Source organism: Theobroma umbraticum, unplaced genomic scaffold (assembly GCF_002168275.2).
Source record: "Theobroma umbraticum cultivar Fairchild unplaced genomic scaffold, ASM216827v3 scaffold_50.0, whole genome shotgun sequence".
NCBI classification, from domain to species: Eukaryota; Viridiplantae; Streptophyta; class Magnoliopsida; order Malvales; family Malvaceae; genus Theobroma; species Theobroma umbraticum.
In genome coordinates, this window is record NW_018397261.1 from 7,779,229 (window position 1) to 7,847,364 (window position 68,136).

The window sequence follows — 68,136 nt, forward strand, 5'->3', positions numbered from 1 at the left end:
TGTAAGAAGAATTTGTAGATTGCAACCCTTTTGTTTTTTTCTGCAGGGGGTTGTCTTATACCATTACTGGGTATGTATCGAAGATGCTTTTGATAGTACAGCTTTGACGGAACTGCCTGGGCCTTTTATCCTGAAAGAGCGTTTGCTTGCAAGAGATCATTGCTTTGCTTTAGTGTGTGGCAAAAAATTAAATGCTGGTAGCAGCAGAATCGGCTTTTTGGCTCTTTGGGAATGATAAAACATAGCTGCAAATACAACAAACATAGCGTCTCTGCTACATGATTAAGAACTTATCAGAATCGTCAGAAACCAATCATCAAGCATGCCCTAACCCTACGCGTATTCTCTAAACACTGATTAAATTTAATTAGAGTTAGAAAAATGAATTACTTGAGTTAAAATATACGGTAATACCGACCAGAATCGTGTTCCAGTTTTCCTACCAAAAAAGAAAATCTTGCAAAGTCCAATATTCCAATATTCTACCGGATAAGGGATCATGTTACAGTATTGCACGAAATATTCATGTTTCCTGGCATCATGTTGAGACACGTGGTGTTGAAAATAGGATACTATAGTATGGTTACTGCATGTACGTCACTTCCCATACTGTCCGTTACCCTTTAGCCTCTTTGTCTGTCTTAATCTACATCCATTAGTCACATTACTTTTTTTCCATTATTTTGTGAATAAAGATTCTTATTCGATTTTAACAAGAATTTTGGAGAGTTTATAAATAGGTGGGCCTGTTTCATTCTACTTTGTCCCAAGTGAAGCAAAGGAGCGTGCTTGCCCCACACATCTCTCTTTCTGTCTCTTTGAGCCCACTTTTGTATAAGAGTAAGCAAACACGAGAGAACTTGGCTATAATCCGTGGAGAATGGATATGGAAGGGAATGTTGTGAAATCAAGATTCAAGAGGGTATGTGTGTTTTGTGGAAGCAGTACTGGGAAGAGGAAATGTTATAGAGATGCTGCTGTTGAATTAGCCCAAGAACTGGTATACTCAAACATCACCTGCATAAACTCTCTGAAGAATAGCTCTTTTTTCTTTTAAGTTCTTTTTTATGTTTTAAAGGAGTGTTTGTGTTGTTTTTGAAAGGTGTCAAGAAGATTGGACCTTGTTTATGGAGGAGGGAGTATTGGCTTGATGGGTTTGGTTTCACAAGCTGTTCACCGTGCTGGAAGGAATGTTCTTGGGTACTGTCATGAGTCATCATCATAGCTATCAGTTTCTTGGTTCTTGATAAATGTGTGCTCATTTTTCTGGGTTTTATGTGTTCCCGTTATTGACCATCAAATTTTGTTCTATATCTGTTAACAGGATCATTCCTAGAACTCTGATGAGCAAAGAGGTGCAAATTAAATTCCTTTGTTTTCGCGAGTCTCTTGGTTTTAAATTTCTGGCCTTCTTATTTCTGTATATTAGATTTTAGTCTCTAGCTTTCAATGATGTTTTGGAAATGTCTGCTGGATATGGAGCCACAGATAACTGGTGAAACAGTTGGGGAAGTAAGGCCAGTAGCCGACATGCACCAAAGGAAGGCAGAAATGGCCCGCCACTCTGATTGTTTTATTGCCCTACCAGGTCCCATCTCTCTCATAAATATAATATGCAATCTACACTTTGCCCTTTCTGTTCCACAATATATCCGTTGAGTGCTAATTTTGCTCTCTCGATGGTTTCAGGTGGGTATGGAACTTTGGAGGAGTTATTGGAAGTGATAACTTGGGCTCAGCTGGGAATCCATGACAAGCCTGTAAGCAATATTTTGCATAATGCTTTTGTATCCAACATCGAGAAAGAAAAGCAGCTTTCTGGGTCCTGTTTGGAGTACTAACTTATGTTTCCAAAAATGTGCCAGGTGGGTTTGCTTAATGTTGATGGCTATTATAACTATCTACTGACTTTCATCGACAAAGCCGTAGATGATGGCTTTATCAAACCTTCCCAACGCCACATCATTGTCTCTGCACCAAATGCCAAAGAGCTGGTTCAGAAGCTTGAGGTGGGTTTATTGCCTATAACTGCAAATTGGATCATTTTTGTCATAAAACGTTTGTTTACCCTCTAACAAAATGAGGCTTATATATGGAATAGACAATCTGGTGGTTTGGAAAAGGAATCTTTCTCAGATCACTATCTTGATGTCTTATTTTCTAGTGGCTTGTTTGCTTGTTAATGATAGCACTGTTTTGTTTTGATTAGGAGTACGTCCCTGTGCATGATGGAGTCATAGCCAAGGCAAGTTGGGAGGTTGAGCAGCAGCAGCAAGCCCCGCAACAGGTGGGGTTCAATGCTACTACTTTGCAGACTGAGATCGCTCTATAAAGGGGAGACGAAAATGGAATAAGATAGGAAAAAGTAGGGAAAAAGTTGTTTTAGGCTCTTAGCTTTTTATTCTGATTTTTGGGTCATTTACCAACCATACCACAATGGTCTGGTAAAGGTTTGAACGACAAGAAGATAAAGAGAAGACAATGACAAAAGTGGGTCTTTTTTGGTATTAAGAGATTGGAGCTAAATGCTCATTTACTTGGGCATTCAAGCTAGTATTTTGGTATCTTGAATTATGTACAAAAATCATAGAATGAACAAGAAGCAAAATCCAAAAAGTAGCAGCTTTATTATGTATGTCAAATTGTCAATGGGCTAGAGCATGCATTACTTTGGTGATAGCTTTACAAGTTGTTCTCTTTTTGTTCTGCCAGTTTTTTAAGGTACTGTTATGGTGAGTGATGATTTATGCATTTTCATCATTTGATGACCTTAAAAAGTTGAAGTTGTGGTTGTGGGGCTTGGCTTTTGATAGAGCCCCACCAACTGGGGAACGTGTGTTCTCGTTTTTTACTACTAATATTGGGTTGGGAACTTGGGATCCAGGCTAGGTGTGATCAGAGAGTACATTACTGCTACAGTCTCCAGCTCATTTGCAGGGACAGCGATTTTTGAACTGTAGGTGGACACTTGGGGCTGTTTTGTTTTCTACCTGTAGTGAGAGAGAGATGACAGACAATGATGGCTTGAAAAATAAAATTAAGAAAAAGACTGACTAATTATGATGACATACCAATCCACTGAGCTAGCTTTTGCTGTTGCCCAAAAATTAGGAAAACCCAACTTCTTCCTGTGCTATATATGTCATTGACTTGCCTCTTGCCTAGTCTTATCTGCCACATATATTTTCATGTGTGTTTGCTGTACAATAAGTCGAAACTTTGACAAATGTTTGCAGACGAGAAGAGTTCCCTGGCCTTTGCCTTGGATGGGACTTTGCTATAACGTAATTGGAAAGTTTCATGTTTTCTTCTGATGTGATAGTTTCTATTCATTTCTACCATGTAATAGTTGCACTTTGCATTTCAATGAATAAGCTTGTATCAAATACCCGTGTTCTTTCCCATGATTATTGATGCATAGTCTCAAAAAGAATAGTGCATTTCCTAGTGGGGAAGGACCCTTTTTCGTATAGTCAATGCATAGCATATTTCTCAGATATATTATTTGTAATCTTATTGGGGGTTACTTCATCTTTCTTTCTTTTCATGTCTGCTCATTTTTTTCCTTTTGGTGCCTCAGGGGAATTGTACTATACAAACTTTTTTTTTCTTTCTTTCTAGTGATTTTGCCATTTCAGGAGAAACTTTAGGTCATAGAGTATAGACCCTTAGGTGTCTGGTGCCATTAATTTATTGTTTTATTATAGTAATGAACTAGATCATCCAGTTGCCTGTCGCCATTCGTAAAGGCTGTTCAAGATGGAAACAACTTCATCGGTAATCAAATGTTAATTAATCATTGGGGTTTTCGCAGCCCTAAAAACTTTAAAATGGACTCTGGGCCTGATACGCAACCTTGTTTCCTGTATTATCTGACAAAGCTGCCAAGCTTTTAGATAAACTCATAATCTGAGCCTAACATCAACCTAACTTTGTTTTCCTATCATGGCTGCCGTTGGCTTTTCTTCGCTTTACTTTAATAATCATATTTATCCCTTTTCCCATAAGAAAATAAAGTGCTTGGCTTGTAGTTATCTGGGTTTAGTAAGGTTATAATATTTTATTTGGGTTTAATAAGGTTATAATACAAATATGGGATGGCAGATAACGTCCTTCGGGGGGGACACAAGGCCTAGTTTTCCAATGAGAGGAGGGGTATAACATCCTTTCTCAGCCTGGTCCATGCAAGAAGATCGCAGAAGAAAGCAATGGAGCATCGGTTGCCCAGAAGCAGCATGTTCTATCATAAGGTCCAGGGTAATGGGGCAACGTGACAACAGTTGGGGGACCGGTTTAGTTGTTGCAGTTTTTGTGTGCCCTTTTTTCCTTTGTGCTGCTCTGGTCCTCCTCTTCGGCAAAGGCAAAAAGCCAATGATGATACCAGAACAGAAGGAGTGCCGCCCTTAAAGGGCTCTGTCTGAAGGAGACACTGTGATAGCTGTTGTTCATCATCAACTTGAAGGCCGCGGTGGTTGTTCCCAACTGAGACGTGGGGACCATACATGCTTCCCATTTCCACAAAAATAGAAGAAACAAAACAAAACCCAGTATTTGTAATTCCCGAAATACGGAAAATTTGTTGTTTATGGCTTAATTCTCATTAGCAAGAGTGATTCTGAAGAAGTTGAAACTTGGGGTGCATGAAGTTATGATTCTGAAAGACGGAAACAATGGAATTCCTGTCATGATTAACGCCTGTACAAATCTTATCTGCAGCAAGATCAAAGTCCTATTGTTGTCAAAAACCAAACCGAAGTCCCACTGGAAAGCTAGATGGTCAAGGTGTGGGGATGCCTAAACAGTGAGACCCTAACCACCCGGCATTCAGCTGATGCTCAAATAGTTGGGGAGCACAAATATCTATGTCAGAATTGGATGAAGAATGTAGCTGATGCTGATGTGAGTGTCACACAATCCTTTCTGCTAAACAGAACGCCTATGCTAGGATTCTAGTTCTACTAGTCCCCTACCAAACCCACCACCCAATCCTAAACAATTTCCATTATCCTCTGTCCTTGTGTCTCCTCCGATTCTTTCCAGCCTACACCTGATCGTTTAAAACAACTGTTCAGTTTGGTTCGATTCAAACTCTCTACTGCATTCTGTCATCAGTAAGCAATGTTGTCAACAATCAAACTGCCCACTCCCCTGCTGTGTCCTTTTCAGATTTACCTGTCCACTTTGGGTCTTGATTGGATCAGTTCAATATTTCAAAGCCATGTTTCCCTTTGTTTTTGCCTGTTTCATGGGGCTTCAAATTGGGTCAATGGCATCTCCTTCTGCCTGTTATTTTGGGCTTTAGATTTTTCTTTTATTGTACAGCTAAAACTTCCTGGGCCTGAAAATTGTTTAACACTGCTTACCCTTCACAAGAATTGGGCTAAGAGCCCATTTCCTAGACAAAACCCCATGATCGATTTTTTTTAATATTTATATACTATTTCTTAAACATTCTGCTTCATAAATATAAATTTATGAATTTTTTGAATTTTTATTTGACAGTGAATTGTTTTATATAATTATATGAAAATGTGAATTATATATTCATCCTTTTAGATCTTTTCAAAAACATAAAAATATTAAAATTTAACTAATTTATATATATAACGTGTGCACTTCATCCTCACAATTTATATAACAAGTTAAATCCAATTCCAGTATTTCATTTTCAAACATATTTTCATAAGGAAAAAAATCAGATTATATTTACTTTTTGTTTCAAATATCTATAATAAGAGAAAATAAAAAATAAAAAAGATTTGAATCTTGATCTATTCACTCTTTTTCTCTTAATACCCATTCAAAGGCACAAGGGGGCATTAATTTTAAAAAGATAGTTTCTCTCATCTGATGTAAGAATTTTGAATAGTACGATGCAAAATTATGCTGTCTTTTTCTCATAAACTTTACTTAGTCCATTTAAGATTAGAATTTAAATTTTTTCATACAAAATTTCAAATTTTAATCGACAAGAGATATCAAAACACAGACAATTGCCTCTGTATTTAATGTAATACATAGAGATTTATTAACAGAATATAAAGACTAATAACTAAAGGTTTGTAGAAAAGACTATGGTCTTCTCTATTTCATCAATTCTTGTGTTTCCAGCAAGTCTTTATTCAAAGTTCCCTGGCAATGCCTAGGAAGACCATCCACCCAAAGTTAAGGACTAAGCAGCATATTCAGTGCATTGTAAGTTCCCAGTCTAATTTCCTGTCAGTACCTAGACTTTCCAGGTCTAAGGCAACCACAAAACTTATGTCAAAGACAGTTCAATTAACACATAAGAGTGTGGAATTTAAGTTGTTGCAATGCTTCACATGGCCATGTGAAACTGCTGTTATGAACTTGAGCATTGCAAACTGGCAATTAAAATGATTGTGGAACCTAATTTCCGCCAGAATTTTAGCTTTCATTTAACATCATTCGAATTGGCAGAGGCATTGAATCTCAATCATGAGGGGGCCCATGAGTCAGCCTGCCCCAATTTAAAGAGAAGAAAAGTCTTTTTCTGGTTCAGAATTTCTGTCCAGACTCATCCTCTTTTTTGTTTGTTTCTCTTCCAAATTGGAGAGGTTTGTAGAGAAATGATACTAATTAAAGCAATTTTTTACATGATCTTCGGAATCTATTCTCCAAATTTATTGATTTGGGTTCAAAGTTATATTACAATCCTTTTGAGGAAAACAATTACGTTCATACTGGTTTTAGAAAAGCATTACTCCGAAAGAAACTCTTGAATTATTAAAAAAAAATTTAAGTAAATTTATATATTTTTTATTGTGTTTATGTAAATTCATATATTTTTATTTTAAATTATATATTTTTTATGATTAATTATTATTTAATTAAAATATTACTTGTCATTCTATATATATATCATTAACATGATACTTTCTACTTCAACATCACAAAAATAACAAGTGACAATGAATTAATAATTAGTTATAAGTATTTATTTAAATTAAAATAGAAATATAAAAGTTCGATTAAATGTAATATATAAATAAGAGTATATTTCAATTTTGATGTGATGTGATGTTGAAGTAGAAAGTAAAAAATATCATAACATGTTAACATATCATGTTAATACCACGTAATATAAAATGACATATAGTGTTTTGATTAATGATAATTAATCAATTGTTAGTTATAAGAACCTATTTGATCCAAAATAAAAAATTTTAAAATTTGATTGAAAATATAAAATAATAAAAAATTTAAATTTTTTTTAAATTAATACATAAATTTTTTTAGATATTATGCCATAAACCAATCTATTATTGCAAACATATTCATTTTCCACTGAATAATTACTTGCCTACCATGATCTGAATACTAATAAAGAAAGTAAGTTTTCTTTATCTGCTCTAATTATTTTGAGGTTCAAAATAAAGCAAAAGTATATGATAAAGAACGTTAAACTGACACTTAGTGATTAATTTATTGATTAATATATTATTCTCCTATTTAAAAATAAAACTCAAATATCTTCTTTTTCAATTATTAAAAAAAAAGTTAAACTGAAATTGCAGTAGCTGTCCAAGAAATGGGAAACCGTGTTCTTCCTTATCAATCAGTGAACCTAGGAAAAGTATTCAATTGCCAAAACTATAGAAAGTTCTAGGCAATTGCAACGAAAGCGACCTTTGTTTTCTTCCAACACTTCTGTCTCATTAAACAAAATCACCATCCATTCCATAAAAATGAAAATCAAAATTTACCTATACATTTTTAGGATTTTAAATTTTTTTATATGATATTTTATGATTTTATTTTTTTTAATTAACATTTTATGAATAATTTATGTTTTCACAGAAATTAAAAAATTATTAATTTTAAGTAATAAATTTACATTCAATTCAAAGTTAACATTAAATATGAACAAAAGACTAATTTCGAATTGAGAGTGTTATGATAATTTTATTAGATAAAATTAACTGCTTAATTTACGGGAAAATAAAAACTATTCACAAAGTGTTAATTAAAGAAAAAATATATTCACACAATATTAATTGAGAAAGAAAAAATCCACAAGAGGCCGAAATTTCTAATGAAATTAAACACTTGTTATAAGTAGAAGAAGAGAATATTAATTAATAAGGCCTTGCCTATCAATATTCTCATTAATACTTCATATATATTGCTATAACGATTTACCCAATAAGGTAAAAAGACTTGTTGGGGTCTTGACTCTTGAGCGGAGACTTCCAAGTCAAAGCACCCATCAAAGCCACGAAACTCTTTTTTCTGTTTAGACCTTATAATAATTTATGATGGGATCAAAAGACTAGAAGAAAGAAAGCAGAATGGGACCAAAATATGCTGAAAACGCGTAATTTGCCTTTGAATTGATAACTTGTAGAAAAAAAAAATTTGGAGTCTTTTTTATTTATTATTATTATTATTATTTTTATGTTATGGATACTTAGGTTTACTATTATTCTAAAGGGAAAATTGACCCACCACCTGTGAACATGCTTTTGCATTTCATGAAGAATTACTTTATTGATTAATGGTTGGTGTGATTACCTTCATAGATGTTTGTTTATTTATTCCAACGATCCTCTTTAAGGATTCATTCCCTGCTGGGCGGAGTCATCAAGTCAACAGTTAAGTAGGGAAAGTGCTAATCGTTCCATGGATCATGCTAAACATGTTTATCTGATTCTGTATCATTGATCCAAGATATTATGGCTAACGCGGTTTTTCACTCGTGTTCGTTTGTAAAGTTTATATTTCAATGTGATCGAGATCATATTGGATTAAAAGAAATTTGAGTTGTCGAAAGAAATAATTTATAATTAAATAGTTATAAAACTTTGGGTTTATAGTTTGATTTTGTCTGTAACCCAATTTTGCTTTTGGCTTTCGTTTTCACATACGAAGAATAAGCTATGACAGGGAGTTTCATACTCTGTATGTGCTGTACTGCATGATTACTACCATGCAAGGGTAATAGTTGTATACTAGTTCTGAGTAATGAAATCACTTCAATTGTTTTTTTTTTATTTAAATTATAAAATTCCATCAATCACTGACATCTTTATTTTTGATCCAAATTGCATGCGTAGTAATGCAGTGTGTATGTTTGCTGTAGGGTTAGTTGTTGCCTTGGTTGGTTTAGATGGGTCTAAATTTCAAGTCTTTTAAGCAGGGTGCAATGCTTCATTCATGGTCGTAGCAGCTTCAGATTTCTCTTGAAAAAGAAATCGTAGCTTTCGATTGCAATTTACTACTGCCGAAATGGTGGCAGCAGAGAGAATTTTAGTCCTTATGACCAATTCAAATTAAGCTAATTACAAGGTTGGAAGAGGCTAAAAGACCAGCTGACTACCGATATGTATTTTGAAACTTGAATCTGCAATCCTAGTTCATTTGTTCAAAGATCAAATAAGTGGCAGAATTTTACTTGGAAAATAAAACCCCTCTGTGCCTGGAATTTCCAAGTAAAAGTCCACAAATAAAAGAAAAAGGAGGTCAAGCAAGAACTCAGAAAGAAGTCATTGTCCGCCTCACAGGATTAGTCACCGGAGACTTTATTGTGCTTAAGCGTGTGGGTTCCACCAGTTGGGAATAGACCTCTGTCCCCTTTCTGCAGATACTCCAAGTTTTTCAAGACTTTTCTGCTGCCTTGCAATGTTTGATGACTTGGTCCTTTCCCAGTATTTATCAGCAATGTTTTATTTACCATCCCTATAAATATCTAACAAGACTCCGTCTTTGCATGCAGCAACATTTTTCGTTTTGCATATTCTATCTTATTCACCGACTACATATCCTAAACCAAGCTGAGAACCTGAAAACTAACTACAGCAGTATAATTTCACTAACCACTATGAGCAGCTGTCAATCCAATATAGATGATCCCACCCCAGAGATTGAACTTCCGGGCTTCCGGTTCCATCCAACTGAGGAAGAGCTCCTTGATTTTTACCTCAGAAGCATGATTTATGGCAAGAAGTTGCGTTATGATGTAATTGGGTTTCTCAACATCTATCACCATGATCCCTGGGACTTGCCTGGTACATATATATATATATATATATAAATATATATATGCTTTAGTTTGTTTGTTTAAATGACATAGGCATATATATATAACTGGTTATGCTTAAGATGTTTTTTGCTTATTAATGTTGTATAGGATTGTCAAAGATTGGAGAGAGGGAGTGGTACTTTTTTGTGCCTAGAGACAGGAAGCATGGCAGTGGAGGGAGGCCTAACAGGACTACTGAAAATGGATTCTGGAAAGCCACTGGTTCTGACCGGAAAATTGTGAGCTTATCAGATCCAAAGCGCATCATTGGCCTGAAAAAGACTCTTGTTTTCTATAAGGGGAGAGCGCCCCGAGGAAGCAAGACTGATTGGGTCATGAACGAGTATCGTCTCCCAGATGGTCACCCCTTGCCTAAGGTACCTTTTTCATTTTCATTGTTTAAGTTAATTGGCGTTGGCAGCCTCTAATGTGGGGATTGGGGTTCTTTCCCATGAAAGATTGAGTTCTCCTTCCACGTTTATAGCATCATATGATAGAAAATGGGGAACCTAGTGAAGAATTACTGTTCTCTGCCATAAATGCTTTTGTAGCAACGACATTTTCAAACTGTTAAACCCTTGAGGAATTAAAAATTAGAAAGACCTGGCTTTTGACTTCAGTGTTCCTTATCTTCAAAACCAAACTTTCTTAAAGGAGTTTTAATGCAAATGATTTAGGTCAATTGCAAATAAAGATAATGTGAACACTTTTGTGTTAAGACATATGAAGGGTCCCAACTTTTGTCATAAGATTTGAATAAAAGTTAATGTCATTCTCATTTATCTGACAAGTGTACCGATACATTTTTCTGATGTTGATTTCTGTACGAATGCAGGACATAGTTCTGTGCAAGATATATAGGAAGGCAACTTCCTTGAAAGTCCTGGAGCAAAGGGCAGCACTGGAGGAAGAGTTGAAGGCAATGAACACATCTCCTTCATCTCCACTTTCATCCTTAGAGACCATCTCTTTCTGCAGCCCAAAAGAAGATGTGGTGCCATCAATTTCTGTACCCCAAGTGGTCTTGAAGAAAGAAATCGAAGAGGAAGAAGCCATGGTAGAAGAGAAAAGAGATGGAACAGCAAAGGAGAACGAAACTCCTTCAACATCTCTGCAATTCCCATTAGGCAAGGAAAAATTGCCAGAGCTCCAAGTACCCAAAATGACCGACTGGAACCAGGATCAATTTTGGACTCAGCTAACTAGTCCCTGGTTTCAAAATCTGACACCGTATGCCAACATCTTGAATTTCTAGAGCCTAAATTACTATGCAAAGCTTAATTTAGTCTCTGATGTTGTATATATATAAGCTAGAATTATCTAGTACCATAGTATTACTTTAAGTACTTAATGTCATCCCTCTCACTGAAGCAGAGGTTGCAGCTTCAATCTTTGGAAGCCTTTGCTGTTTCTGTTAATGCAAATTTTTTCCATAAATTTTACATCTAATTTTTCTTGATATAGCTAATGGAAAATTGCAAACTTGATGCCAATCTTGAAAAATTAGTTCATGAGCAAGCCTTGGTAAAATTGGGCTTCTACACTCTTTCGCTTGAGTACAAAAAGCCCAAAGGGAAGAGAAATGAGCATGAGCCCATGCTCCCAAGCCGTTCTCTGGGAAATGACACGTATCTGCTGCTACTGCTGCGGTTTGATATTGTCTTAAAATTTCAACATAATGTTCTACAAACAAGGAAAAATATGAAAATCAAAGGAAACCATCCATTTTATTATTCTTTGGGAAAGCAACATCAAGACTACATAAGCTTTCAAACATCTTCAGACAACAATTTGAGAGAAGCATAGATCACAGTGCCATAGCAAATCCAACAAATTGGATCAGATCGCTGTTCTGGTACATTTTAAAAACGAAAGCCCTAAACATCTTTGTTTACCAATGTCATTTGACACTAAATTGGCTACATTGAGTCCACCGAGAGTCCATTGTTATAAGACCTCTGGTTGTAGCAGTCGAGATTGTTACCATAGCCAACTCCAAGTATGTCACAATACCTCTTATAGAATCCAATGCGGTCCTCTACCTTTGCATTCCAACCTTGACCGCATTCAAGGCCGCCATTGATAATATTTGTGATCAAACCAAACCCTGGAACCCGGCCTGCCGCCTGGTCGCTACCGGAGGGTGACCATGCTCCAATGATCACATCGTGGCAAGAAGGCTTTGGTGATTGTGGAGTCATCCAGAACCAGAATGCTGACTTGAAAGAAATTGTAGGATCAGTTGCTAGCAGGTCTGGGTTGTTTAATAGGTCCACCCCTATGGCTCTTCCACACTGCCCATAGTTGTAGTTCCTGATATATCAAAAGCTAAGTTATTATTCCAGTGTCAACAAAACAACTTTGTCTTACCATAAATATATTTCAAGAAAAGAAATTAACAAACGGTGAAAGGCTTACCAAGTAAGTTGCATTGGACCCCGGCCAAAATATTGCTTACCAGGGGCGCAAGGGTAGTTTGGATCCCACTGGCAGTAATCAGCGGGGTTTAATTCCCTATTGTAGCAGTATCCCCATGTATATGGACCATCGGGTGCAGCCCATCCTGCTCCACCTACGGTATCATCAAATTAATTCTCAAAACGATGAACTCATGTTCAAAACATGGTGAACTTTGTGTTTAACTTTCGAACTGGACTAACCAGTAGTTTCGTGAGAAGTTTGGGCCAAGAAAGCAGCAACTTCCCTCTTGCGAGCGGCATCATCACCGGTTGTAGCGAAGGCAGGAAAAGACTTCGCAGCAGCTATGAAAGCATCATAGGTATAGAAGCCACGAGCAGGACAACCACCATCATTTCTATGCAAAAGCAGCTGATCAAACCTTTCTTTTGTTATCAGACTATCAAGTCCACCAGTATCACCTCCGCCTCCGCTGCACTGACTCTGGCAACCATTTTCCTTTTTGCAGTAGTCATCAGTGTTGCCACACCAACCATATTGGCTACAACATAGGCCTCCAGGGCACAGGGCACCACCAGCTTGCCATCCACACTGCTCAGCTGAGCCCAGGAGTACATAGGATAAGAACAAAGAAAAAACTGACAAGGCCCGAAAGCTCATTTTTAATGGATAATATCTGTGATTTTGTCAATGTGTGGGAGGGTGAGAGGATGGACATACAGACATATATATATATATAGTGAGAGTGATGGAGAAAGACCAGATATTTTTTAGTTTGTATAATTTTATGGTACAAATTATACCATACCCATATATGTACCCTTGACTTCATTCAATTGCGCTGGCAGATTCTAACTTCTCTCATCTTATCTAAAAAGGGCCATTTTATTAACAAAAGGTTGGAAAAGATGGGCATGTGGGCGGCTATTGAATCATGTGAGCTTCTTGCACATGAATTCTATCATGGGCCAATACACAAAATAGTAGTAATGTACTGTTGCTCGACAGTCGCTACTGTCTGTGCGTGAGAATCCAACAACAATGGCTTGCATAGAGTTAAATACTATGAACAGGCAAAACATGCCAATTAATATGCCATACATTGATCTAGATTGATGGTGCAACATCGAGTCATTGACTGAAAGAGCTATCAAGCTCCTTTCAATGGATGCTTAGCGCGTATTTTCCACACACACAAGCAAAGCCGACCGAGATTTTTCAATAAAAAAAAGGCAAGCTTGAGGCGGCTTTTGATATCTTTTCTAGTCCAGAAAGTAGGTTCTGGTGCATTGCACTTATTCTTGAAGATCATTCTGTGACCAAATTGACTCCGTCACGAAATCATTTTACTCGCGAGTGTGAAACTCCTTTTGTTTGTTTGAAATATGGACAGAGACGACAATCAGTATATTGCGGTAACATGATTTTTGTCCTTTGTCTCATTGCCAACCAACGCTTCTTTTCTTGTTTTGTTTTTCTGCCATAAATGCAGGGTGAGAGTTGTTGCCAGGAATCTATATATTTTCCGATGAGATCATTCTATAATCATATGTAGCAGATCCCCCGAACTTGCTTCAAGAAAACCACGGAGAAGCTGAACAAATCGCTGTCTATGAGTACGTCGTCAAGAAAAGACATAATATTTATAAAAAAAGTTGAATTTTATTCAAAAATAAAACAAATTTTTATTTTTTATAATTTTTAACCAAAATGATATATTTTTATTTTAAATAAAATAAATTTTTTAATTAATCATTAATCAAAACATTGTTAATATGAAAAATAAAAACTATTATGTGATTATGTTATTAGTTAGATCAATATATCATATCAATTTTTATTATAATATATTAACATATTATGTCAATATCATATAATATAAAATAAAAAATTAAATTTTAATTAATAATAAATTATTAATTATTACTTATAAAAATAAAAATATAAAAATTTACTTAAATATAATAAAATAATAAAAATTTATTTAAATTTTATTAAACATTTCAAGTATTATACTTTTAAAAAAACAATGTAGAGATCACTTGTTTTGTCCGTAGTAAGAATAAGTAAATTCATTTTGAGTTTTTATTGAGAATTTATTTTTAGAAAGAATTATGTGATCATTAAACTTTTTTATTAATCCTTAACAGGAATTTTTATTTTTATTTATTATGTAATCTCTCCTAATCATGCATATGATTTGGAGGGACAAATAGTCCTGAGATAAATGTTGGATCAAAAATTAATAATCCCAAAAATCTTCTCCATTTATTTACGTACTTAAAAAAATAATTGTTTTATGAAATTTTTTGTTGAAAGAAATTCAAATTTTATCAAAATTATTTTTTATAAAAATTATTATACTTAAAATTAGAGTATATTAAAAAATTACCGGGTAGGCTAGTGCCTAACATTAGGGTTTCGATAGTCTTGCTGACCTTTTACCTATCTCAATCGTAATTGTAATCATTTTTTGGATAAGATCAATACAGAAAAGGTTAAGAAAAAGAAATCCCATGTAAGGGTTTGATCATTGGCCAATAAATTTGAAATATTGGAAACAATCAAAGCTTGTTGGGACCATAAGAAAATGAACTAACGTCTATCCTTATCATGATTACCATTGTTATTATTATTATTAGTATTAAATTAATCTAGCAACTGTGCATTTGATAAAGATACATGCAACTTGATATATGCTTAGGAATCATCGAACAAAAGATTATTTTTTTTAGCAATTTTTTATGCTTTACTAAGGTGGGGTTTAGGAACCCTTAATTACAAACACTAGCAATCAACAAATCCTATGATCTTAGCTGTCACTTTGAAGCAATGCAATGTCCAGAAGGTTTGATTAATGTTTCTGGATTTAATCCTTTTATATGTATAAATTCATTATATGAGAAATAATTAACGTCATATTTAACGTATGAATTTGTGGATGAAAATTGGTTTTTATATTTAAAATTGTTAATCTATAAAATATGTAAAATATTTAATCTTAAGATAATGAGAGTAGTCAATAGTTTGGTGAGGGGAAAAAATCATTTTGTAAATTATCAAAAGCATGATTAAAATTTCAACAAATTAAGATAAAAGTTTTGACTTCAATATATTTTATATTAGAATTTGAAAATTTTTTATGATATAAATGTCTAATGCTTTAATATAAAAAATAAAAAAATTATGAAAAATAAATTTATAATATAAAGAATAAGAGCATTTGATGTTTAAAAAAATAAAAAATATTGACATAGTATTCAAAAAAGCCTCTAAACTATTCAAAAAAAATTTAAATAAATTATTATACTTTTTTGTGTAAAATCAAGTCTTCATATTTTTATTTTGAGTCAAAAAAATACTTTTAATCTTGCTTTGAATTAAATAAGTTTTTATGACTAATTATTGACTTATTCAAAATATTATTTATCATTTTATACCTTTGACATATCATAATTGATGATGATATGATATGCTAACTTAACGTGATAATATAATTATGTGATATTTTTTATCTTACACATTAATGCTATATTAGTGTTATATAGATATAAAATGATAAGTGATATTTTAATTGATGATAATTAATCAATTATTAATCATAAGAGCTTATTGAACTCAAAATAAAAATATAGAGATTTGATTGAACGTAATAAAAGAATAAAAACTTATTTAAATTTTTTACTATAGTTTAAGAGCAGTGTGTCAAAAATATTTTATTTTGATATATTAAAAAAGTTGCATAAAGAAAATAATAAATTATAATGAAATAGACCTAAGCAAAATGGAGATTAGGCCCATGAGGTCCCTATTGTCCACCTTTCTTAAAAGGCCATTTGGGCTTTGTAGGCCCAATGTTTAAGGACGCTAATTTTGAGCAAGAAGCGTAGATCAGGGATTCGAGAATAGTCGACCGACGGATCATACTGGTCTCCACCGCCTTAAAATGGTGTTATTTCTAGACAATCCAACCCATCGCATACTATAAATACCCCTTCGAACTCTACCGCTGATGAATGGAGGGCGGGAGAAGAATATATGGACTGAGGAATGAGGCTCTGTTTCTTCATTTCCTTCTCTTTCAACTGTTTTAGGCCTTGGGTCGTCGTCTGTGGGGAAGGCATGGGGAATCTCAATTTCTGCTGCTTTCAGGTAATTGGTAAATTGCTATTTCCCTACAATTTTCAATTACCCAACAAATAAATTGCTATTCCCTTGTAAAAAGCCGGTGAGTATGTCCTCATGGGGCTATGGAGTTTACAGCAAATCTCCTGATGTTGACACCATTTCCTATTTTTGAGCACACCGCACATTGCATCTCACCGCTGCATCTAGGAGGCTTTATTCCATATAAATTATATTTGCGAATAAATTACTCCCATTAGGGCATCTCTCATCACATGGCACACTCATAAGTAGGGGTGAGTACTAATTGTTAGGAATCGAAATAATAGATCAAAACAATTGAATTCCATTAATACGGTTCTCATTTGGGTTTTAATATTAATTGGTTAGGAAGAAATTGGTATATTTGGCTATCTTGGTGGATCGAAAAAGGGATATTAATAATATATTATATATTAGGTTTTATTGGTAAAACTTTATTAAGTCCCAGCGGCTTTTATCTGAATTGATTATTTCAGTGATGTAGCATGTGAAAGTGAGGGCTGAGATTTGATTTGGGTTTTGAACCTCCTCCCAGGAAAGAAACAAGAGACTAGTAGATGCAAACTTTGTGCTGTAAAGTATATTTTTCTGATTTTCTCTATGTAAGAGTATTACATGTATGTTACATCAACATACAATTCAGACCTCCTCATCATAATTGAGGCTCTAGTGGTTGAGGAAGCTGAGAGTAGTAACTCTGGCTTTGATCAAACGTCTAACGAGGCACTCAAGAGCTTCTTCAAAATCTTGAATGCACATTTCTGATTTTTGCAGCTCTTGTTGAGCATTCTCAATATGCATGTAATTGTCAGATTTGCTTATCTTGCGACTGGCAAGGGGAATCAGCGTAGCTTCAGCGTTGGAAATTGCATTTGTATGTAGTTCTTCTTTCTCACACCTCACTCTTTTGGTATTCATTAGCTTTGAAGCTAGTGACCAGCGGCTTGATTTCATCTCTATCTCAGGTCCGTGGATAAAAGACAACAAGGACTCTAGAACACTTCTAGTTGCACCTTGCACTTCTCTAAAGATGCTGAAAGTAGCTCCGATCTCACTGCCTTTGCTAGAGGAAGAAGTATCATGTTTATTTTCCACATGCTTCAAATTCGTTAAGCCCTTTCTGATTGCCTTTTTCACAGCTTTCCTAGAGTTAAAGTATTTTTTAACCTCGATTGTAAGCCCTGTTTCAACTCCTTGTCTTCTACGCAAAATTGATTGAAGTTCTTGTGTGCGCTCCTCTGTTTGAGACAGGGCATCCTTGGCAGTGCTGCACATGTCCAAGAGCCTAAGAGATCCGCCCAACAACTCATCAACATATTTCCTCTGTTGCTCCTTGGCTAAAGCTTGTTGAGTGAGGGGCAATTGAAGCAATCTATCAATGCAGTCATGCAAATCTTGTAGACCATTGAGTTTGTGGCTTAGGGATGAGAATGTAGAGGCAGCTTCAGAAGCCCTCAATTTGCTCAAATTCTCATCAACCTCTGAAGTTAATGGGAGTGATCTAGAGGGCAAGCTGTTGGAACGAACATGGTAACAGGTTTGGATGTTAGAAGGATTGGTTGCCATTATTTCTTCTACAGAGAAAATTTAGCAGTTGTGTTCTCAATTCAATCGAGCAGTCTGCTTTCATCCCTTCTTCATCTGCTCAATATATATTATGGGATGAGAGAGAAATGAAGAATCTCATCCTTTCAAATGGCAATTAGAGGTAACATGGACTTGATACCAATCTTACCAATTATATTAGAGGTGTTCTTGCATTGTCTCCTCTCCACCAGCTTTACAACTCATTTCATAATTGTTTTAATTAGTAAAATCACAATTATGTTGAGCTAAGATAATACTTAATAATATGCGAGCAGTTTTAATATTCTTTCCAGTGCCATAGTGGCCATTTTTTCTTCTGCATTCTGCCATCAGGACTAATTTATTGCTCTGCATAACCCCTTGGAGACATGGTTTCTGCATCACTTGTGTGCTCCCATCTATGAAAGTAATATATCTTGTTATAATTGGTTGATCATGTCGGCATTTTTGTTAGCATGAACACATCTATGCAGTTAATTTGATTAAGTTTATTAAGTTTTGGATAGATAATTACAATAAATATGTGAGTCCCACAATTTTTTGTTGTGCAGGAGGCAGACAAGATTTGCAAGATCATTAGTTAAATCAGCAATTGATATTTTGTGCAACCATAAACAATGGGGTGAAGAAGAACACTGCTTCTGATGTGCTTAATGGCCACATGCTTCTAATTCCTGCTCCTAGCTCAAATTAACATGTGCAAGAAGAAGGTCACGCTATTATTTCTTCTAATTAAAGGGCTAACTGATTAATCAATCAAATGCAAATGGTACAGATAATATTGTCGTGCAAGAGCCAGGCAAGATCCTTATGCTTGGTTTTGCAATCTGTACAACAGCATAGGGCTAACAATATCATGTGCCGATATTTGTATTTGTAAGTGTTCAATTGTTCTCATTAGGACAATTGGAATCTTGAGAGCTTTTATTTTGATAAAATAAAAGGCATAATAGGCTCTTTCCCAAGTAAGTCCAAGAGACTACAATGGAAAATTTGTAATATCCTATCAGATAATTTTCGTGATCTTACTCATGGAGTCACAAGTTCATTGCAATGAAATTGAGGGTTGACTTGAGAGATTTTCAAAGGACAAAAAAGAACCAAAAAGGAAAATGAAAAAGAAGAATATGCAATAGAAGCTAAATTTTCCGAAGTATATTTTTCTATGACATAAGAATAATTACATTTGTATTGCATTTAATGTACAGATGAATTCACATGATATTTGAGGCTAGCTAATGGTTGAGTATGTTGAGAATATTGACTCTTGACTTTGATCAGGCTCCTAAACAGGCCTTCAAGCCCTTCTTCAAAGTCTTGAATGCAAGACTCTGATTTTTGCAGTTCCTTTTGAACATTCTCAATTTGCTTGATGTCAGATTTGCTTGTTGCAAGGGAAAGCAATGAAGCTTCAGCATTTGCCATTTCATTGATCTGCTGTTCTCCTTCACTTCCCACTCTTTTTGTGTGCAATAGCTTTGGGACTAGTGACCAACGGCTTAGCTTTAATTCTTTCCCAAGCCCAAAAGTAAAGGACAGCAAGGATTCTGTCACACTAAGGGTGACAGCTTGCACCTCTCGTAAGATTCTGAACACAGGCTCTGTCTCTGGTGAACAGTGCTTTGTTTATTTTCCTTATATTTCAAATTCTTGAGGGCCTTCAAGATTGCGTTTTTAGCTGCCTTCTTAGAGGTTAAGTATTTTCTAACCTCGTTAGCAAACCCTGTTGTAGCACCTCACTTTCGGCGCAAGATTGATTGAAGTTCTAGTGTGCATTCCTTTACTTGAAACAAGGCATCCTTGGCAGTGGTGCGCACGTCTAAAGGCCTAAGAGATGCATTCAACAGCTCATCAACACATTCCCTCTGCTGCTCTTGGGCTAAGATCTGTAGAGTGAGGAGCAATCGAAGCAGATTATCAATGTAATCATGTAAGTCTTGAAGGGTGCCAATTTTGCAGTTTAAGGCTGATGATGTTGATGCGGATTCAGATGCTGGCAATCTGCTCAAATGCTCATCAACCTCTGAAGTTATTGGGTGTGATCTAGAGAGCAAGCCGTTAGAGCGAGCATGGTAACAGGCTTGGATGTTTGGAGTGGTAGCCATTCTTTCTTCTGGAGGAGTAAACTTAGCAGTCTTGATCTCAATTCAATCTGGCAATTTTCCTTCTTCCCTTCATCTACCCAATATATATATATATATATATATATATGTTATGTGATAAGGGAGACATGAAGAATCTCATCCATTCGAATTGCAGAGAGGTAACGTGGACTTGATATCAATTTGAACAACTATCTCAGGGTGGTTCATGCAATGTCTCCTCTTTATCAGTTTTACAACTCATAACACAATTGTTTTAATTAGAAAACTCCCAATATATCTTGATTCTTGAGATTAGATAAATACTATATAATGGACTATGCACGAGTGGTTTTAAAATTGTTAATAGAGACAATGACAACTTTTTCTAATGTATTCTGTACACTTCTGTCTGTCAGGGCTAATTTATTGTCTGCTAATTGTATAGTTTAATGTGTAACCTCGATCATATGGAGCCAAGGGGTCTGCATCACTCGTGCGCTCCCTCATGTGAAATTATTTTATGTAGTCATAATTGTTTGATCATTTTCATTAGCATGCTCATGTATATGCAATTAACATAATTGATTGTTTTCAAGTTTTTGAATACTTAATTCTGATAAAAAAATGTAAGTCCTGAATTTCTTGTCATGCAGGAGGCAGGCAAGATCTGCAAGCTCAACTTCGACACATCTTGCCACAGTATAGAAAAATGGCTGGAGTTTGATGATTGATGTCTCAGGATTATTCAGCTGTCCGCCTAACAGAAAGACAGCCATCACAATTTTCGTTAATTGAAACGTGTGTATGATTTAAATTTCAGCCTGTTATCTTGCTTCATTCATGCATGCATCCATGTGAATGACATTGGAGTTTTGGCAGAGTGATAATTTATTATTCTTTAACTTGGAGACAAGAGGAATCCTAACAGGTTCAAACTTTTCTAATAGCTTATTTTGTCCACTGTTTTTATGAACTCTAGGAGATTCCTCATCTTGGGAAGAAGAAAGTAAAAACGAAAACCTTAGCCTTAACTCTTTGGTCGGACTAACGAATACGTTTAACTTACTGAGTTACTCAGCTGTCTTAAACGAATGAATTAGGACTTGGTTCCTATCAAAACCTTTTAGCATTCGATCACAAATTATTTTAAATTTTGTTCATATTTTTTCATTATTTAGCAATCTTTTCCTCCAATCCCCTTCATGGGGATTTTTTTGGTTGGTTAAATCTGAACAGAAGGGTTAACTAAATGCTATAGACAGTGAAAATAAGGCATGCAGTGATCAGATAGAGTATGTGCAAAAGAATAAGTAGTTGTGGCATCAAAAAGTATTTCATTTCATTTATATGTAAATTTGATTTCTGTACATGATTGAGGTAATCATAATTTTCTAGGGGGTGAGGATGTTGAGAAGGGAGACTCTAGCTTTTATCATACACCTGAAGAGGCACTCAAGTCCATCTTCAAGATCTTGAATACACAGCTCCAAGTCTTTTAGCTGGTTTTGCATCTCAACATTCATGGTATTCTCAGATTTGCTCATCCTCTGACCGGCAAGGGATTTTAAGGCAGCGTCAACCTTCTCAAATTCATTTGCTTCTCTTGCTGCTCCCTTGCATGCTATTCTTTTGTGATGCAATAATTTAGAAACTAATGACCAACTTCCAGGCTTTGGCCCGGATATCAGAGATAACAAATACTCAAACATGGAAGAAGTGACTGCTTCAACTTCTCTTAGCATGCTAACAATGGCGTTCGTCTCATGATCTTCTGATAGAGAGAAAATTTGTTTTGTTTGCATGCCCTTCAAATTTCCCAATGCCTTGTGGATGGCCTTTTTGACTTGTTTCCTGGAGGTTAAGTAGTTCCCGACCACACTTACAAGCTCAACTTCACCAGTCCTACGCAAAATTGATTGCAGTTCATTTGTGCTTCCTTTTGTCTGCAGCACAACATCCTTAGCAGTGCTGCACAGATCTAGAAGCCGAAGAGAACCATCCAACAACTCATCAACCCATTCATTGTGTTGTTCTTGGGCTAAAGCTTGCTGGGAAAAAGGCTGCTGAAGCAACTTATCAACACAATCATACAAATTCCGGAAGCCATTGAGTTTATGGCTTATTGATGATGAGGCAGATGTAGCATCGGAAGCCCTTAATCTGTTCAAATGCTCATCAATCTGTGAAACAAGTGGGCTTGGTCTAGATAGAAGAGGGAAGCTATTAGAGCGAGTGTGGTGAAAATTTCGGGTAGCCATTTTATCTTCAGATGGAAGAGGCCTAGATTGTTGAATGTTTCTAGCAATTTGCTGTGCAATACCAGGCATCTGCTTCAATATATATATCAGGTCATGGAGACAAAAGGAATCTGAAATGCTTCTTCTATCAGCTAATGGTGACACGATGTATATCTCGATCAAAATGCATTGTGTCAGCAGTGTTGATGCAATGTCTCCCCTTCACCAGCTATCCAGCTCACTATCCGATTATGTTAAAAACATGAATCCTTGGGATTCCTTAGCACACGTTGATACCATCCAAGTTGGTGGTGCACGAGTGCTGTTGACATTGTTTCATGTAATTAAGAAAAAGCAACAATTAATTGTTTGCACGTGTGTATAGGCATACACTATTTGTTTCCATTTGTTGATGAGCTGTTCCCCACCAAAGCTGGGGACTAATGTAGTAAATACATCTTCCTGCTTTTCTTTTGTCACGTGTTTTGTTAGTAATAAAGTGTTTTAATAATAATAATAATAATAATAATAAATAAATAATCTTATTATTAATAATTAAGTTAAATTAAGTATTTTGTACGTGGTGAAATTTTTTCCTATGCAATATAAAACACAATGATTTAAAAGTACCATGATTGATAAAATTACACCAAACATGATAATTTAAAATTGTTTTAGGCAAAATCATTTGGTTTTTTTTTTTAACACGAATTGGGGTACTAATAATGGCTGCCCATCCTCCTCATTCACCCTTTTTGATGCATAGTTATGCTAATCAAAAAGCTGAATTATTAATTAATCAAATGATGGATGGTTTTAAAATTAGTTGCTACATAACTAAACCCTGGACAAGATAAACTTTCTTATCCTTGCTCCCTTTTCATTTAACAGCAGAAAGTTTTATGATTAATACTTAACAGACTATCAAATAAAATAGAAAGAGAGTAAGCATCTCTTCATTGCATAAAGCATGTGAGATTTGCATCTACCATGTGTTAGTAATCAAATTTTTAATGTTTTACAACAGCCCCATTATCTCCAATGGGACAAGAGGAATCCTGCCAGCTCAGAAATCCATTGCAAAATTTCAAATAACCCTGCAAGATACCTAATGTAATAATGGAGGCTCTTAGAATACAACTTGTCAGTGCAGACAGATAGTAGTTGGTAAAATTAAAGGTAAAGTTGGTAGGGTTAATGGTTGAAACAAATGTGAAAGCAAAACTAATCACAACCCATTCTGGAAAGGTCAGTAAATTATTTCAAAGCAAGAAAAATGATTTTGTATTAATAATTGTATACATCTGAAATTACAGTTATGTGCAATTGCAGTGCCAAGATTTTTAACAGTTGAGGATGTTGAGAACAGTGACTCTAGCTTTGATCAAACGCCTAAAGAGGCTTTCAAGTCCTTCTTCAAGATCTTGGATGCACAACTCTGAGTTTCGGAGCTCATTTTGTACATTCTCAACATTCTTCATGTTTTCAGATTTGATGAGGGAACGCAGTCCAGCTTCAGCACTTGCAATTTCATTTGTTTTTTGTTCTTCCTCAAACATCACTTTTTCCTGGTGCATTAACTTGGAAACTAGTGACCAGCGGCTCAACTTTGATCCTGCCTCTGGCCCTGAAATAAACGACAGCAAGGATTCCAGCATGCTGATGGTAACTGCTTGTACTTCTCTTAGAATGCTAATCACAGCTCCATTCTCAGCATCCTTGCTGGAAGTAGAGGAGCTAAGTTTATTTTCCATATGCTTCAAGTTCTTTAAGGCCTTGCAGATTGCCTTTTTCACTGCCTTCCTAGATGTTAAATACTTCCTAACCTCATCCCCAAGCCCCTCAACTCTTCGTCTTCTGCGCAAACTCGATTGAAGTTCTTGAGTGCACTCCTTGGTTTGCAACAAGGCATCCTTGGCAGTGCTGCATACATCCAAGAGCACGAGTGATCCATCCAAAAGTTCTTCAACCCATTTCCGCTGCTGCTCTTGGGCTAGAGCTTGTTGAGTGAGGGGCAGTTGAAGCAACATATCAACATATTCATGCAAATCTTGAAGACCACTTAGATTTTGGCCAATTGACGATGATGTAGAGGCCGATTGAGATGCCCTCAATCGGTTCAGATTCTCATCAATTTGTGAAGTGATGGGGTGTTGCCTTGAAGGCAAGCTGTTAGAGCGAGAATGGTAAGAAGTGGTAGCCATTTTCTTGTTTTAGAGAAAAAAAAAGAAGGCTTTGCAATTGTTTGTTGAGCTCTTTCTAGCTGTTTGCTCTGCCTCAACCCCTTACCATCTGCTGAATATATATCACAGGTTGAGGGGAGACATGAGGAATCTCATTCTCTTTAAATATCAGTTATAAGTAACATGAAACATGATCTGGATCTACACAACTATCTCGAAAATGTTTACGTTGTGTCTCCTCTCCACCATCAAAACAACTCATTACCTTTCAACAAATACAATCAAAACTTATCTTGCATATGATACTAAATTTCTAATACAATAGTAAAATACTAACAACATGGTGGTGCTAAGACAGTCTAGAGGCAATGGCCAAATTCTCCTTTTTTTTTGTCTTCCCTGATGTTAATGAATTGTGGCTTTTAACTTGTCTGCCTGTTACTTGCATTATTATTGAATTTGTTGTGGCAGAGGGAGGCAAGATCCGCATGCTTGACTTCTCCACCTCTTGCCCTGCTATAAAAATATGAGATTCTATAATTTAGCAAGAAAGCATGCACTCAGGCTGCAATTTTTTCTTCCTGTTCTTTGCTTTTTTCTTCTGATGATGGGAAAAAGATAGCAAGAGCTTCTTAATAATTCAACTGTCCCCTAACAGAAATGCAGCAATACAATTTTCCATGGAGCAACACTCGAATGATCTGAATCAACCCTGTGAATGACAATTAATTTTTGCTTAGTGTTTAATCATTTGTTCTGGTTAATTTTAGAGTCAATCGGAATCTTGACATATTCACTAATTGTGGATTCAAATTACAGAAGATAATACAGGGGTTAAAAAAACTTATTACTCAATAGTCAGGAGTTCATTCCGGAGATTTCTCTCTCTTTCTTTTTGTTTTGACTCAATGATCTACTTAACCCTGTCCTCATCTGGCTTAAGACCTCTTAATTGATCAGAAGAAACATCATACAAAATGTCTCATGTTTGAAATTCTGTCCAGATTTTCTTTGCCAAATTGAGGTTTAAAAAGAATGGAGCATAATCCTGACAAATGTTGTATAAAGGAAAAAAAAAAAGGGGCAAATATAAATGCGATTTAAAGGAAACAAGTGTGTCATCAAAATTTTATTTCATTTACATGTATATTTCATTTCTGTACATGATTTTGAAGTTTGCATAATTTTCTAGGGGTTCAGTATGTTGAGAAGAGAGACTCTAGCTTTGATCATACACCTGAAGAGGCATCAACCTTGAAGTCTTTTAGCTGGTTTTGCATCTCAACATTGATGATGTTCTCTGATTTACTCATCTTCTGATTCACGAGTAATCTTAAAGAGGCATCAACCTTTTCAAATTCATTAATATCTCTTCCTGCTTGCGCACATGCTGTTCGTTTGTGGTGCAACACTTTGGAAACTAACCAGCTGCCAGGCTTTGATCGTTCCTTTGGCCCTGAGATCAGGGACAACAAGTACTCAAACGTGGAAGAAGTGACTTGTTCAACCTCCCTTAGCATGCTCACCATGGCCGTGGTCTCATGATCATCTGAAGGAGAGAAAACCCGTTTTGTTTCCAGGACCTTCAAATTTCTCAATGCCTTGTGGATAGTCTTTTGCAAAACTTTCCTGGAGATGAAGAACCTCCGCACCTCACCGACAAGCTCAAAATCACCACTTCGTCTTCTACACAGAACTGATTGAATTTCATGTGCATTTTCTTTTGTTTGCAGCACAAAATCCTTAGCAGTGCTGCACAGGTCCAAGAGCCTAAGATATCCATCCAACAACTCATTAACCCATTCCTTGTTTTGTTCTTGTACTAAAGCTTGGGAAAAGGGCAGCTGGAGCAACTTATCAACACTGTCATACAAATCCTGCAGACCATTTAGTTTATGGCTTATTGATGATGAGGTCGATGTAGCATCAGAAGCCTTTAATCTGTTCAGATGCTCATCAATCTGTGAAACAAGTGGGCTTGGTCTAGTTGGAAGAGGGAAGCTGTTAGAGCGAGTGTGGTGAAAAGTTTGGGCAGCCATTCTCTTCTTGAGGAAAGAGGCCTAATTGTTGAATGCTTCTAGCATTTGCTATGCAGCAGTAGGCATCTGCTACATATTTGAGACAAGGAATCTCAAACGCTTCTTCTATCAGCTAACTTTTGATTCAATTTGGATCTCGATCTAAACACTCTGTCAGCATTGTTTCTGCAATGTCTCCCCTGGACCAGCTCTGCAGCCCACTATCCAATAAAGTTAAAATAAAAAAATCCCGTGGATGTCTATGCACACGTTGATACTATCTAAGTTGGCTATGCACGAGAGCTGTTGACATTGTCTCCTTTAAACAAGAAAAATGCAACAATTAAATGTTTGCTCGTGTGCAAGAACATTCACTATTCATTTCTATCTGGTAGGATAAGGTGTCCCTTGGAAGTTGGGAACTAATATATTCATTAAAATGGTATTTTAATCTTGAGGTCATTTGGAGCCAATAATATCCAATTAGAAATTCAAAATCATATAATTTGATAGTAAAGTTTTTGCCTTTGTACCCTGTTTTTCCCAGAAAATAGTTTCTACCAGCATCACAATGTCAATCTTTGGGAGGCAAAGTACAGACCTTTTGAATTTTTAATTAAAAAAAGAAGGGTATACATGTAAACCCTGCATCCTCCTCATTCACATGTTTACATGGTCCATTCTGCTAATCAAAGTTGAATGATTAGATCAAACATTGAAGGGTTTTAAAGTAATTGCAAAACAAGAGGTGGGCAAGATCCGCTAAGATGATATTGCCTCCCTCTTTAACTAACAAAAATATGTTTTATGAACTGATTGACAATGTTTTAGCATTGAAAGCATGCGAAATTGATGTATACCGCATGATAGTCATTATTTACAACTAGCTTTCAATTATTTCCAAGGAGACAAGAGGAATAGTGACAAGTCAGATACTCAAGATACCAACTATGAAATGCAAGAAAATTTTCTGGGACTCCAAATTTGATAAAGGAGGCTCTGTCATTCAACTTGTAAGTCAACTAGGAAAGTTGTCCTTGCAAAACTAGAGGTAAAACAGCAGGCTTAATGGTTGACACTTGGCACAAGTTATTCAAAATTTAGAAGCAAAATTCAGTTGCAGTTCTGGAAAGATACGTAAATAAATTCATAACAAAAGTAAGATAGGAGAGGAAATTTGTGGGAAAATGGCCATGTAACTTTTGTATTAGCGTAACTGTATACATGTAAGTTTCATTTATGTACAATTGCAATCTCAAGATTAACAGTTCAGGATGTTGAGAACATTGACTCTAGATTTGATCAAACGCCTAAAGAGGCTTTCCAGTCCTTCTTCAAGATCTTGAATGCACAACTCTGATTTTTGGAGCTCATGTTGCACATTTTCAATGTGCTTGATGTTGTCAGATTTGATGAGGGATCGCAATGTGGCTTCAGCATTTGCAATTTCATTTGTTAGTTTTTCTTCTTCCACATGTCCTACTCTTTTTGGGTGCATTAACTTTGAAACTAGTGACCACCGGCTCAACTTTGATTCTGCCTCCGACCCTGAGATAAAGGACAATAAGGATTGTAGCACTCTGACTGTAACTGCTTCCACTTCTCTTAAGATGCTAATCACAGCTGCATTCTCACCATCTTTGTTGAAAGAGGAGGTGTTAAATTTAGTTTCCATTTGCTTCAGATTCTTTAAGGCCTTGCAGATTGCTTTTTTCACTGCCTTCCTAGAGGTTAAGTATTTCCTGACCTCATTTGCAAGCCCCATTTCAGCTCCTCGTCTTCTGCGCAAAATTGAGTGAAGTTCTTGTATGCACTCCTTTGATTGCAACAAAGCATCCTTGGCAGTGCTACATACATCCAAGAACAAAAGAGATCCATCCAACAGGTCTTCCACACATTCCCGGTGCTGCTCTTGGGCTAGAGCCTGTTGAGTGAGGGGCAATTGAAGCAGCATATCAACACATTCATGCAAATCTTGAAGGCCATTTAGTTTATGACCCATTGATGCTGATGCAGAAGCTCCTTCCGATGCCCTCAATCGGCTCAGGTTCTCATCAATTTGTGAAGTAAGGGGGCGTTGCCTTGAGGGCAAGCTGTTAGATCGAGAGTGGTAAGAAGGATGGATATTCAAAGGAGAGGTAGCCATTTTTCTTGTTTTGGAGAATAGAGAAAGCTCTTGCAATTGTGTGTTCAAGTCAGTCTTGCAACTTGCTGTCTTTCCCTCAGTATCTGCTCAATATATATTACAGAGGGGAGACAAGAGGAATCTCCTTCTCTTCAAATATCAATTATAAGTAGCATGAACTTGATTTGGATCTAACTCAATTAACTCTGAAATGTTTATGTTTTGTCTCCTCTCCGCCATCTACACAACTCATTACTTAACTATTTTTAACAATTATAATCCAAAAGTATCTTGAATACGATAATACAATATAATGTGCAATGCACCCTGGTTTTTGTCTATAGGCTACACTCATTTCTCTCTGCTTCATTTTTTTGTTTCCCTTATTAAAATGAAATGGTTCTTTTATCTAGTTAGCCTGCCATGACTACTAATTGCCTCGTTGATGAATTTGTTATGCAAGAGGGAGGCAAGATCTGCATGCTTGACTTCTCCACATCTTGCCATGCTACAGAAATGTAGTTCTTTAATAATTAGCAAGAAAAGCTTGCTCTCATCTGCCTTTTCCATTTTTTTTTTGAATGAAATTGGGAGGGGGCCTAGAAAGCAATGATTCCACTGTCCACTAACAGAAACACAGCTAAGACAATTTTTTAATAGTGCAAAGCGTGTGTGATTTGAACCTGCCATGTCAATGACATTTATGTTTTGATCAAACATCTGAAGAGGCAATCAAGTCTTCCTTCAATATCTTTGTTGAATTAAGACTTGCATTGAAGACCCTGCACGCCATGTCATCTGTCCAGTGCCCTTGCTTCACTGTTTTGGAGTGTGACAGTTGCTTACTGCCATGGTTAAAGTCAGTCATGCACCTAATGCATGTTTTGAATTTATGTGCAAACTCTGATAAGAGTATTGCAGGGTAGAAGTCTACTTTGTTTTAAATTCTTTCCATTGTACAAATACTAATGTTAATGAATGCCAATTCTGGTTGCCTTAGTTATTCCGGTTTTATGCTCTTCTCTGTTCTCTATTCTTCTCCTCATTTATGGCTGCATGCTGACTGTCATTAAGCTGCAGTAGTTAATGTTTACTGATATTGAATGTACAGGTTCACTTAGGCTACAAAACAACAATCTTTAATAAACGAGTTCAATTCTTGTATCCCAATTTGCAAATTCCCAATGTGTGCATTGTTGTCACATTTGCTTGTTTTTTGACCAACAAGGAGTTCCAATGCCACATCCACGTTTGTCACTTCGTTTGTAACTGCTTCTTCTTGTTCACTTGCTACCCTTTTGTGGTGAATTAAGCTTGGAAACCATAGACGACCTGCTCTTTGCCTTTGAATCAAAACCTTGTCCGAGAGATGTAGGACAACAAGGACTCGAACACCCTGATGTTGACCGATTCCACCTCTCTCAAGACGTTTACAATGTCAATGGTAACAGTTTCATCAGCTTTATTCAATGAATAGATGGTGCATTTATTTTCCATGCGCTTCAAATTCTTAAGCCCCGTCCCGACTTCCCTTTTGACTACCTTTCTAGAGTTCAAGGATTTCACAAGTTCACCTCCTCGTTTTCTGGGAATACTTGATTGAAGTTCATGCAAGCATTCTCTCATTTGCAACAATGCATCCTAGGCTTATTGATGATGAAGATGAGGAGGCAGATTCCGATGTCCTCAATCTGCTCAAATGCTCTCCCACCTCTAAAATTTGTGGGTGTGGCCTAGAGGGGAAACTGTTGGAACGAGCGTGGTAACAAGATTAGGAGTTCGAAGGAGCGGAAGTCATTGCTGGTTTCTCTTCGGAAAAATATAATGGTTTGGCAGATTACCTACTTAATTTCTATTGCCTTTTGCTCAGATTATAAGCATCCCTTTGGTGAGGGAAACAAAGGGAATCTCAACCACACGATCGACTTTGATCAGCATCTAAACACTAAAATCGCAGCATTGTTTGGGGGTCTGTCTCCCCATCACCAACTTCCCAACTCGAAACCCAGATTATCTTAGTATAAAATTAAATCAGATGCGATTTGTAGCGCACGAGTGGCCTTGACTTCGTCTCCCCATGGTACCACGCAATCCAGCTTGGCCTGTCTCCCAATAGGAAGCGAGGTCGTTGTGCCACTCGTGGATGCTAATGAATGATTGGAGTATTATTTTTTTCATGTAAAAGATCTGTTTCAGCTTGGCGGAGATATGTTTCATCGGGTGGCCATGGCTTCATCTCCTGTTCCATTTCCTTGGCGTTACCTAGGAGACAACCTTTCCACAACCTGGTATTTATTGTTGTCTGTATGCAATAAATGTCTTTTTTTCTATTGTTTTCACGTGCAATGCAAGAGACAAAATATGCTTTGTCAATTTCCATTAGGCTCTCTTTTTTATCTGTATTTTTATTTGAAACAGAGGAGAACAATGAGTATCCTGGAAAACAGGTTGAGTGCTGCTAGAATTAAAAATCTCAGAAATGAAAATGAAGAATTAAGATTCCTGAACAATATTGATATTGTTAAAGTTGCTGTGTGAAATCTATATCAGCAAAAATTTTACTTTCATATCTTGCAATTCTGTACTAGAATGTACTGATTTGAAGGTTTTCTTCTGACTAGTGATTAAGGATGTTAAGAAGGGACACTCTGGCTTTAATCAGACCCCTGTGCAAGCATTCTAGTTCTTGTTCAAGATCTTCAACGCTCAACTCCAATTTCCCCAAGTCGGTTTGCACATTCTCAATGTGCACGTTACTAGATTTCTTCGTTTTATGACCTAGCAGAATTTGCAATGCAGCATCCCCCTTCTCAAATTCATTGCTTTCCATAGCTTCATCAATGCAGGCTACATGAGTTGAGCGCATCAAATTAGAAACTAAGGCCCAGCTGCTGAGCTTCGATTGTGGCTTCAATCCAGACACGTAGAACAGCAAAGATTGGAGTGTGGTGAGAGTAACTCCTTGAATCTGTCTTGCCATGTTTACCATGGTCATGGTGTCATTGCCTTTTTCCGGAGGAGAGCAGGTCCGTTTAGTCTTCAAATCCTTTAAGACCTTGTGAATCAGTTTCTTTGCCTTCTTCCTGGAGCCCAAGTACTCTCCAACCTCCTTTGCAAGCTCAAATTCATCTGCCCGTCGTCTTCGCAGCATCGATTGAAGATCTTGTACATGTTCTTTGGCCTGTGACAAGACATCCTTAGCAGTGCCACACACATCCAGAAGCAAGAGCAGTCCATCTACCAAATCATCAGCCAACTTTTCATCGCATTCTGGGTAAAAGACTTGCTGTGTCTGTGGCAATAACAAAAACTTATCAAAAGAATCAAGCAGATCTCTTAGGCCGCTGAGTTTGCAGTTGATTTCTGACAATGTCAAAGAGGTAACATTAACAGGCCTTAACCGGCAAAGAAGCGCCTCTATTCGAGGAACTGTGGGTGTGATCGAGAGGGCAAGCTGATAGAACGAACGTGTGAACTAGCCATTGGGTTAAGGGGAGAAGTCTTTTTGTCTCTCCATTCAGCATCTGCACATTATATATCAGGTGAGTTATGAGGAACCTCACCCTCATCAAACATCAAATATTTTCTGGATTTGTGTTTAAACGCTATCTCGGCAATGCCTATGCAATGTCCCCTTGCCAAGTTCCCAACCCAGCTCACCAACCATATATTTTCACCTTTCAGATTTACGTGTATATGATGTACACTAATGGCTTGTCTTCTTATGCAAGAAAAGACAAACTTGGTAAGTACTATTTAATTGTTGTGTGTGACAGATTTGGATGTTGCAGATTAAATTATTCTCTTGGACGAACTACCAAAAGATTATGCAACTTCTCTGGGATATACCTTCCAATGTGACAGGAAAGCTGGCTATAGTTATACAAAAACGGAGGATTCTCACCTACACTTAGCCAATGAAACAATGAGCTGCACCATCTGCCTCAACTTCTATCTTCCCTGTCTAAATACAGAGGTACATGAAAGTGCAAATTTTGTGCAGTCAACATCTGAATCTGATCAAATTTTTATTGAAACATGATTAAAGTGTTTAACCAACGGCAGGCAAGATTCAAATACTCATATTTTCATGTCTTTTGCATCATAGAGGGAAAGGGCGAAAGGTGCCAAAACAAAGTGATCTGAATATATTTGTGTTGTCCCCTTGAAACAAAGCCTGCCACCCCATGTTCTTCATCAAATTTCAGTATCTTATGTTTTGAATTAATTAACCATGTGAACCTCGTTCACATTTTATCAGTGTTCAATGAGACAAACCCCAGAATCTTTTCAGCTGCGATATGGAAATCTCCCATGTGAATTTGGAACTCAAATTTCTGCGGATCTTGTCCTATACCAACTGCACCCTGTTACCTACTTCTGTTCAGCAGGGAGCACGCAGTAGGTCAGGATAAAAACTCCGGAAGAAGATGGTACAATTTAGAGTATTGATTTGGGCAGAGTTAACTGTGAAATTTATTCATATTGCTTGACATTGTTTGCAACCTTTGGCCCACCTATGTGTTACTGTTGTATTGATGAAATCAACATTCAAAAAGGTTTAGGTCCTGGGGACTGAAAATGAAGTGGGAAATTAAGAGGTAGAATAATATCCAAGACAAACAAGATAAGGTCGATAGAAAAAATTGATTTGAACATGGGAAATGAAAGAAAAGTCACAAGTTGAATAAGAGTGAAAGAGACAAGCAGAGTGACTTTCTCAAATGGGGGAATTATCTTCTTTTTGCTGGGTCATGTCTTCATATTTAAACTTAAAACAAACTTGAATAGCTTCTTGTCCTTTTAAAATACTTTGCACATATTATGCAGATATACTTTCTTTGTTTTTGATATTTTAGTTCATACTTATCATTTATATTTTCTCATTAGGATTTTTTTATATAAAACTATTTTGATGAAGAGTTTATGCATAGATCTTATACACTATTAATGAATTATACAATGTTACCTCATTAAATGAGCAAACATAAATTTTAAAAACTCTCAAAAAATTACTATATTACCTTTTCAGAATTTATAGACTGCTCAAATTTAAATTCATAAAATAAAATAATAATGTTTTTAGTCTAATTTACATGAAATGGATTGATAATTTGTCATGGCAAATGAGATGAAAATGTTTGTAGTATTGATTTATGACAAACAGAAGTATAAATGTATTTTCGCATTTACAAAAATTTACAACAAAAGTTTAGTCTCATTTCTGAAACTGCATTCATCGCCCCGCCTCCTTCGGAAAATAGATTGGAGTTCTTGTGCCTGTTCCTTGGTCCTCAACAGGACATATTTCGTGATGCTCCTCACATCTAAGAGCCTAAAAGACCCATCCAGGACCTTATCAAATTGTTTCCCGAGGAATTCTTTAGTTAAGGCTTGCTGAGTTTGTCCCAGCTGAAGGAAGCCATCAACAGAATCATATAAATGTCCAAGGCAACTTAGTCGGTTACATATTGATGAAGATGAGGAACAGGAGGCATCGGTAGCCCTTAACCTACATAGATGCTCCTCCACTTGAGAAATAAACGAATGAGGTCTAGAAGGCAAGCTGGCAGAGCGAGCATGAAAAAGGGATTTTGGGTTTGGAGGTGAAGAAGCCATCTTTGCACTTGATTGAAAGGTGTAAGGCCTCAAAGCACAATTCTTGTGGTTACCAGTAATTTACCTTCTGCCTCTCTGCTTATCTATATATCAGCAAGAGGGAGACATGAGGAATAATTCCATCTGCCACTCTCAATGAGTCCTACCATGATCCTGATTCGGATCTTAACATTTTGTTCGCCGATGTTTGCTCAATGTCTCCACCTATCCAACTCACAGGAACCACTTCACAGGCTGATCTGTTCTCAAACGCCGAAAGCATATAAAAATTATAGGAGCATGATGAGGAACCGATGACAAAACACATTCATTAATGAAATGTTGTATAAAAAAAAGTTGGCACACGAGTGGCACTGAGACCCTGTCTCCTCTCTGGCAATCAAAGGCTATATCATTAATGGAACTTGATAATTTCCAAGAAACTGTAATTATGGATTATATATACAATTTGCCTTTGTTTGATAGTGGTCAGGCCAAAACGAAGCTACGTACCAGGCTGAGAAATGCCTTACCGGAGACCGGGCTGCAGTGCCGCTCGTGCTATCAAATATATTATTCATGAGACAGGGAGACCCCCACGCGGTAGTTTGGGATATGCGCTGTGCCCGTAGCCGTAGGTGATACAAGCCAACCGTGCCGCTCGTGGTAACTTGAAGATTGAAAGTCAGATTGAAGAGAAGTTCATACCCTTTCATGGATGCCCACAGACACAGGGAAAGACTTCGGCAACAACTGCGTGTGGGTAGGAAGGAGGATTAGGGTAAATTTAACAGAAGTCTTGCAATTTGAAATATGAATCAAATACTCTTTAAAGGTATAATATTAAAAAAAATTCAAATTATTCAGTAAATTTGAAGAAAAACTTATTTTTTTTATTTTTATTTTATGTTAAATAAATTTTTATAATTAATTATTATTATTAATTAAAATATTTTTTATCATTCTATATCACATAATATTAACATAAATAGTAAAAAATATAACATGGTCATATTAAATATCATATCAACTTATCACTTATCGTAGTATCATTTATTATAATATTATATTAATATATCATACCATAATTTATTATTACATGTTAGTATGTCACTTAATATTAATTTAAAAGCTTATTTAATTAAAAATAAAAATATAAAAATTTAATTAAAGATAATAAAAGAATAAGTATTTATTTGAATTTTTTAAAAATAATTTAAGTGTTTTTTTGAATATTATATTATTTATAAATCAAAATGAAAAGGGAGAAAAAAATCTCCTAGGTTAAGTTACTAGTGTTATGTCTTATTAATTATAATTCAAAAATCTTGAATCATTCCATTAAGTAGACTCTGATATCACGATAAAATTAACTTTTTATCCAAATATTGAATCTAATTAAATACTCTAAAATTACAAAAAAAAAAATGTAAGAGAAATAGCAGCATGTATATCATGGAAATTTTGAACTGCCTATTGAAGAGTATGTGATATGCCTAAGTTTCTCTGCAAAGAATAAACACCAAATGAAAAATAATGAATAAAATTGCAGATTTTTTCATAAAATTGTAGTATTCATTTATGATCAGATCAAAGAATACATGTAATTTTGAGCCACATAATACAAGGATGTACAACAAAATTGTGGAAAGTTTTTCCAGATGCCATCATCTGTTATCATTCCCTGCGGCTATGATTAATGGCTGAGGATGTTGAGAACAGAAACTCTAGTTTTAATCAGGAGCCTAAGCAGGCACTCCACTCCATCTTCAAGATCTTGAATGCTTGACTCCAATTTCTGCAACTCAACTTGTGCATTCTCGGTGCTCATCTTGTTACATTTTCTAGTCTTGTGACCAATGAGACTGCACAAAACTGCGTCCACCTTCTTAAACTCGTTACTTTCTGTAGCTTCTGCCTCGCATGTTACGCGTTTGGAGTGCATCAACTTGGACACCAGAGACCAGTTGGTAGATTTGGGTTGCATTTTTGTCCCTCTGATATAGGACAGGAGAGGTTCAAACAATGAGAGGGTAACTCCTTCCACCTCTTTCAACATGCTAAATGTAGCTTCAGCATCATTTTCTAAGTAAGCAAAGCTACATTTACTCTTCAAATCCCTCAACGACTTGGTTATTAACTTCTTTGCTTTCTTCCTTGAGGCTAAGTATTCCTTAGCTTCATTTGTGCAACCAGCTTCATCACCTCGTCTCCTTCTCAAGATTGATTGAAGTTCTTGGGCATCTTCTTTGGCCTGCAGTAAAGCATCCTTGGCCACACCGCACACATCCAAGAGCCTGAGAGACCCATTCAACAACTCATTAACCTGTTTATCATTGCGTTGTTGGGCTAAGGATTTTTGTGTGAGAGGCAATTGAAGCAACCTATCAACCAACTCGTACAGACCTCTAAGGCCATTTAGTTTTTTGTGGATCGATGGAGACGATGAAGAGGCGGCTTCATTGGACTTTAGCCTGCATAGATGCTCATCTATTTGAGGAATAAGTGGAGGAGGTCTAGAAGCCAAGCTGTTTGAACGAGCATGAAAATTGGATTTTTGGTTCAAAGGTGAAGAAGCCATCTTTTGTCTTAGATCAAAAGGCTGAAAGGTTTTCAATGTACAATTTGATCAGGCAACGCACCTTGCCCTTCAAGCTGTGACCATATATATATTGGCAATGGGAAGACAGGAGGAATCTCGTCTGGCAACCCCCTAACGTGGTCCTGATCTGGATCTCAACATTTTTGTTGCCAATGTTTGGTCAATGTCCCCCCCAACCCAACTTACCACATAATAATCTCAACAAACTAATCGTTTTTCAATTTCTGAAAGCAAATTTGATGATAGAAAATTGATGAGCTACCACATTTTTTTTTTATGGAAATGATGCTCAATTATTGTGCACGAGTGGTACTGAGGCCCTGTCCCCTCTCAGGCAATAAACAATCATCTTCCTGTCCAATCCATTCTGTGTAGTTGTGCACATTTACTAAATTTCCAAGAAAGTGTAATTCCAGATCATGATTATGCAAAAATGGATCCTATATATCAGGCTGAGATATGCCTTATGGGGGGGACAAGATTCCAGAGCCTCTCGTGCTAAATTTTGAATAATTTGTAATGAAAAATCAACTACAAGAAAGTACAGGTTGCAGACAAGAGAAAAATAAGACCACATTGGATGTAAGCTGGTAGGAGAGGCAGGGCAGCAATGCCCCTCGTGCCAACTTCAAATCTGAAATTCAGAGGGAAAAAAACAATGATGAAACCTCACCGACTTGGCCACATTACTCAAAAACGTTTGTAAACAAATGTTTCTTAGCATAGACATTGAAGCAAAGAATGGCATTTAAGGCCTTGTCTCCTATCTTAGTCCTGAAACACAATGACTCAGAAGATTGGTGGAAACTTATGTTGAAAAACTGCAGATATCAAGGTAAGTAGATAATCAACAAGGGCGGGAAGGCAAGGTGGAGTCACCGGACACATTTTGGAAAAGTAACGGTTGACATAATCCATTTTCCATTTTTGTTGTCAAAAGAAAGAAAGCATCACTAAAATTACACCTTAGCTCCAACATCCTGCAATGGCTGTCAAGGCTAAAATGTATCAGTTGGAGTTATTTTATTGACAGTGATGCAGGGTATCCATCGACACCAGACATGATAAATTCCATCAAATTATTAAGGGACAAAAATGTTAGAACACCAAACTGAAAAACTTAGAAATTGGCTTCAAGGCGTGTATCAATGACACTGTCCTTAAGGTTTTATTCGCCCTGACTTGTAGTGTGCAAAAAAGTTACCGGCATATAAACCTCGAAGATACAATAAAGTCCAGTGATTGATGGCGCTTTGCACTGACGAAATCAATCCACTGAACACTCACCGAAGTATAACAAGATTATCAAACTTCTATAATATTTTTTCTGCAGGAAAATAGTATAGAAAAAAACTTGAAAGATATTTGAGGAAGAAGAAAGAGAGATATTACTGTTTTTTCTGATTTTCATTGTCTAAGGAGGGTCATCTTTTATAGGCATAGATGTCTGTTCTCAACAAACACTATTTGTATCTGTTTCAAAGAGTTACTCTTATTGGTCTTTTCCAACAGACGTGACTCTTTTCTTATTTTATAATGTTTATTGATTTAATTTTCAACAGACACAACTTTTCTTTTAATTTATGAAATCATATTTTTATTTGAAAATGTCCAACAAAAAATGGTATCCTCAGGGCATTGAAGAGTTATTCGCCTATGTTGCCATTCACTGGTTCCTCATGTTTCTTTACATGAACTTATTAGTTCAAATTAAGGAGACAAACCAGACAAGAGACGGTGTTTCTAATATTGTTAAGATTATACTTATTAGCAAAACTGTCTTGGACCCTTATTAAGGGGGAGTCTTGACTTTCTCTCTGCAAGATTAGTTGCTTCTATAAGAGAAACTGAGAATCGCTTCAGGAACCCCATCATGCTGAAATGGTTGACCCTCCTTATTCAGTTAAAGCATATATTTGCAAACATGAAAGACAGGTATTCCATTAGAAAATACACATTCTTTTCCTTCTCATACATTTTTCAATTTTGAAATTCAATTTCAAGCTCAGATTTTTTACACAAACTTTGGGCAGCCTCAACAAGAATGGGGTACTGGTGTGTAGAATCAATACAAGACTTTGTTCTCATGATCCCTTGGCACCTCGTTGCCTCTTTTCTTCAAGTCCAGTAGCTTCATTCAACATGTCTGCGGCATCCTTGTGCATGTCTAGTTTGGCAAGGGCAACTGACTGCATGTAGAAAGCGGTAGGCCACTCAGGATTCACAATTTGTGCCTGCATTGCATCTGCAAGGGCAGCATCTGGCTGATCACAGAAGAGATAGCAAAGACTGCGCCGAGCAAAAACAGTCGGGGAGACCATGGTTCCTACACCTATGAACTGCGTAGGGAAAAAATGATAAACATAAGGCATCCATCCAAACTCAACATGGCTTAATAAGTCTAGTTTAAACATTTGTCTCGGTATAGCATGAGTACAATTTATCTGGATGCTCAAGTGGTCAACTTAAAGCACATAACCTCAAGTATATGAAGGTCATTTTGATCAAGAATAGCTGCTTGATACTATGAAAAACTGATCTATGGTAAACATATTTAAATTTCCAAAAAGAGAGAGTTCAGTGTACGAGCCCCTTCCAAGATAAGGAAAGGACAGATGAAAGGGAAACCAACAAGCAGAAAATTCCATTAATACAAACTCAATTATTCCATACAACTATTGAAATGTGAAAACAACAAATTATCAGAATAGCATCATTGACAAATTCTTGACCAAAGAACATAAGCTTCTTGACAAGTTCAAGTTCAAGTCTTAGAGGTAAACCTGAGAATAACAGTCAATGGCGGTTTTAAAATCTTTATCACGGAATGCATAGTCTCCTCGCTTCCTAGCCTCAAGCATATCTCTCATCTGCTGGGTCCACTCTTGGAAAGATAACTGAAACAATCCACAATTATACAGCCTTCTTAGCAACAGATTAAAGAAAAAGAACTGCAGGACTCACTCAAACAAATCATTCACCTCATTTGTCCCTTCATCATCCTTGTAGTGATTCATCACCAATATCTGATGAATTGCTGTGAGGTCGAGTCGTGAACAGGCCTCACCCATTGGTGAAAGTGGACGTTGTGGAGTTGCAGGAGCTTCCTCATATTTTGAGATTCCAAGCATGACATAAGATGGAACCTGCAAAACAAGAGATATAACAATCAGGATCTAAAAATTAAGCATGCTCCTCTGATCTTCACAACCACAGCCACCAGGTTATAAATTTATTTGACTCCATATCACTTTTAGCTTTGAACAGTTCTAGGTAACGGTAGAAAAGGTGAAGCATGTAAAGAAGCATTGATGCAGAAGACATTAAGTATCTGGGACGACTCAGATTCAATACTCATCAGTATCTTCATCAGATCGAGGCCCATTCAGTGATTTTAATTACAATATAGAACGTATATGTGAAAAGCTTTCAACTGTTAACTGAAAGGGAACAAACATGACTTCCAGGTCCTAAATGTTTAGCTCACCAATAAAGCAAGAATAGATTATTATGAAATTTAATAGGTCAACAGCAGCAAAGTTCCATACATCAGGTTTGGTGTGCAATGGAGCAAGTGTTGCAACAAGGTCCTTCGTACTAGGCCGCTCCCTGGGTTCATATTGCAAACATTGAGAAGCAAGGCCTACAACCACTGTTGCCTCCTCTGTAGAAAATTTTCCCTCTAAATGTGAGTCCATGAGGAGAATGATGTTTTTGCCCCGTATCATATCAAGTGCCTGAAACATGCATAGCCATCAAAATAAAACAAAGTTTGTATCTATTGAGATCAATACTGTCTTATTGTACAAGAAATAAAGACATCAGACAAGCAGCTGTTGAAGAATAGTAAACTCTGGTAATACAAGGTTTTAAAATTAATCAGAACAAAGTGAATTGCACTATAGCATTTAAACCTCATGAACTCACAATTGAATAACAAGTTCTCATTGAAAAGCATTGCAAGAGCCCATAAGATAACTGATTCTGGTTTGCAGAGTTTGAAAATGAACGAAAACCTATACAATACTACATATGCAACCATGTAGTAAGCCACTTAAATCCACTTACATGACTAGGAGGAATGTGCTTCCCACTTAGCAAATCAAGAAGAACAGTGCCAAAGCTGTATATAACGCTTTGGGGGGTGACTCTCCCTACAAAATACAAAATTGTGGAAATGATAATAAGCATAAGTTCAAGAAAATTCACTGAGAATAATCGTGCAATTTGAAAAGAGAAAACAGATCTCCCACGTCACATAGCAGTACAAAAGAGCTCAGCACAATGCAAAGACAGATAAACAGCCAATCATATATCAGGAAATGATTTTCTACACAATTTAGGAAAAGATCAGAACAATTCAACTTATCTATGTAAACACCAAACAATAACCAACATACCATTAACACCAGAAACAATATTTATAAAAGACTGGCTTCCCAGTTCCCTGTACGCATGCTTTATGAAAAATGCCAACCAAGTTTTAGCCAGAGAAGGTGAGAAAAAACAAAGATCTCTAGAACTTGCAATAGTAACAGTACAACAGGAAGTCTGCTAAATATGGTAGCCTAACATCATTCCTATTAGTTTACTCAACTGCATTGAAGAACATCAGAATGAAACACAAAGGAAGGGAAGTCTTTTCTGGGAAAACATGCAAGAAATTGAAGCAAACCAATGGATTTATTACAAACCAAGTATGTAGAGTAACAATAATAAGGATCAAAATAAATTCCAGACATGAGTAACAGGTAAATCCCTTTACATTTGGACAAGAAAAAGAAAGAATAAGTATTCATGACACTAAAAACTAACCACCAGAAATAAATAAGCAATTACCATTTCTTAGATACTCAGGAGGAGTGTAGGCAAGATTAGTGCTATAACTTTTCCCATCCCTGCTATTTTTCATCAGGCCAAAACATGAAAGACGTGGATCACCATCCTACAAAATCCAGTAGAAAGCCATCAATCCCTAAGTGAGAGGTAATGCTAGAGAAAGAGATGAAAAAAAATATCTATGCATGATAAGCAACCTTAAATTCCAGAGAGCAATACCTCATCAAAAATAACCCTGTAAGCATTTAAATCATGGTATAATGGACGGCCCTCGCTACTACAATAATCTAAAGCTTCAGCAATGCAGGAAGCTACCCTTAAGCGCATTGCCCACTCGATGGTTTGATTTTCCCCTGCATCATAAGACCAAAGACCCAGATTTAGTCTGAGGGAAACAGAAATGTCCAGATATATTCTCAACCTAAAAGCATTTAAGTAACAAAAGAAAACAACCAAAGAATATTCTCGCGTGCATCAATCTTACTAAGAAAAAACTATCTGTAATCTATCCTATAAGTTCGGTACAGATTACACTACGACACGAGCAATTAAACAAGAATAAATGGAATGGAAATAAAGGCTAAGCCAGAGTTACATAAGGCAGGTTATTGGCAACAATTAGCAAGACCTAAGAAATCAAGCCTGATAAAACTACTTAAAATATGAGCAAAAATTAAAAAATTGAATAAAAACAGAAACAATGGAGAAAAGAATTGTTCAAGTTAAGAGAGAATGAGAACTGACAGTGAAACAAATGCTTAGCAAGAGTATCATTAATCATGTACTCAGCAACAAGCAGCCTTTCATCTCCATCACAGCAATACCCAATCAAATTTGCCAGCCTCCTGTGCCTCAACTTCCCTACTCCCCATGCTTCCTCCTAACCAAAAAACAAAATCCACAAAAAACCAACTTCAAATATCTCATCAAAAACCCCACAAAGAAAACCAAAGAAAAAAAACAGTATAATACCGCAAATTGTTTGGGGTCAGGCCAAGCCATCTTAGTAAACTTCTTAACAGCGATCCATTTCCTGTTCTGTAAACGACCTTTATAAACAAGGTTAGGAGCTTTTTCCCCACTTTCAGAAACTATGTTATCTGAACTAAAATTGTTGGTGGCTGCTTTGAGGTCAGCCAAAGAGAACTCTGAGAAAGAAGGGACTCCATTAGCAGCAGCCGGGTCGAGTCCAGCACCTGAACCTGATTGGTTATGGTTCCGGGGCTCCTGTTGTTGCTGAGTCTGGTCTTTTTCTGGGTGGGTCTCTGTTAGAAAAGATGATTCACAACAACCCATAATTCAGTTTTTTGTTTTCTCTTTCCTTTGTTTCCAGTTTGATTGAAGTTTCCCTTTACTTTTCAGAACAGAATCATGGGACAAAGAAAGAGACGGGGTTTTTGGTTTTGACAACAAAAAAAAAAAAATTTGGGTTTACGATTTTGAGAGAGTTTCTTTCTTGTCGTCTATATCTTCCTTATTACTACTTAGTTTCCTTGCTTTGTTGGGCTGAGTTTGGTTTTTGTTTCAGCTTTATTCTTGTCTCTGCGGGGGCTGCTGCTACGCTCGCTTTCCACTGTTCTAATCTGTTGTTGCGGTAATAAAGGGGTTCATCATTTCCAACTTTAAAACAGTGATATTTATAGTAGTAGTTGTAGTTAGCGCTTCACTTGTTCCCCTGCCTCCCGAGGAAAATTACTCTGCTGCTTCTGCAGTTAAATCTTAAACAAAAATTAACTTAAGTTGATGCTGAATGGTAGGCACGATTCAATGTGTTAAAGCCCATTACTTGGAAAAGTTCATTGAACCCAAAACTCCAAGAAGTAAACAAAAGGATGAGGTTCAGCAGGTGTCAACAAATTAGTCCTTTTTTACAGCTAAACTTGACCCATCATCTTGATTTAAATCAAGAATTCTTATTAAACCTTATATCATGAAAGTGCCTTTACAACTATGTTAGATTCCCCCAAATTTAAGGTCACTAAAAATAGAATAAACTGACCCCATTGTGTTTGAAAATTTACAGATTTCAGGATTGTAGTTGGACTGTTTTTTTGTTGTACAAGACAGAAGAAAATCTTGTAGGTACTTTCTATGTCCTGTATCATCAAGATTTCCTTCTCCTCAATTTGTTTTCTAGATACTTAAACGTGTCATTATGTGGTTAAAATTGGCTTTAATGAGAATCAATCAACAGATTAAGCATAAACACTGATGGAAAAAGCATATATTCTCCACCAATAGCTGGCCTAATTTCTTTGTTCCAGCCAAACTGATGATGGTAGAGCATGGCAACTCCTTCAAGCAAAGAAAAAGAAAAAATTTCTTTCTTTTTTGGGTTTTTTGGTTCCAGCTGGGTGAAAGACTAGCAAAATAGTTTGAAACCACAATCCCATTCATGGTTAGGCATGGGAGATGTAACCATCTTTGAGATCTCAGAGATTACAAGGTTTGTCCATTTATGGGGCCACCATGCCCTTCTTTCAGTTTCTTCTAGACCAACCAGGCGGCCAAATTGGGATTAAACAATAACCAGCATATTTGTCAGAGAAATATAGTAGTTCTATTAAAACCCAAAGTCAAGAACTTCACAAAAATAATTACAACGACAATTCATACAGATCTGTCAAAGGCAAGGACCAAAGACGAAAGTGCTCCAATGTGCTAAGACCAAATTTGCTTATGACATTTGGAAATATAAAATATGATATTGAGATGGGTATTGGTTGTTTTGCTGCTTCATTTTCGCTGGGTAGTGAGTGGGGTATGATTGTAAAGGACTCATACCTTCAATTCTTGATTTTTTAAAAATGATGTACTCTTACATTTTTTCATAAATATAAAGATTCCATCTAATACTTATTTTTTTCTTTTAACACGTATTGTTTGTATATTTTTATATATTTATAAATATTTTAAAAAATTTTTATTTGTTCAAGTGAGATTGACGTATTTTGTTTATTTTTTCTTAGCACAAGTGTTTAGAATTGATTGAATTTAGCTTAAATTTGTTCTGAAATCATTTTTTTAAGAAATCATTATTTTTATTTTTAAAAAACTAACTTAACGAGATATACGGCGTTCACACTTATAAATCTTTTAAAATTGAAATTACATCTCATCTTCTTCTTTAAGTGTTTGACACGACACTAACATCATATGAATTAATAATTTTAACTTAAAGCTTTTACTAAAATGAAAACTGTTAAAGCTCTTTGGCTTCGGGGTCAACAGCACCAGCTTTCTAATTATAAAGAATGAAGGTGGGTTCAATATTGTATGCTTTTAAGTTGGACTATCAGAAAGAATGGGGCAGGGTAGAATCAGTTAGGGGTAATGGTATTCTTCCTCGTACTATAAAAATAGAACTAATAAGTTGTAATAAAAAAAGAAAGGGAATGGCACAAAATTACAAAGTTAATTGATTTAGTGACCACCATAAGATTCTATAAAGGTTAAATCCAAGTTTTTGATAGATAGAAATTGATGTTTCAAGTATATTTTTTGGCAGTTTCAAGAATGATCCTCTCCTTGAAATTGTCGAAGAAATACCAAGTGAGATGATCCTAATCTTTGGGTACATGTATTCTTTAAACAAGAAAAACAGAAGATGAAAGTAATGTTGCATTCGGGGTTAGATCATTTTCTTTCTGGGTGGAATCTTTTGGGTAATCTTCTTGGATTTTTCTTCTTTTTTTTTTTTTTCTGCATTAATCATGGCAATAACAGTTGTTCAGCTACAGCCACATAGGCATATTTTTCAGTTGCCAGAGAAAAATACTAGCAAACGTTGAATCTGTACTCTCTCAGATGCTGTACTTTGTCAAGTTGGGTACAATTATTTTCCAAAGCTTTTGCATCAGAGTGTAGTATCACATCAGCCAGATCATGATCATTCCTCGGATCTTCTACTGCATTATTCAACATTTCACGGGACTACATTCATCAATGACAACCCAGGAAAAATAACAGTTTCGGGATGTTACTGGTAACTGGTAAGAGTTACTGATACACGGTAGGTAGGATGTGCAATTGAGGCCAAAATCATTAGTGCAAAATTAATTTGGCTCGTCATAAAACCATCCTTTATTGATGTTTGCTTTGAATTAGCAATGGTTTCGAAGCTGTCTTCTGTACAAAAATTGATGTAATTTGATTCAAAATGGAAAAGAAATTTCATTATATAGTACACAACGTTTGATTTGTGGGCATTCCCGTCACTTGCATCACTCTAAAATGCTCACAAACCGAAATCTAAAACTCTGAAATCATGCAAAACTGATGGAGAATCTGCTTACTCCAATGGTTTTGGCCGCATTGGGTGGTTTCGTTCGCAGAAGCATGCCAGATTTTGGCTGGTGCATGGTGCCAACTATTTGACAGAAAACAATTGAGTTTCGCTTAGAAAGAGATTTTAGACACCATGAATAGTTTGTTCCCACCCCCAAGAGCAAATGCAAAATCAACGTCTCTGGCACTTGGCAAGCTTGACAGTTGAAAGGCTTCGCAATTCGCAATACCCAGCAAATTGCCCCTCCTGATCTCCACTGATGCATCATAGCCCATCTGGAAATATTCTTGTCACAGGCAGATGATGAGTTATCGCCTCAAACATTAACCATGCTTAAGGCCTGCTTGCATCTTATTCTCCCCATCATCCGACTTGTAACCAAGTCTTCCCTAACAGACACAACCAGCCAAGTTGTACGTTACAACACCCGTCTAACCCACCACTTAGTTTCATTTATCACAGGGCAATAGACTGCATACTGTAAACTAGATCATCAATGCAAAGGGGATCCTGTAATTTCATCACACTTTACGGCCCTATGAAACTCTCTCATGCTCTTGAGCAATCCTTTCTTTACCACGTTGCAAAAGCTCCTCGTAGGCTTTCAAGGACTCAGCAGTGAACTTTTCCATCGCCTCAAAAATGCGTTCCAAGCTCCCCTGCAAACTACTGTTACTAGTCTCACTCGGATACACAACATGTCCAGCTACCAAGAGACTACTACCATCTCCAGAGACCAAAACAATTTTCTTATCCAATGCTTGGATCTCTTTCTGTAACTTTTGATCCTCTCTATCCAAAATCCTTACCCTTCTCTCCAAATCTTTATTGGCCATCATTCTCCGATGCATTTCAGACTTATCTTGTTCCCATAGCTGGAGCACACTCATGGCGAAAATGCGCATAGAGTCGACCACCTCCCTTTCAGATATCCTATCTATCGCTTGTGACCACTGATTACATATTACAAATATGGGGGGTGCACCTACTCTACTGGGTGAGAAGGGAGCTATTCCATCATCTGTCATTTCAGGCTCATAGTAAAGACATTTCAGAAGCCAATTATTCAAAGCCCTGACATAACCCTTCTGGGCACCTATCCAACTAGAAAATCTTATAGTCCAACTAATAAGTTCATGCTCAAGCTGCAATGTGGCTTTAAGATGATCATCACTCAGCTTTTTTCCAGATCCAATGGAACCTAAATTTTTGGCTTCTCTAATGACCTGACACTGACTACGATGGCAGTCAAGCATACATTTCCACATTCTGCTTAACCTGGGGAAAAAAGAATACAAGGAAACCACATAAAACAAATGTAGAAAGGATAACTGCAAGTGATTATTAAAGGGGGTTTAGGAATGACCAAAAACTTGCAAATTCAGTACAATCAATGAAATGAGAACCATGAAAAATGACAAAATATCAAAGTAACAAAAGCAAATAAAAAGCATGCAAGATATTCAATTGAGAAGTAATTGACATCAGTATCTAACGAAATCATACACTTCTTTCAGCCAATCAAGGTCCGCTTTACTTCTTAGGGCTTTAAATGCTACACATTAACAACTTATAACCAATATTTATTATAATGTCCTTCAACAGCAATTTATTGGCATATAGCCAATATCGTCATTATCCATTCCAACAGAAAACTTCCCAGATTATACTTGTGAACTAGATCTCATAGAAGTGCATTTTTCTCATGTAAATGGTGCTAATGGATCTACACATGATGTGAAACATTAGTAAGTCTCACATACCTATTTTTATGATAAGGAAGGCGCATTTGAAATACAAAGATGACAAGTCGCTTTCAAACTCACTCTCTGGTATATACGATTATAAATCAAATACATAGCCATTTGAGTCTTTTTTTATTTAATATACTGACTACAGTTAATCGCACTAAGTACATAACAGACCAAATCAAATGCACTTTCTCAAATCATCGATCCCAAGCACAGCAACAAGGGACTTCTTTTAAGCATATTATTACTCAATGTACATTTAACTAGCTCAACTATTTGTCTTCTACTTCAGGCAAAAAAGACACAGCAAAATGAGGCAATTTGAAGACTTAATTATATTCAATTGCTATTATGTATTTTTGGCTCAATAAAGCTTATGGCGCAAGCTTTTCAGAACTTCCAATCCTTCATTGGCATCCACTCGTATCACTCTTGACCGTACACTGTTCCAAGCTACAATGCACATCTATATAATAACCAGCAGGACGAGATTCCTATAAAAAAAAATAACTAATAAAAATGCCGAAGCAATGCCATTATGCAACCAATAAAGACTGCTACAAAACTCTGATTAAAGATGCTCATCAAAGAAATCAATTCAACACAATCTACTGGCAAGGCCAAAGGTAAGAAAAATGATGTCAGCTAAAAGCAAAATACTCATTTAAGAAGTTCAGACTAAAGAGCAATTAAGCAGAGAATGCAGAATGAGATAGGAAAATGCAAAGAGTTAAACAAGCAGAAACAGTACCCTTCAATCAGTTCATTGAGCAGCGGCCATAGTTCCTCATCCCTGATCTTATTAATTGTAACAGATATCTTGTCAACAACTTGAAATGCAATTCTTATCTTTGTGGACAGGCCCCTAATTACATTCCGGGTTGAATCAACTTTGTTAGCTTCAGCACCCCTATCATCTAGTCGCTTCAACTTGCGGCATTTCCCATCGTAAGTTACTCGCATCTTCTCCTCGGCCTGCACAATATTGGAATCTACTTAAACATCCGAAAGGTTGTGAAACTACTAAAAGAAAATGCCCAAGTGCTTTTAATCCAGGACATAACTATACCATTGTAATTCCTCCAGAAAACCAAGTCAACCACAAGGTATTCCTAAGAGGGTGCAGAAAGCAACATAATTTAAAATACAAACTACTATTATGTTATCCATGAAAGAGCATAAAATGCAACAACATGAAACCCTTCAAAGGAAAATATCTCAGAACACTCATAGAAACAGTTCCTTAAAGAGATATAATCCAAATTAAAATAAAACATAGGTAGGTAATAATTATAGATAATCAAACAGACTGTTAACACTATATACTGATGAGAAGGAACCAAATGTAAAACCAAGACTAATAGCCAAAAATCAAGTGTTCATGCATCATTCTGAGATAATCATGAATCTCAAAATTTTAAAGAGCAAATGCGTACAGGATTGGGCAGAAACAGGTACCAAGTTCAACAACAGGCAATACAGCATGAAGACACAATATACCTTCACTTCATTGTAGAGCTTCTTTTCCCAAAGATACAACTTCTGCAAAGTAGAGGAAAGGCTTTTGGGTTTCCTAGCCAATTCTTCCTTAAAGTCTAGAAAAGCTGGGTCAGTGTTGTCAGCCGAAGATGAAGACTCAGCAGTCGTAGAAGTAGATGGCTGAGATGATACTACGGATAATGAAGGAGTAACTACATGCAACATCTTGGAAACTGTTTGCCAAAGATCCCAAAAACCCACTGTTAGTATTACAGTTCGAGAAAACCAAATCTAATCAATCTACAAAGCAAAAATCCATATTTATAGCAAAAATCAGTGCTTTCCAATCCACGGAAGATGTATATTCACAAAATTCTTATAGATCAAGCTAAAGGAAATCAATAACACCACAATCCTGTGAAAAAAGAATGAAAATCCTTACCATGTTTGCGCTGATAAGGAAGCGTTCCCACCTCAAGCAACTTGGCAACTTCACTCCCTGACTCGGAAGCTCTCACAAACTGAATCTGTATCTCTCTAACCACCTCAAAAACATCCCTTGGAGCGCCTCGCGCCCCGTTACCACGCTCCTCAGGCCTCTCATCATCCACAACTTTCTTCTCCACCACATGAACCTCATATTCCACCCCATCATTTTCCATCCCAACACTCGGCCTGGTCTGATAGAGCGACGTCTCTGCTTCACTAGTAACAACTTTCCCATCCTTATCTTCAACTGGGGACTTCGAATATCCTCCGCTATCAACAAATTTCTGATCCCCGTGCACTTCTTTAACCACTTCATGTTGATAATCCTCATCTTCCAAATCAGGGATCCCTTCCTCTTCTCTCACCTCCCTCGAATCCCTACTCGGCGTATATGGACGATATAAGTTCTCAAAACTCTCGAAAGGGTTCAAGAAATCCCAAGCTGAAGCTCTCGGAGGTGATGGTGGAGGCGGCGGCGGTTTCGAGGATGACCCCGCCGCCGTCGATGACGGTTGCAGTGAAGACTCATAACCAGGCGCCGAGTAAGAAGAATAATTATTAAAACCATCGTAATTTTGGTAACCCGTATAAGGGTATGAACTAGAACTAGGATTATTATTACTAGCATAAGAGCTAGGAAAATAAGAAGATGAAGATTCGCCCATATAAACTGTGTCTGGATTCATAGGCCTTTGTTCATAAACGATAGACGGCGTTGGTTGCTTCTTCATAAAATTCATATGCATAAATCCACCTTGAAAAGATCCAGTTTCAAGAGCTTCGTAATTGGGATAATTTGGGTCTATATAGTCTATATGACCACCCCCAGCTTCGTGCAACGGAGAAGAATGATCTGAATGGTGCAAAGACCCGCCAGAGTCATCTTCGTCTGAATCTGACTGGAAGTGAAGATGAGACCCAGAATTCGAATGGGCATGGTGGTGAGAAATAGCACCTTTTTTGGGTGAACTTGACCCGACTTCAACTGGATCCACCGCTTTGCTTTTGAGTTTATTAGGCGACGGAGGAGAAGGAGGCAACGCCCCTGAAGAAGCTCCAAAATCATGCTCGACGAAAGCATTTAAAGACTGACCAAATAACTTCAAAGAAGCTGTGTAAGCTACGTGAGCTTCAGCTAAAGCAAAACGTTGCTGAATCGCTTCATCTAGAAAGGTACATCTTTCCCGACAAAGAGCAACTGCCGGAAGATCATCCAACTTAGAACTAGAACATCCCATAAACTTCCACCCACAAAAAAAAAAAAAAAAGACCCAACAAGGTTTAGTATCTGATTTAGCTGAAGAAAACAAAAAACATGATTATAGTGATTGTTTCTCAGGAAAACTTTAGGTTTGCAGCAAGAAAGAAGAGGAAAGCAAAGCAAAGGAAGACAAAGAGGGAATCTTTGCCAGCGCGGAGTGTGTCGTCGGGTTGTAGCAGAAAGAGAAAGTAGAAAGAAAGAGAGAGAAACTCTTCTCAACAGCGCTTGCCTTGTGCGTCGGTGTACGCTGCTGGAGCGTATTAGTGATTTAAAAATTAAAATAAAAAAAAAATTTCTCTTTCTTCCACCATTTTCACCTTTTAACATCAGACACAATTTCTTTTCTTTTTTATTATTTTTATACTTTTTAAATTGTGGGTTTCGTTAGTTAGCACACCATAATCATAAAAAAATAAAAATTGTTTCGTATTCTGAGAAAAAAAAATAGAAAATTTATTGCTTTTTCTGTTTTGAGTATTCAGGGCTTGGACCGGTGTTAAAAACAGAAACAGGGTCAGACGTGGAAGAGGTCTTTGTTTTGACGGCCACTTTGACGCCCGCAGCCGCCTAGAAAAATCATGACGTTATTTTCCCCCAATCTTTTTATCACTTCCAATCTTCCATAAATACCCTTTTAATTCAATTTTTTTACTTAAAAACAATTTAAAAAAAAAAGTAAAACATTATGAGTTAAAACGTTTGAAAATAAGTAAATAAGACGATTTAATCCTATTGCAGACAATTAGAGAATATCAAAAAACTCATAATACTATGATTCCTTCAAAATTTTTTAAAAAATAAATTAAATTATTTTAATCTTATATCGAGCAAATACAAGATCTTGTAATGCATATAAATGTAATTACTACATACTATATCAAGTTAGTTTTTTTAAAAAGAGAAAATGACTCGTAACATTATACATTTTATTAAATTAATTTCTTAAAACAAACAGTAATGATCAAAAATAGTTTTTGTATTTTTTTTTTGCTTGGAAATTCAACAAAACCTTGTTATTTGCAAGTGGTTTTTGAAATCTAAAAGTAGTTCAAAAGTATCCCAATTTACTAAAGAAACCATACTCAATTTAAATCCTTCTAGCAAAGGCAATCTTGATTTAGAATAGAGAATTGACAAAATGGGGACATGGATTAGGTTGAAGAGTGGGTTTGGGTGGAATGAGAATTATCTCATATTTCCAATCTGCAATGACATTCTGTTATGGTGGATGGGTCACAGCACTTGTGGGGAAGGGTCAACAAAATTTCTATCTCTATTTTTTTTATCAGTAAACGAAATTGCACTTTTTTTATATAATAATTTATTCAGCTTTGGTGGGCTTCAGACCCCCCACTCAGTATATATTCCACCCCATTTCTTAAAAAGGTTTTATTTCTGTTAAATCAGATTCAAATAGGACCAAAACCCCAACAAAATTCCTAAACATTGGTTCAATTATTATTATTTTTTATTTATTTTTTGGGCTTTAAACTGAGGGATTTTTTCTGGTGAAAGATGAGAGCAGTCATCCCCATGAAGGGAACAGTTTGGTAGCTTTTACTCAAGTTAGATTCTCATTGTTTATCCTTGTAGTGTACAAAGGAGAAGAGAAGTGAGACAAAGCTACCAATTGTTGACTATAAATAATTCAAATCTTGTGATTGAACATTATAAAAAAAAAAAAAACTGAGTTTGAGTGATGACTTGACACTAATACTATGCACATGATCAATTACAGTTACTCAACTGTAAGGATGTGAAAGAAAGTTGAGTGGCCAACAATATTCTCTGAACAATGAATCACCCTTGTCACAATTTCATAAAAGAATAATGAATTTCACATTTAATATATATTAGAGTAAAATTGAGTATTTAAATATTTATACTATTCTTAATTTCTAAAATAATTATTAATTTTTGTGGGATAAAATCAATAAACCCAATTGAGTTAAACAATATTTTCCTAAATTATGACAATTTCGGTTACTCTCAATTTCAATGGAAAATTCAATTTTTTTTTTTTAGTACATTTACATAATAATTTCTAATAAAAGTTAATAAGTGAATCATACCATTGGTTAGACAGAGAAAAGGGAAAGTAAGGGGTGAGAGCCAAAAATACCTCAAGGAAGGAAAGGGTAGAGATAAAGGTGAAAAGAAGATTGGGGGACCATATAGAAGAATTTCCCAAATTATTGAATTGGCCTTGTGGCACTGTGCTTGTACTTCATGACAATCAGAATTTCATAAACTTTGCACAGCAAAAGAAGAAACCAATATGCCAACCCAATCTTTGGTAGATTCAAGGCATTTTAATTTTTTTTTTCATTCCTACATTTAGTGAACACCTAACTATATGTCCTAAATATCCAATTCATCTACCCAATGTCTCTTTGGTAGCCTAACCATTTAATTGTCTAATCATACTTGAAAAGGCAAACTATAACAACATACAAAGAAAAGGGGGAAAAAATTGCAACTATAATAGAAAACCCAACTAGAGAAACTCAATACCGAAAAAGAAAAACCGAGAGAAATGAGTCGACAAAAACGATCTGATTTTACTTAAGGTTTATATTTAATACACTGTCCGAATATATATTTTGTACGTTATCAGTACACTAAATTTCATAATTGTCACCCTGTTAATGGATAATATCTATCAAATTTAAAAAAAAAGGGTAATATCTGTCAAATGACATGGGCAGTTTAGTCAAAGAAAGGTCATGATTAAGCAGGAGGTCCAACATTAAAATATATAAGAAAAGAGAGATTGGAATGAAGATGTCAAAGGTTTGCTAAAGTCGCAATCAAACCATTGACGGTCTTCTCTGGAATCTTCATTGTTTCAATACATATAAAAACCATTAAGATGGTAAGGTAAGGCGTTAGTGTGTTATGCCCTTCTCTGCCCCTTGCTTGGTACTGCCTTTTCCTCCAAATTCACCATCAAGATGGAAACCCTTTGGCCAATTTCCTTTCCTCAATGTATCTTCACCACGAAGCCAAACCCACCAATTCCACCAACCTTCTTCACCTTTCAAATCTCACCTTGTCTTTTACGATCTGGTTTTACTCAAAAGAAACAAATTCAATCCCACATTACGAAGAAAGTTTAAATATATACGAAATTGGGTATGAAATTCGTTATGATATATAATAGGATGTTCAATTTACGTTTCTAAGAGTACCGTTTTGATGCACCCACAAAAATGTAGAACTCTTCACCTGTGAAAAAAGGCTGTGGCATGGCATGGCATGGCATGGCATGATATATTGAGGGAGGTATATTAAAGTAGCAGGCACCACCATGGCAAGGGTAAGCCAAGGCTGCCGCAAGGAACAACAGTCAAGGATAAACAAACACAGGCCACACCAAGTCTAACACCTTTTTCCTTTGGAATATTCAGAATTCCAGCCCATGAGTGTGCACGTGGGGGAAGGCTTTGATTGGAGAGTAAAAATCAAAGCAAAATAGAGAAGAAAGTGTGTGGCCATGAGATTGACCAAATATGTCCATGCACAAATCTGCCTCAATTTGGAATATTATAAGTATATAATTACACGTAGTTGGGCTTCAAATACAATATTATTTATTTATTTCCTCTTCAAAAGGTGACCATATTAATTAAAATAATTTGTAGAGTAAATATAAATTAGAAAAGGATGTGTAGGGTGGTGGCACATGGCATATTATTTTTTTTGGTCCAATGACCTTTAAATCAATGGCTCCCTCCCCAATTTAGTTAAAGATCTTTGCTTAAATTATCATCTTGATCTATGATTACGTATTATTATAGTCTTTTAGTGGTAAGTGATAATATTCTCTTTTCCTAATCATAGATGTTCTAAGCTTAGAATAGTGATTGTTTGCGAACTTTGTTTGGTGAAAGGCACAACTCATTCTTCCGTTCAATTTAACTTTGAGATATTACTTTCTCAAGATTCAACTCTCTTTCATTAGTGTTTTTCTTATCGTATATGTATATAAAATTTACCTGTAGATTGAAATGAGTCGAATATCTTTTTTAATACGTAACTCAACTCACCGATGATGATAAATTTTATATTTAATTAAAAATTATAACAATCCAATTAAGTCAAAGATTATATATCTTGGGTTCAAATTTATGATCAATGGTAACTTTGAAACAAAATATAGAAAAGGGTTCCCAATGCCACCCAATTATAATCTCAAATAATGGAAAGAAAGAAAAGGAACAGAAAAATGAAGTTATAGGATGCTGAAATATTCAATCAAAAGGGATTTGCCCTTTGGTTAACGAGAAAGAGCGAGTTCACTATTTTTGCCAACAAAAAAAGGGCAGTGGGAATTTATCTGATGATCATGTCCATGTCAATGACAATTGATGGTGTTCAATTGAAACCTTAGCACCTAACTGCTACTTTATACATTCACTGGGTTACATCATCTCCTAGAGTCCTACTCTAAAGTCTTAGGCAAAAATTTGGGTCATATAAGAAAAGGAAGCTAGGCTAGGCTAAGAGTTGTTGGGCATAAATGAGCTTTTACTTCTAGAGCCTTAAGCACCAAGTAATTTCACCTTAGGCAAGAGTGGTTAATCTACTAACCCAATTTACTAGCTAGCTTAAATTCTCTCAACTCTATCAGAGAGGAAGCAGAATTTTCTTGTATGACTCTGGAAACGGTGGCAAGTTCTTGCCTGCAAATTGACTTTTCCTCACTCTTATATTGCTGCTACTGTTATTGGTCCTTGCCTGCGAAATGACTTTCTTTTGAGTGTGAGAATTTTAGAGAGGAGAATGAAGAGGTTGGGCATGGGTGATCACTGAAGTGATGGAAATAGTATAGTGGTATCAGTTCATTCTTTAAAGTTGCTGTATCTTTTTGGGATCTGGATCCCATTATTTATGAAATCAATGTCCCCTTGATAGTTAAGCACCTTCAATAATATTATAGGTGGTGGCATTGATGTAAAGGAACATTAACAAGCTGGACCACATTGGCAGAAACATAAAGCAGATTTGCTCCAGGGAAAGAAAGAAAGAGAAATACATGGAGCACAGCCAACAATGCACATACATATACACAAAATTCTTGGGTTGTTTTCTACAGGATTGATGAAGAAATTATGTTGGTAAAAAAAAATAAATTGGGTGTAAAAGCTATAATTACTCAATCTGTTTATCAGATATCCTTTCGAGGGATGATTTCACTGACAGGATTCATGATCCCCCAGCCCCATGTGATTGGGCTATAATAACCCAAGGCGGGGTTAAAAAAGAGCAGAAAGAGGGCAGGCAAACGATTTATTGAGTCACCTGAACCTGAGGTGGTTCCATGAAACTTCATCTTTGGCAATCTTTGGCATTGAATTCTTTGGTCCCCACTTTGCATTGGCAGAGAGTTACTGAGTAGCATTGAGGGGTCAAAAGCCATGATTGCTTAATTTAATGCTATCATACCATGTCCTTTTCACCCTTTTTATCAAAAAAAAAAAAATTGTTTATTGTATTTACAACCACAATTTTAACTGTTTATTGTCGTCACTAGTCATGGTAAGATGTGGATGAAATTGATTTTGAGCTTAATTACATAATTAATAAAATTTAAATTGAATATATAAATACTTATTTAAAATAATTACCCTGTCAATTCAATTTAAATTATTTATATATGCATGTATAGGTGTATATATATGTATTTTAAAATTTTATTTTAATTAAAATATTTTGTAAAAAATAATTGAAATACCTTCACATGCAGGTTAATTTATGAATGAAATGCATATATTTTCCAAATTGTCCAACACTAAACTGACTCAATGTGTCAATTATTAAGGCATAAAAATTGGAGAAGGGTAAAGCATCAAATTTCATAATTACATGGTTCAAAATTTGAGAAAGAACAATTATTTGACTAAGGGACAGGCACCATCCAATGCCAAGTAAATTTTGGGATCATAATTATGCAATTATATATAGGCCTGACAGGAAGGCACAGAAGCAGGTCTTGATGATTTTCTTAGTTGAAAAATAGGGCTGTTTCAGTCTCTTCAAATACAAATTTTAATTCCATTTTTATTTGTCCATAATGTCCAGAGCTAGCAATATTTAAATGAAAGAATGAGTATTGTAAAGTAAAATTATTTCTGCTAGTATTAATTAAATAAGCTGGAGGAGTTCATTGCACCAATGGCAGCATCTACACATTGATGGGACTTTGAAGCAATTCCTGGCTGTGAAATGAGTTGGCAAACTTCCTTGACATATCCACCAAAGAGGAATTTTGATTTCATGCAGCTTAATTAATGTTCAAGCTCCCAATCACTTGACTAAGAGATGCAAGTGAAATTTGGAATTTTCTTATGGCTAAACCCAATCATAAACCACATTGTCTTGTTCTCACAAGACTTTATATGAAACTTGTAGGGATTCATTTCTAGAATTCTACATTCTTCTTGCACAAACTATACCACATGGTCAATCTCATTCTTGATTTTCTTTTTCTTTTTCCTGTCATATCAATATGATTATGTTAATTCACTACACAATACATGTACGTTAAACCATTTATACATGTATTAACGATGATAATTTTTTTCAAACCCGTTACATGAAAATTTTGAATTACACAATAAAACGTTATATTTTGATTACGCAGATATAAATAGTCAATATGATTTAACCAATTTTTGTAGTCTCCTAGTCTTTAAGGACCTAAACAAGTCCCTTTGAAGAACCCTAATCCGCCAATACCCCATTTACTCTCTTTCTTCCTCTCTGGGGTGGGGTGAATGAAGCAAGACTATATTAACTGTATCATTCTAAAAAGGAATCCAATGGGTCACCACTGAGCTAGCATTATTATTGGTCCATAACACAATGACACGTGACCAACATTTTAGCTAAAAAAGTTAGGTGCATATAGCAACTAGATGCTCCCTGTTTGTACAAGGCCATCAAAGCTCAGCCCTAACACTAACTAAGAATTTAGCCAAAATAAGCTTTGCTTTTAATGTATTATTTATGGATGGATATGTACTTAATTTTTCCAGATTCTCGAGCATCTTCTAGTCAAAAGAAGGGTGGAAATGGAGGACTATGGTTTCCCAGAAAATAATGCTAGCCATCATGTGCAATTACAGTGCAAAGCCACGTACTTTGCAAGTCTGGCATGTTGCCGCTCTATTCCCTCCAAGGACAGTTGCAATGTGAGACTATGTATCTTATTTATAATCCATCTAATTTCTATCATCACAATCCACGTGCTACTCTCGAGGTTGTGTTTTATAGCTTTGTTAAAAGCATAAACAGCTTTAAAATTCAACGATCACGGCCTTCACATTAATGTTCTGCACAGTTCTTCCCATCATATACAAATAATAGAGAATTGGTAAAAAGTACGATTCTCGGAGATCAAAGAGTTTAATATATTTATACATTTTACGATTCATTTATCGTCTTTTAAATAGTTAAAGATATGTATTTATTGTTAAATCAAATACGATCCAAACAACATAAACTTTGAAGGGTATTCATCATATTCATAGTTACTAACGTTTACCAGGAAGTAACCTGGAAGAACAAGGTGGAAGAAAGTGAAAAAAGAAAGAAGAAAATCATGGTATAGTAATGTCCTTTTCCAGAAGCCAAAGCTCAGCTGTTCACCTGTGTTTTGGTATGTACAAAATCGTACACTTCCCACGTGCTCTTAACACATGAAAAAGTGGAAGAGCCATTATGAATGAAATCTTGCAATTCGCCAACTTCCCAAATTTTCTGTAGGAAATCCAAATGCAGCATGATGTTGATGATGAGAATGATTCTGCATCAACTCCAAAACAAAAGGCTCAAGTTTAATATGCAATTGTAACAAGGTACTATTCACCAACACGCAGCTTTCCACTATTTCCTTACCCTAATCATAGATTTAGGGTTCATAACTAAACATAATCATGACTATATACTTGCAATTATCTTCTATCTAAGATATTCTTAGAAAAGTTTCAATAGTCCATGTTATTTTTTCTTATCACAAATCATTAGTTCCTTTTGAAAATAACAAATTCAATGAATTATGCAGTATTTATGTTTATAAATTTTTTGTGATCTTTTTATTTATTTGATGTGGGATGAAACCATTTTATTTATTTTTTAAAGGTTGCCTTACCCAAAACAAATTGTAAATTTTAACAAACTTTTTCCCATTTGATGATTTGAAATTGAAAAGACATTGAACCTCCTTTAAAGAATGCTACACCCTTTTAACTTTACTGCTTAGACAGTAGGAATATACATCACTTCCTAGCAAACTAGACCTCCAGAGTGACAATTCACAGGGTTGAATTCACCTTGCTCTGCAGAAATCTCCCCCTCTCCATTAATGAAATTACTGAGAAATTTTTACTGCATGTGGGTTTAGTCATGTAGGGGGGGAAGCAGAGTTGACAGATGTGGTACACTGTAAGAAAGGAGGGTCCTCCTCCATAAGGGTAGCAACCATGTGAGAAAGTAAAACTAAGCAAAATTTGATAGTATCTTGCTTTAAGTAAAAGCTACCTATGCTCATAGAAAAGTGAGTCAGAGATGGGACTCCTAACAATCACTTTCACTTGTTTTCTCTGTAAACTCTTTCTCACATTCAAGTTTGTGGTGCAAAACTGCCATGCCATGATATCTTGTTGAAAAGAGTACAAGGTTTTTGTCATTTTTAAGGTTAATTTTTATTTTTATTTTTTATTTTTATTTTTTAAATGAATGGGTCATCTATAGCCTTAGCAATTTTCAAATTACAAGTCATAATGAATTTCCTTTTTGTTTCTTTATCTTTTTTCCCTTTTTGGGTCTCTACTCTGCAATTTATATTAAGAAACATCAAGGGAAACAAAAGAGAATTTTTAACAAAATCCAAAATTCCCATTCAGAATGGAGAAGGATTATACCAACTTGGACATGCATGCAGTAGCTGAGCATGCTCATATGCCACTGCAAAGATGCAACTTAACCTTTTACCCCCTTCATCACTCCTTCAGGAGAATACCTTTTTTCCCATAAAGGAGTAGAGCCGGTGTATCCTATATATGGAATGCCAGCATAGAACTGTAAGGGGTGGATTTCCATTGTAAAAAAAAGCTGCCCATTTTAGGGTTAAATTTCCAACTAATTGTGCATTTTCTTCTCCTTATTTATATTGCGTTTACTTTTCTCTGTAGCAGTACAATTATGTCTTTGATTAGGAAAAAAGGAAAGGCATGATTGAAGTCAAGAATCAGAAATGAGGATATGCACGCTGTCCTACCAATTTGTTTCTCAAAAAGCCAAAAGTATTCAGGACTTTGTTTGTGTGCATAGAATCCCTGTGAGGACTGAGGGAGGATCCCCTTTTCTTCCATGGTACAGAATGGTGAGGGAATTTTAATCATGATGATCTTATAGGAATATGGGAAAGTTGAGAGCCCATCAGAATCCAAATTTTCTTTCTTTTTATTATTATTTTTTATCAAGGAAAACAAAAACAAGAACTAGTGCTTGTAATAAATGGTAAGAGGATTTGATGAAGATGATGATAATTTTGATTCAAATGCTCCCCTCCCTGGATTGAATCCCATACTGCAACGACACAAGTGCTTTGTCAAGAGACAATTCCCATGTTAGAGATGGTGGGGTGTTTTTTTGGGTATTTTATACGTATTTCAAGGATGGGGGATTCACCAAGTTTGGCTTCATTTTTTATTTTTCTCTCTTTTGCATGTGAATGATAGGTTCGAAGTCCACATATATCCAAATCATGCCGAGTCAGTGAAGGGCTTTGGAATCTCCCATGCCTCGTTACTTGTAGTTCCCAATCTGATCACCTCCCCAAAGTCAAAGACAAGGTAAGCCCTGCAGAGGAAAACCCTAAGAAATTGATCCATGTTAGCCTCCATGAAGAAAGTATTACTACCCTCCTTTCATGAAGAAAATGACTCAAGGCATCCATGGAAATGCTGGGTTTTTCTTTTTCTTTTTTTCTTTTTTTTAATGTTTAGGAACTTGGAAAATTTCATATGAATCAATCTCGAGATATCTGAGCCTGTCAAAACGAAGAAAAGACAGGCAATAATAGCAGGGCAGGAGGGGAAACGAATTTCATGCTACTGATTCAACCCCCCAAAATTCCAAAAAGAAAAGGAAAAGCCATGGACAAGACCAGGCAAAAAGAAGAGAAAAGGCCCAATTCCACGTTTTGCTTGTCGTTTGTTATACACACATGAGTTGACATTGATGAATAGGAGGAAGAAACTAAAATAATAATGCTAACCTACCATCTTTTGGATTAATTTCCAAATAATACACTAACCCCTGCTGCTCAATCACTATTCTATGATCCCTATATTATTCAAGTTTTCAGTACAAATTGGAGCAAACCCAAAAGGAAAAAAATTGATTTCAATCAAAGTTTTCATACTGTTGGAAGTAATAATTTTGATTGCGATAGATAGATAGATTAGCACAATGCATTCATGATTGGCCCTCCTTCACTCTCTTCACATTAGTGGCCTTTTTCTTCCACTTGGCAAAACAATTTGTTGGCCCTCATATATTTGACAAAACAAAAGGCAATTCTACCATCATATATTGAAATTTATAAATCATTTAAATCATACCAACATCAATTTTTGTTTTCTTTTTTTCCTTTTTTTTCCATACTTTTTAACTTTTAATCTTGAAGTAGGATCTTAGAAGTGGAATTGAGATGTAAAAATTGGGGCCCAAACCCAATGCTTCAATGAAGGGCTAAGTGATGGAATTAGAGACTATTGTGGTTTGTTTGAAAATGGCCCACCTCCTGACATCAAAAAGTGCACAACAGAGCCCACCATTGCCATCATTGCTCCCCACCTTTTTTTTGTTCTTTTTAACCCTAATGGAGAAGAGAGGAAAGGCTTCTCAACCACTGCCTCAACAACCTGCCAGAGCTCCCACTTTGTACTTTATGGGTAAAATCTCTTCTTAATTATCATTCCATGAAAACAAAATCTAGCCATGAAAATCAACACATATCTAAAATATGAATAAAAATCTCTAGCTTTGGCTTGGTGTCTTGTTTAATATTTTTTTCATAATTTTACATTACCTGTTTGATTTTATATTATTAATAAAAATTTAATCTCTATATCTTAAATTTTAAATTTTAAATCCTAACCAAAAAAAAAACTTCTTAGTAAAAGTGGTATCAATATAAAAAATTTATTAAATATGTGACATAATTATATTAAAAAAACAACAACAACAAAAGACACATCAAATCAGAACAAAGAATTTATGTTACTAAAATATTCAACAAAAAGTTGCATCTTAAATTTTCTATAATATAAATTACAAGTCCTACAAATATAGGAAGATCTTAGTATAGTTATTTAGTGGCTCTTATAACTTCATACTAGTGTTCAAATATGAGAACTGAAATATTGGGTTCCACTCCTTATTTTACAAAGCAGATCAGAAATCAAAACAGTTATGTAACGAAGAACTGTTTGGATATTGGGCTTTGTAGAATTTAAAAGCCCCAGCCTAAAGGAGAAGAAGCCCATAGCAGGATTTGATAGGCTGGGCTACAGAATATGTTTTCCATGCTAACAGGTTGGTCCAGGGTAGAGATATTCTCAGACCATCTCAGCCCATAGCAGGGTTTGATTTAATTAGGGTATGGTGGGCAGCGTCAGGCCCGTTCCGCTGCTTTCCTCTTGCAGCTGGAACGCACAGTTTTGGTGCTTGTTGAGGAGGGTTCCCTGCCAGCGGCAAAAGACGCAGTTTAAATCCCTAGAAAATTTACCCTTTTTGCTGAAAACCCTAACCAAGCAATCACCCCAAAACGCCGTGAAAACCCAACTCAAAACCCGTCAATGTCAGGCTTTCCCTTATCCCGGCCGACCGTCCGCCTTTCTTTTTTTTGGTGTATATTTTGTATTTCTTTTTTTAGGTTTTCTGTTTCTGAAAAATTGTTTAGGATATTTTCTTCGGTGGTCTCTCGCCAGCGGGCTCTCTCCTTGCTGACCCAACCGTTTTTTCCCTTTTTTTTTTTCAAAATTTTCACTTTAAGAGGAATAAGAAGCTTCTACAGTCTCATGCTCAGAATTTACAAGCCCTAATTCACTGAAAATGTCCACGTATCACGCACAATCTTTCTCTCTTCTGAAAGCTCTTATAATGCCACAAACCAGGGCTTAAGGATGTGCGTGATGACGTAGACATTTTTGGTCAAATTAGGGTTCCAAGTATTTGGGGATGAACAGGAAGAAGAGTGGTAAGGGTAGATTACATTATAAGAGAGTTGAAAAGGGGATATCAGGAACTACTCCAAGTGGACTAATCCGGACTTTAAAAGTAGATTGTGCTGACCAACCCGGCATCTAAAAGTAGATTGTGTTGACCGGGAGCGAGATTTCTGTTTTCCAGGACTGGTGCCTTGGGCCTCGCTCATGTTTTGGTCCTTGTGCTGCGGACAAGCCTTCTATGCAGGACTTCTCTGTTTGATCCTGCTTTCTTCAGATTCTGCATCGAGTTTGTCCCTAGTTCTTGATTGGTTCGCTGAACTTTTCACTGTGTTTTAGGGGCTGGTTTTAATTATTGATTGACTCTTTCATTTTTATGAGTGGTCTGGTTGGACTTTGTTAAATCCCATGTTTTGGACTGTCTTGTTCATCACAGGTCCTTTAGTGATTGGGTAGCGAGTTTTTTTTTCGATTTATTTATGTCTGAAAAGGAAACTGTAACTGAACACTGAAGCTGTTTCCTCCTGTTTTTGCATCTTTTATTCAGCTTTTAGTGTGTTATATGTTCTGGTTTTGTTATTTATGTTTGATTTTGGTTTAAATCATGTTATTTATGTTTGTTTAAGTCTATTAGGATTTTTATGGACTTTTTTTGCTTGAAATATTATCCGTTTAATTTTTATGTTTATTTTTAATTTTGAATTCTTTTTCATTATGTTTAAATTATGTTTTCTTTCCCTGGTTTTATGATTGATTAACTAGAATTGCATGATTTAGGTTTATATTATTGTTTTATGCTTGTTTGAAAGAAAATCATGAATTACGGTTCCAATGCTACTTTTTTGTGAGTTTCAACTAATCTTAGGTAGCTCCAAACTTGTATGGAAAATATGTTGGGTATAGAGCTGCAGAAATTGTTGGAGGCACTGGTGTCATTGCTGGAGGTAACAATTGCGTATTATTGTGTTCTGTTTTGTTTCCTGGTTAATTTTCTTACTTCAGTCAACAACTCTATAGCCATGGCAGGAGATGATTACATTATTTGAGACACTTATACTTAAATTCATTTGCGGATGAACTTGAAGCAGCTGTAAAACATAAGTGTTAGACTGCACAACAAGTTATTGATGCTGTGTTGCTTCTACTTAAATTCATTTGCAGATGAACTCGAAGCTGCCGTAATGAACTCGAAGCAGCCGTAAAACTTGTTGTGTTAGAAGGTAAGTGTTAAGACTGCACAACAAGATATTGATGCTGTGTTGCTTCTACTTCAATTCATTTGCGGATGAACTCGAAGCAGCCACAACACTTGTTAGAAGGTGAGTGTTAGACTGCACATCAAGTTATTGATGCTATGTTGCTTCTACTTGAATTCATTTGATGCTGTGTTGCTTGAATTTGAGCAGAAGGTTTTACTTTGATAGATTTTTTTTTTCTTAACTCAGTCAAAGATGCTACTCCTAGCAATCACTTTCGCTTTTCTGTGTAAACTTTGGACGCACCCCTCTCACATTCCAGTTGGTGGTGCAAGACTGCCATGCCATGAGATCTTGTTGAAAAGAATATAAAGGTTTTTGCCACTTTTAAGGTTAATTTCCATTTTTCTTTTTTGCAATTTTTTATATTTATTTTTTAAATGAATGGACTGACTATCTATAGCCTTAGCAATTCCCAAATTGCAACTTGCTAATGAGTAACAGTTACAATAGGAAAAAGGATCAGTGACTCTTGAGAAAAAGGAAATGTGAGAATATAAGAAAACCAAGTGAATATCCGAATACCTTGCATTGGTTTCACCTCTTGTTTGTATCTTGTTTATAAATAATAAAACACAAGTTACAGAGTACTTACAAGTAGGTCTTCCATCAAAAATAGATGTCAGTTTGCTTTGATTGTGCTTTGATGTCTTTCAATTTCTTCAAAATGTTTGTGAAGTAATCCTGAAGATAGTTTTCCAGTGTGATTATATCTTTTGAATCGACACCAAGAAGACTATAAGTCTCTGTCATTGGAGCTGAGAAAACAGTGTCACTTGTAAGAACCTGAAATGTGCATGACATTAGTACTCTTGACAATGCTCTGGAGCACGTTGATGAGAAGTGTAACTATTAAATATCAGTATACCCCTACGCAAAGCATGACTGAAATGAGTCGAGGAGAAAATAATTGCGTGTTACCTCTGAAAATGCCAATCTATCAGCGACATCATTTGTCCATTCGAAAAATCGAGTCAGCTGGCGAGTAAATCTTAAGATTGAAACTGGAACTGTGGTAACATTTGCATCTTGCCCTGCGAGTCTCTCACACAATGCTATCACCTAAAATAAAGAAATTTTACACGCATTTAATCCATGGCTTTGGTCAAGGGGTACTAAGCCAACACTTAATAACAGCTATTCTCAAGTTCTTGTAGGAATGGCAAGATAGTAACACTAAGAAATCAAAAAGATGTCAAGAGATTGATGATGAGAAAGTTAAAACATTCCACTAAGAGTGTCAAAGTGTGAAACAACAGAGGTGAAAGATTTCATATACCTCTTGGGTTGTCCAAGCACGAGGACCAGCAAATGTGAGAAGCTTGCCATTAATGTTCTCATCGCGTAAAGCTATAAATGTCAACCGAGCTATATCCTAAAACCAAAAGAAAACACAATTAAATACCAAAATTCGATGATCAATAACAAGTATTCTGCCATATTTATGAAACCAAACTGGGAAACAATTTATGCATGTATAACCTGTGTATCCATGTAAGCGATTCTCGTTGGAGCATCTGTCCCCCACACAGACTTCTCTTCCAGTATAGGTACTGCATATTGCCCAATGAGCCCCTGGACAAATTGGCAACAAGCATTAAACAAATACAGCAACACAATTAATTCAATTTTACTGGTTCTTTCAGGCAATCATGTTCATTTTAAACCATAAAAATTGTTTTCCTACGATTTTACAACCTTATTTACTGTTACAGTGTCAAGATGAACAACAAGCAAAAAAAAAACAATAGAGATTTGAGTTGTAGATGACATTTACTTGCATGAAACCGCATAACCGGATTATGACGTGGTTTAAGCCAGCGTCCTGGAGGAACTTCTCAGTGCAATACTTGATCTCCATCAATGGAACTTCAGGATGCTTATCACAATTGTGAATAGAATAGAATACATATTTCTGAATCCCCATTGCTTTTGCACATTGTATAAGGGCAACTTTTCCTTCCCAATCTACCTAAACAGAACACGTACATTAGACAATTTGAACAAAGCCAAAGCAAAATTTCACCGTGATTATTCAATCATACCGTTTTGATGGGCTCTTCTGGCCGGCCCGTGGCACAATCGATAACTGTATGGATACCAACCAATGTTGCAGGTATTGTCTCTGGTTTAGTAAGGTCTGCCTGCTCAAAAATGAATCTATGCATCAAAGGGGCAAATATTTAAAGAAGCTAAAACCCGTAAATTTTGGTAAATTAAGATTTACGTTGACAACAGTTGCGCCCCAGTCACGGAGGAAGTCGGCGGGAGCGGGTCTTGGTCTGACAAGGCACCTTACATCGTACCCTTCATCGAGTGCGCGTCTCACGATTTGTCTTCCTAGAGTCCCCGTGGCACCAACCACTAGTATGCTTGTCGGTCTTACGGGAGTCCCTGGAGCCAAATTCACTGCCTGAGCAGCTCCACTAGCACTGCACGTTACCAATTGTTGCACGTGCGATTTCTCTGCCCAGGAACCAAACAAAGAATAACTGAGATGGAAACTTTTGTTTGAAGCAAAGCATAAAATTGAGAGCTTACTGGTGGCGAGCAAGGTGGAAGAGGGAAGTAGATTGTCCGGTGATAGTGTCCGCCGCCATGACAGCGAGGTGCAGGTGGTGGTTTTGGTGTGGTCGTGGTGGTGGAATGTGCCACGTGTCGCTAGCTGAGTGGGAAGTCTCAACGCCATTGCCGCTTGCTTGGGTGTGTGTATTTTTTGCTTACCCCACCCCCTTCCCTTTTTCTCTCTTTCTGCTTCGTTAACAGGCAGAGAGAGAAGGAAAACAATGGATGTTAATCTTGCCACGTCGTTCATTGAACTGGATTACGATCCATGCCACGTATACTTTCTGGTTGACGTGCGGCTATCTAAGCCCGTGGCTCTAACTCGTGTGCCACAGCAGAAAAAACGTCGGCGTTTCATGCAAAAGAACGATTAACCAATACACACCGCCAGTTCACTGGCTATAAAAGGAAATTCCAAACCAGGAAAGTGCTGACAGTCTATAAAAAGTAAAAACACTCCTTTCTATTCCATCAATTATTGGCTGTACTTCGCCATTCTGTCTCTGGATAAAACACTTGAGACAAGGTATTTTCCTTTTTCCTTTTTCTTTTTTGGAGCTGAGGTAAGAATAACCTAACAGCTAAACTAACTTTAATCCCCAATCATAAAAATATTAATGTCAAAACAGGAAGCTTCCACTCCTCACTGTCCCATTATGTACTAACATTTACAGGAACCGGACTCCTAACCCTCGACTGCCCAAGGCCTTCTATGTACAAGAGTGCTTTGCCGTCACGGTCACATCAGCAGGAGAAAAGAATTTTCACTAGGAATTTGCCAGGCTACTTAATCTTTTTAGTCTGAAAAGAACTCTTCCGCTTCGGGTTGTTCTTGCTTGGTTAACACGCTGCTGTCCAGATTGGACAGTTCTTTCAACCCACCAAGGTTGTCCAAATAATCAATATCG

The 68,136-nt window shown here is 36.2% G+C and overlaps 14 protein-coding genes and 1 pseudogene across 14 annotated transcripts in view; 2 read left to right on the top strand and 13 right to left on the bottom strand.

The window, feature by feature from the left end:
* Nucleotides 1–790: 790 nt before the first annotated feature.
* Nucleotides 791–2,830, top strand: LOC110418153 (cytokinin riboside 5'-monophosphate phosphoribohydrolase LOG5-like). The gene is made up of 7 exons (XM_021430795.2): nt 791–1,000; nt 1,103–1,200; nt 1,325–1,355; nt 1,489–1,588; nt 1,690–1,760; nt 1,866–2,009; nt 2,210–2,830. Exons 1-7 carry the CDS (start codon nt 881–883, stop codon nt 2,330–2,332), a joined length of 687 nt encoding a protein of 228 aa, XP_021286470.1. The 5' UTR covers nt 791–880; the 3' UTR covers nt 2,333–2,830.
* Nucleotides 2,831–9,718: 6,888 nt separating this feature from the next.
* Nucleotides 9,719–11,517, top strand: NAC036 (NAC domain containing protein 36). The gene is made up of 3 exons (XM_021430900.2): nt 9,719–10,028; nt 10,151–10,419; nt 10,878–11,517. Exons 1-3 carry the CDS (start codon nt 9,731–9,733, stop codon nt 11,295–11,297), a joined length of 987 nt encoding a protein of 328 aa, XP_021286575.1. The 5' UTR covers nt 9,719–9,730; the 3' UTR covers nt 11,298–11,517.
* A 227-nt stretch (nt 11,518–11,744) lies between these two features.
* Nucleotides 11,745–13,186, bottom strand: LOC110417664 (endochitinase 1). The gene is made up of 3 exons (XM_021430119.2): nt 12,703–13,186; nt 12,461–12,614; nt 11,745–12,355 (listed from the first exon to the last, which is right to left on the bottom strand). The coding sequence occupies exons 1-3, from the start codon at nt 13,118–13,120 to the stop codon at nt 11,962–11,964; spliced, it is 966 nt and encodes a 321-aa protein (XP_021285794.1). The 5' UTR covers nt 13,121–13,186; the 3' UTR covers nt 11,745–11,961.
* A 3,930-nt stretch (nt 13,187–17,116) lies between these two features.
* Nucleotides 17,117–19,617, bottom strand: LOC110417666 (uncharacterized). Its single transcript, XM_021430121.2, has one exon. It carries the CDS (start codon nt 18,191–18,193, stop codon nt 17,294–17,296), a length of 900 nt encoding a protein of 299 aa, XP_021285796.1. The 5' UTR covers nt 18,194–19,617; the 3' UTR covers nt 17,117–17,293.
* LOC110417667 (uncharacterized) lies at nt 19,438–20,472 on the bottom strand (annotated as a pseudogene).
* Nucleotides 20,473–20,955: 483 nt separating this feature from the next.
* LOC110417665 (uncharacterized) lies at nt 20,956–22,957 on the bottom strand. The gene has a single exon (XM_021430120.2). It carries the CDS (start codon nt 22,623–22,625, stop codon nt 21,690–21,692), a length of 936 nt encoding a protein of 311 aa, XP_021285795.1. The 5' UTR covers nt 22,626–22,957; the 3' UTR covers nt 20,956–21,689.
* Nucleotides 22,958–23,816: 859 nt separating this feature from the next.
* LOC110418330 (uncharacterized) lies at nt 23,817–24,916 on the bottom strand. Its single transcript, XM_021431024.1, has one exon. The coding sequence runs from the start codon at nt 24,737–24,739 to the stop codon at nt 23,879–23,881; it is 861 nt and encodes a 286-aa protein (XP_021286699.1). The 5' UTR covers nt 24,740–24,916; the 3' UTR covers nt 23,817–23,878.
* A 990-nt stretch (nt 24,917–25,906) lies between these two features.
* Nucleotides 25,907–27,114, bottom strand: LOC110418331 (uncharacterized). Its single transcript, XM_021431025.2, is given in 2 exon segments — nt 25,907–25,968; nt 25,971–27,114. Coding segments are annotated over 2 exon segments (849 nt in total). The 5' UTR covers nt 26,758–27,114.
* An 809-nt stretch (nt 27,115–27,923) lies between these two features.
* Nucleotides 27,924–28,882, bottom strand: LOC110418696 (uncharacterized). Its single transcript, XM_021431493.1, has one exon. The coding sequence runs from the start codon at nt 28,880–28,882 to the stop codon at nt 27,998–28,000; it is 885 nt and encodes a 294-aa protein (XP_021287168.1). The 3' UTR covers nt 27,924–27,997.
* A 2,559-nt stretch (nt 28,883–31,441) lies between these two features.
* Nucleotides 31,442–35,245, bottom strand: LOC110418102 (uncharacterized). Its single transcript, XM_021430727.1, has 2 exons — nt 34,142–35,245; nt 31,442–32,336 (listed from the first exon to the last, which is right to left on the bottom strand). Exons 1-2 carry the CDS (start codon nt 34,478–34,480, stop codon nt 31,479–31,481), a joined length of 1,197 nt encoding a protein of 398 aa, XP_021286402.1. The 5' UTR covers nt 34,481–35,245; the 3' UTR covers nt 31,442–31,478.
* Nucleotides 35,246–36,099: 854 nt separating this feature from the next.
* On the bottom strand, nt 36,100–37,068 carry LOC110418651 (uncharacterized). Its single transcript, XM_021431434.1, has one exon. The coding sequence runs from the start codon at nt 37,038–37,040 to the stop codon at nt 36,156–36,158; it is 885 nt and encodes a 294-aa protein (XP_021287109.1). The 5' UTR covers nt 37,041–37,068; the 3' UTR covers nt 36,100–36,155.
* A 1,867-nt stretch (nt 37,069–38,935) lies between these two features.
* Nucleotides 38,936–43,497, bottom strand: LOC110418734 (serine/threonine-protein kinase BSK1). Its single transcript, XM_021431538.2, has 9 exons — nt 42,873–43,497; nt 42,645–42,780; nt 42,120–42,253; nt 41,901–42,006; nt 41,130–41,215; nt 40,610–40,798; nt 40,043–40,207; nt 39,845–39,958; nt 38,936–39,400 (listed from the first exon to the last, which is right to left on the bottom strand). Exons 1-9 carry the CDS (start codon nt 43,194–43,196, stop codon nt 39,146–39,148), a joined length of 1,509 nt encoding a protein of 502 aa, XP_021287213.1. The 5' UTR covers nt 43,197–43,497; the 3' UTR covers nt 38,936–39,145.
* Nucleotides 43,498–45,959: 2,462 nt separating this feature from the next.
* LOC110418733 (uncharacterized) lies at nt 45,960–51,453 on the bottom strand. Its single transcript, XM_021431537.2, has 4 exons — nt 49,861–51,453; nt 49,440–49,651; nt 48,691–48,914; nt 45,960–47,466 (listed from the first exon to the last, which is right to left on the bottom strand). Exons 1-4 carry the CDS (start codon nt 51,143–51,145, stop codon nt 46,725–46,727), a joined length of 2,463 nt encoding a protein of 820 aa, XP_021287212.1. The 5' UTR covers nt 51,146–51,453; the 3' UTR covers nt 45,960–46,724.
* Nucleotides 51,454–65,135: 13,682 nt separating this feature from the next.
* On the bottom strand, nt 65,136–67,521 carry HCF244 (NAD(P)-binding Rossmann-fold superfamily protein). Its single transcript, XM_021430039.2, has 8 exons — nt 67,205–67,521; nt 66,891–67,129; nt 66,709–66,807; nt 66,441–66,635; nt 66,146–66,238; nt 65,943–66,038; nt 65,585–65,725; nt 65,136–65,449 (listed from the first exon to the last, which is right to left on the bottom strand). The coding sequence occupies exons 1-8, from the start codon at nt 67,476–67,478 to the stop codon at nt 65,273–65,275; spliced, it is 1,314 nt and encodes a 437-aa protein (XP_021285714.1). The 5' UTR covers nt 67,479–67,521; the 3' UTR covers nt 65,136–65,272.
* Nucleotides 67,522–67,671: 150 nt separating this feature from the next.
* Nucleotides 67,672–68,136, bottom strand: part of RHS17 (root hair specific 17) — a 4,680-nt gene continuing 4,215 nt past the window's right edge. The window contains exon 10 of the mRNA XM_021430038.2: nt 67,672–68,136. This exon is cut by the window's right edge and continues 324 nt beyond it. Within this exon, the coding sequence (XP_021285713.1) occupies nt 68,025–68,136 (112 nt within the window). The 3' untranslated portion in view covers nt 67,672–68,024.

Bases quoted from the DNA above. Each gene is read 5' to 3' on its own strand.
- LOC110418153 (XM_021430795.2), top strand. From the start codon at position 881: ATGGATATGGAAGGGAATGTTGTGAAATCAAGATTCAAGAGGGTATGT. The intron at 1,001-1,102 runs GTATACTCAAAC...TGTTTTTGAAAG, and splicing joins TTGAATTAGCCCAAGAACTG to GTGTCAAGAAGATTGGACCT. The intron at 1,589-1,689 runs GTCCCATCTCTC...CGATGGTTTCAG, and splicing joins TTGTTTTATTGCCCTACCAG to GTGGGTATGGAACTTTGGAG.
- LOC110418651 (XM_021431434.1), bottom strand. From the start codon at position 37,040: ATGGCTTCTTCACCTTTGAACCAAAAATCCAATTTTCATGCTCGTTCA.
- LOC110417666 (XM_021430121.2), bottom strand. From the start codon at position 18,193: ATGGCAACCAATCCTTCTAACATCCAAACCTGTTACCATGTTCGTTCC.
- LOC110418733 (XM_021431537.2), bottom strand. From the start codon at position 51,145: ATGGGATGTTCTAGTTCTAAGTTGGATGATCTTCCGGCAGTTGCTCTT. The intron at 49,652-49,860 runs GTAAGGATTTTC...TTTGGCAAACAG, and splicing joins TCCTTATCAGCGCAAACATG to TTTCCAAGATGTTGCATGTA. The intron at 48,915-49,439 runs GTATATTGTGTC...AATATTGTGCAG, and splicing joins AGCTCTACAATGAAGTGAAG to GCCGAGGAGAAGATGCGAGT.
- LOC110418102 (XM_021430727.1), bottom strand. From the start codon at position 34,480: ATGGCTTCTTCACCTCCAAACCCAAAATCCCTTTTTCATGCTCGCTCT. The intron at 32,337-34,141 runs GCACAAGAACTC...CCCAATGGCTAG, and splicing joins TGTTGAGGACCAAGGAACAG to TTCACACGTTCGTTCTATCA.
- LOC110418330 (XM_021431024.1), bottom strand. From the start codon at position 24,739: ATGGCTACCACTTCTTACCATTCTCGCTCTAACAGCTTGCCTTCAAGG.
- LOC110417664 (XM_021430119.2), bottom strand. From the start codon at position 13,120: ATGAGCTTTCGGGCCTTGTCAGTTTTTTCTTTGTTCTTATCCTATGTA. The intron at 12,615-12,702 runs GTTAGTCCAGTT...ATGATACCGTAG, and splicing joins AACTTCTCACGAAACTACTG to GTGGAGCAGGATGGGCTGCA. The intron at 12,356-12,460 runs GTAAGCCTTTCA...TTGATATATCAG, and splicing joins GGTCCAATGCAACTTACTTG to GAACTACAACTATGGGCAGT.
- NAC036 (XM_021430900.2), top strand. From the start codon at position 9,731: ATGCAGCAACATTTTTCGTTTTGCATATTCTATCTTATTCACCGACTA. The intron at 10,029-10,150 runs GTACATATATAT...AATGTTGTATAG, and splicing joins TGATCCCTGGGACTTGCCTG to GATTGTCAAAGATTGGAGAG. The intron at 10,420-10,877 runs GTACCTTTTTCA...GTACGAATGCAG, and splicing joins ATGGTCACCCCTTGCCTAAG to GACATAGTTCTGTGCAAGAT.
- LOC110418696 (XM_021431493.1), bottom strand. From the start codon at position 28,882: ATGGCTACCTCTCCTTTGAATATCCATCCTTCTTACCACTCTCGATCT.
- LOC110417665 (XM_021430120.2), bottom strand. From the start codon at position 22,625: ATGCCTGGTATTGCACAGCAAATTGCTAGAAACATTCAACAATCTAGG.
- LOC110418734 (XM_021431538.2), bottom strand. From the start codon at position 43,196: ATGGGTTGTTGTGAATCATCTTTTCTAACAGAGACCCACCCAGAAAAA. The intron at 42,254-42,644 runs GTCAGTTCTCAT...CTTATGATGCAG, and splicing joins TGCTAAGCATTTGTTTCACT to GGGAAAATCAAACCATCGAG. The intron at 41,216-41,900 runs GTAATTGCTTAT...TGTATTTTGTAG, and splicing joins TCCTGAGTATCTAAGAAATG to GGAGAGTCACCCCCCAAAGC.
- HCF244 (XM_021430039.2), bottom strand. From the start codon at position 67,478: ATGAACGACGTGGCAAGATTAACATCCATTGTTTTCCTTCTCTCTCTG. The intron at 66,808-66,890 runs GTAAATCTTAAT...ATTTTTGAGCAG, and splicing joins GGGGCGCAACTGTTGTCAAC to GCAGACCTTACTAAACCAGA. The intron at 65,450-65,584 runs GTAACACGCAAT...TGCACATTTCAG, and splicing joins ATAGATTGGCATTTTCAGAG to GTTCTTACAAGTGACACTGT.